The sequence below is a fragment of the Macadamia integrifolia genome, chromosome 14 (genome assembly GCF_013358625.1).
Source record: "Macadamia integrifolia cultivar HAES 741 chromosome 14, SCU_Mint_v3, whole genome shotgun sequence".
Taxonomy (NCBI): domain Eukaryota; kingdom Viridiplantae; phylum Streptophyta; class Magnoliopsida; order Proteales; family Proteaceae; genus Macadamia; species Macadamia integrifolia.
This window is the reverse complement of record NC_056570.1, coordinates 3399843-3471931: the sequence shown is the minus strand read 5'-3', so window position 1 is coordinate 3471931 and position 72089 is coordinate 3399843. Positions and strand designations below refer to the sequence as shown.

General features: G+C 37.7%; 5 protein-coding genes and 1 long non-coding RNA gene across 8 annotated transcripts in view; 4 read left to right on the top strand and 2 right to left on the bottom strand.

The window, feature by feature from the left end:
- LOC122060894 (CMP-sialic acid transporter 1-like) overlaps positions 1–4807 on the top strand; it is a 13921-nt gene extending 9114 nt beyond the window's left edge. Inside the window, exons 6-8 of one of the 2 annotated variants that reach the window (XM_042624004.1) lie at positions 1–167; positions 4189–4266; positions 4604–4807. The exon at positions 1–167 is cut by the window's left edge and continues 20 nt beyond it. In XM_042624004.1, coding sequence (XP_042479938.1) covers positions 1–167; positions 4189–4266; positions 4604–4615 — 257 coding nt within the window. In that variant the 3' untranslated portion in view covers positions 4616–4807. Of the gene's footprint in view, positions 168–4188; positions 4267–4533 lie in introns of both variants that reach the window. The other variant, XM_042624003.1, reaches the window with a different exon arrangement.
- A 22994-nt stretch (positions 4808–27801) lies between these two features.
- LOC122060535 (tubulin gamma-1 chain) lies at positions 27802–39549 on the top strand. The gene is made up of 12 exons (XM_042623654.1): positions 27802–28092; positions 29015–29215; positions 30520–30631; positions 30778–31178; positions 31805–31858; positions 31991–32095; positions 35841–35915; positions 36019–36063; positions 36296–36424; positions 36834–36938; positions 37016–37092; positions 39076–39549. Exons 1-11 carry the CDS (start codon positions 27964–27966, stop codon positions 37073–37075), a joined length of 1416 nt encoding a protein of 471 aa, XP_042479588.1. The 5' UTR covers positions 27802–27963; the 3' UTR covers positions 37076–37092; positions 39076–39549.
- Positions 39550–42387: 2838 nt separating this feature from the next.
- Positions 42388–43925, top strand: LOC122060536 (arabinogalactan protein 41-like). Its single transcript, XM_042623655.1, has 2 exons — positions 42388–42755; positions 43445–43925. Exons 1-2 carry the CDS (start codon positions 42638–42640, stop codon positions 43546–43548), a joined length of 222 nt encoding a protein of 73 aa, XP_042479589.1. The 5' UTR covers positions 42388–42637; the 3' UTR covers positions 43549–43925.
- Positions 43926–48325: 4400 nt separating this feature from the next.
- On the bottom strand, positions 48326–65033 carry LOC122060403 (mitochondrial carrier protein MTM1-like). Of its 2 annotated transcripts, XM_042623478.1 has the most exons (10): positions 63477–65024; positions 62620–62709; positions 61289–61417; positions 57250–57309; positions 56977–57147; positions 54573–54675; positions 52840–52931; positions 52580–52729; positions 49867–49925; positions 48326–48732 (listed from the first exon to the last, which is right to left on the bottom strand). In XM_042623478.1, the coding sequence occupies exons 1-10, from the start codon at positions 63714–63716 to the stop codon at positions 48600–48602; spliced, it is 1227 nt and encodes a 408-aa protein (XP_042479412.1). In that variant the 5' UTR covers positions 63717–65024; the 3' UTR covers positions 48326–48599. The 2 variants fall into 2 exon arrangements, with proteins under 2 accessions (XP_042479412.1, XP_042479413.1); XM_042623479.1 differs by lacking the exon at positions 52580–52729 and having other exon boundaries at positions 63477–65033.
- A 1435-nt stretch (positions 65034–66468) lies between these two features.
- On the bottom strand, positions 66469–70955 carry LOC122061230. The gene is made up of 2 exons (XR_006134602.1): positions 70609–70955; positions 66469–66897 (listed from the first exon to the last, which is right to left on the bottom strand). It is a non-coding gene; the product is annotated as an uncharacterized LOC122061230 (long non-coding RNA).
- Positions 70956–71997: 1042 nt separating this feature from the next.
- The window catches only part of LOC122061012 (mavicyanin-like), a 2376-nt gene continuing 2284 nt past the window's right edge, over positions 71998–72089 (top strand). Inside the window, exon 1 of the mRNA XM_042624161.1 lies at positions 71998–72089. This exon is cut by the window's right edge and continues 168 nt beyond it. Coding sequence (XP_042480095.1) covers positions 72077–72089 — 13 coding nt within the window. The 5' untranslated portion in view covers positions 71998–72076.

Sequence of the window (72089 nt, the reverse complement as noted above, 5' to 3'; positions counted from 1 at the left end):
TGGCACGGCTTCTCCTGGATGATTTCAAGAGTGAATTTGAGGAGGGACCATGGTGGCAACGCCTGTTCAATGGATACAGTATTACAACGTGGATGGTGGTACTAAATCTTGGATCGACTGGGTTGCTAGTCTCATGGTTAATGAAGTATGCTGACAATATTGTGAAGGTGAGTCCTCCCTTTCTGTTTAATTTTATTTCCCAAGGGAAAAATAAACCTGAATGGCAGTGTGGCCCCTGCGCCCAGACACAGAGGGGGGGCACAATGACTGCCCCACCCTGCCTCTCATAAAAGACGAAAATCCCACCACTGTTGATGCTTCCGAGCGCGATCCCATTGGCTTCCACACTGGCACAGGAGCCATGCTGCCTTTCAGGGAACCCTCTCCCATTTCCTAATATTTTGGCTCAACTGGTCTGGAACATTTTGTGGTCCTTGACTGAGTATATTGGTCCAAATAGCTTCTGTTTGTCCTTGATATCATATCTTGGCTGTATTCAGGTTTGCATGATTTTTGTCTTTCTTAAGCCCAGATATCTCATTTTTGGTTTATTTTGCCCAAGTTGCTATTGCAATGGGATATGAAAAGTCATGGAGTACTTGATTACTTGCCTGGGTTACAGGATGTTAAGCTGAGTATCACAAACAAAGGGAAGCGTCTTGCATGGAAATTGTTTGTCCAGAACTTCACAAAAAAATTAGAAAGCCTTAAGAAGGCTTCCTCCCCTCCTTTTCTTACAATGTTGCACTAGGGTTTCTTTACCCTAATTGTCAGGGATTCCTTCAGTATATTTTCTTGTCTGTTCTAAAGACTACCGCTTGGGTGTGTTGGATATCGAGGCCAAGGTTGATTTGCTATGGTTTCTTGTGGGTATGGTTCCATATCATGGTTATCAGCCTGATGAGGTCTCAGTTGATCCCTCTCTCGATGCCAGTGGAGATCTTGAACAGTTGGGGAAACTTAAGATTCTAACCCAGTGCATAGTACAAATACAACCCTGCTTCCAGATGAAGAGTGGTTGGAGGATGATTTAAGAACTTGTGAACATCATCGTTGAGATTCTAGATTTCTGTGGTGATCTGCAAGCTGAAGAGTTCATAAATTGTCTGGAATTAATAGAAAAAGGTTTCTGATAACACAAAGTACCCAATGATAAGAAGGTGAAGCTACTAGCCATAAAATTGAAAGACACTGCTTGGTGGGAAATGATGTAGAAGAAGCTAAAAGAAAGTTACTGTTTAGACCCTGTGTTTATATTTGCATAATTTTTAGCAGGAATAATTAATGCAGTGGTGCCAGACCCCCTACAGCATTGAAGTCTTGAAAGATCTAAGTCTGTACTACTTGGCAGGGTGGAATAAGGGTTCAATGAAGGCTATGGGTGCTGCTGATTTGGGTTGAAGAAGGCAAGGAAGAAGAAATTGGTTCAAGTTTAACAGAATATAAGTACATACACGTGAATGAAGTGAGAGAAAATTGAATAAGAAGAGAAAGAGCAGTACATAATATAGACAATTAGAAGACTAATTAACAGAAAGAAGTGAGAAAAAGTAGGTAGTTTATGCCTAGTATTTCCAAGGTTTTCAACTATGGCAGCAGCTCACAAAATTTAAACTTTATTTCTTCAAAATATTGTCTCATAACTTAAATAACTACTTCCCAACATGGGGCTCATCTATACTTTATAATGATCTCGTGTATAGTCTACTTGAGTCTACAATATACTCTCTATAACAGCACTCTGATTTATAACTAATTTCTTGGTTAGGGTGTAGGATGGGACCTAACATAGCTGTATAAGAACTAAGAACATCCAGATCAGAGTGTTATGGTCGTTTATATTGACTATGAGCTGGGTGTCTGAGCGTCCCCTCATGTTATGATGGTTCCCTTGTTGGCTCAAAGATGCCTTCATTGTGGTGGCCTTGTTGAGCTTGTGGTGGCATGCTTGCTTGGTCTGTGCATGCATGGCCTATGTGATGGCTAGAATGATGCCTGTGTAGCTTGGTCATTTGTGCTTTCATCGAGACAGAACAGTTATAACTTGTGTACATGGCTCCTTGGTGGCTCAAGAGTCGAGGCTTGAGATAAATTGCTGGGATGCTCTATGGCATTTTCCTGGATAACCTGGTGTTACAACATTGAGGGGTAACATTTCTCTTGGAGATGTGGGAAAGATTTCCTCCTTGAGGAGTTATCGCTGGGCCACATGCAGCAAGTGTCATTTGGGACAGGTTCTCTTGGCTCTTCTATGCATCGTGGCTTGTTCTCATGTGCATCAGAGTCAGCAGACTGCTGCATGAACCAATGCCTGTTTCAGCACGGCGGCTCCTATATGACCACTTCTGTTTTCTTATTTACAGAAACATGTTACCACCAAATTTGGAAGGGAACCTTAATTATTAACTTCTTTGTTTTTTCTGTTATACATTCCATTAATAGTAAATGTCACATTTCTTCTTATTTTTCCCTTTAAATATACGTCACGTTGGCATCTTCCTCATGTGTCCACACTCTTTCGACACCATACATGAGGTGCACTATTGGACATTCCTTAATTCTCTTGTTTTAGAACGAAACTTAATTTATCATTTTTCATTTCAGCTATTTTTGTTTGTCAAGTGCTATATGGTAATATTTTTCCATATAGGAGGAAGCAATTCCAGCAGTGTTCTTCGTCTCCGATAGAGACAATACCTAGTACATAATGGTACTCCCAATTCTTCTTTTTTTTGGGTGCTAAGTTGGACCCACCACTATGGTGGTCTAGAGGGGAAGTGGGAGCCCACTGGGGCCCGAGGGTTAGGGAGTGGGGCGGGGGGGGATAATGGTGCATGGCAGCACCGGTGCACTTACAAGGGGAGTTGATCCACTGATCAGTCCCTGAGCACGCTCTTAAGTGAGCAGTGCCAAATCGCTGAGTTATTGCCCAGGTGTGCGTACTCCCAATTCTTGCAGATTAGAAAAGTAAATAAATTGTCTAACAACAAAGAAATGCCAATTAAAATTTTGAATCCCGTATTCCAACCCACCAAGTGCAAAACCAAAGGGAAGCCAACTGTAAAAAGGATGGCAGAAAAAAAACAAAATCCATCAAAACTGAAAATTGTAGCTTCAAAATGCTTTAAAAGAATCCAATCATAAGTTCTTAAGAGAGACAAAACTGATCAACAACCAAATCAAACACAGAAACCAAAACCATGGGCTTAACAAATCCGTGTTCTTTTGATGCAGAAGCTTCAAAATTTAAAACCTTAGTTGATGTGATTGGAAAGAAAACACTGTTACTGGAACCTTTTAGATTGCTGATGGAAGTTACCTTCGTCACTGATCAGCACCAGACATTAGTGTACTGATCAAAACAATAGGGAAAAAAATCATGAACTCTCCTCCATGACTTCATCATTGGAAAACAAAGGCCAAAGAGTCATAGACAATGTGTTGCTAGTTATGAAAGGAGTAGGAGTTTTGGTCTGTAGCTTGTTTGAAGACATAAGTCAGACAGATGACAATGAGAAGAAGAGGGTTTGATTTTCTGTGGAATAACAAGTCAAATAGGGGATGGACTTTTCTATGATACAAGGGGTAGACTCAGGCACTTGAAAGTTAGAAATGTAGGACTGCTACTAAGTCAACTTACCCTTTTTATAAGCATATATAATGAAATTAGCTAGACAAATTAGTGATCAAAATTGCTCTACTCAGTGCTAAACCTTTCCATAGTTCAATGTAAATTGTAAAACTACTACTTGAAGTTGGTCGGTCAATTAAATAAAATAGAATGAAACATGCAATTGTTTGCAGCTCAGCAGATTTTTCTTGAATCACCCTCCATGTTTGTGTTTGATAACCTGCATATGTCTAAATTACATTTTTACCGAAGAGCTCTGCCCCCTCTGTTGGTTCATTGCCCTTTGTCATGATTCATAACTATTTCTATTTAGTCTTGGCAATACATTTGCTTTGCCATATTGACAAAACCAATTACTGTTTCATATTTTTCTTGAGACCCCGACGTGTGAAAGTCATTGTGAATCTAGATAATGATTACTCTGCACCTTTTTTTATTTTCCTTTGGGGAGATGTTAATTGATGGGTGTTAATCGATGACCTTGTCACTATTTATTCAAGAATGGCATGTGCAATTTGATCTGTCTGTCCATCATAATTTATTTTTGTTACTTTCAGGTGTACTCCACATCAATGGCAATGCTTTTGACGATGGTCTTATCTTCGTACCTCTTCAATTTCAGGCCGACAATGCAGGTGAGTGAAAAAATGCATTTGAAGCTACATGATTATATTTGATTTTCCCCTTTCCTTCATGAGTGGATATTGGGTACTACTGCACTTTCATCTCCATAAGATTGATTGGAACATAATCCGCAAAAGGCAATTGGTTATATAATATGCTGCTTGTTGCATGCTTTCAATCAATCTATGGGAAAAAGTTGCAAACGTGCAAACACTTTCTCAACCCCCTTTATATAGCAACTGGTGATCTTGTGTTTTTCTTTTCTTATCTTGTTGCAGCTTTTCTTGGGGATTATTATCTGTATGATGTCACTACACATGTATTTTGCTCCTCCAACTTTGCTTGTAGATTTGCCTTTGACAGTAAAAGCAACCACCAAGAATCTTGCCGAAGTTTCTGTTCATCAAACAACTGATTCCTGATGGAAGTCATCACAGTTATTAAATCAACTAATTCGTTCTCCGGTGTCCACTGAAAGGTGCATAGCAATATTTTTTTTCATAAGTAAATTGCTTAGCAGTTTTCTTGCCATATAAAACTTGTTGCATGAAACATTACACCGACTGGGTAGCATAGATTCACTGGAAAAATTCATGAATTTAGCATCCCTAACACATACGAATGTTTGAACCTGGGCCTCCACGTATCAGTTGCATGGGCCACATGCAATTGTCAGGTTCGTTTCCTGGGCACTTCAAAATATGAGCCATACTGGTGTCCACACTTCACATAACCGATGAAAGTCACTGATTCAAAAATTGGAATTGGATGATCGGATCAGTTGAGCCGACTGATGTGGATCCAAATCACTATGACCGATCCCGATTCTAGGGTTTTTGGGACCAGATCGCTGGGTTTTCAGATCTGAGGGGCTGATTTTAGGGATTTTGGTATTGATTTGGATTGTTATCACAGCAGGGACTGTTTCGACCCCGTTTCAAGAGTTTAAAATCCTTGATGAGAGTGCAAGTGATGGGATTGTTGCCACCCAAATTGGATGCTTTTCTGTGTGGTAACGTAGACTCAAGTCATGATCTAGAGCTAGAGCTTGATGGAACTAAGGTTTTTTTGTTTTTTTGTGGGGGGTGGTGAGGGTGGAGAGATGGAGGGTACCCAAAATGAATCTGACAATGGGGGGCTATTTTAGACAATTCACTGTTCTGGGAGGCGTGCAAATAGACTGTGCAGAACCTTTTCCCATAAAATTAAAGTTTTAAAAGTTGAAAGTTTTCATACGCAGGCTGTTAGAGCCATTCAGTTTGATCAATTTTCGATCAGTGCACCATCCAAGATGTGGCCCTAAAATTAACACACTTGATAAATAGGTTTGGTGAAAGCAATACATGGCATTGACATAATTTTGTACAATAGCGCTTGTCTATTTAAAAGAAAAATCTTTTTCTCCACAAGCTATTATTGATCTACCGAGTGGACTATGGTGTATAGTTTGATAAGTGTGGATGGTGGGGTGTTTAAATCTGATAACTATGAAGAGTGTGATGGAGTTGGGTTCTGGTCCTCTGGATGCTTCAACTGCATGTCTCTGGAGACTCTTGAAACCTCCAGGTGGTAGCCCTCTTTGTTTTGTTCTTTGTCAGAGATATAATTAAGAAAGGACCGACGGTGTGGGAGTTCATTCAGCGTGGCCTATCGATAGCTTACAATGGGGTGGGGGTAAAGAGGTGCGGAATGATGAGGGGTGATGGGGGGTCACATCTGGACTGTCTTATCATTCAGCCACCGATGAAGAAAAGCATTTTTCATTGAGAAAACATGATTTTTTATTCACTTTTAACATTATTTTTTCCCTTTCATGGGTTCTTTCTAGGGCCCGTTTGATAACGTTTCAAGAAACGGAGTAAAAAGCGTTTGATAAAACTGTTTTGTTTCACCAATTTTCATAAATAGAAATAGAATTTTTTACTTATTTATGGTTCAAGAAACGACCTAGGTGAACTTGTTTCATCGTTTCTGGAAACAACTTGTGGCCATTCTTTCATTAGTTACTATCGACTTCTAAAAACATGACTTATCAAACACCTTTAATTCCGTTTTTGTTTTTAGAAATGAAAATTTATGTTTCTATCGTTTCTTGAAACAGAAACATTATCAAACGGACGCCTAGTTTTTTGTTTCTATCACATAAATGTGTTCCCTTCTGCCTTGCCTCACCCTACGGTAAGATATGAATGGGGCGTGGGGAGTGGGGAGTGGGGAGCGGAATGATGCTTTGTAATTTAAGCAGCTATTTTACCATGATAGGTTGGGTTTTGTTTATAGCTAATTTTTTTCAAACCATCCCTATCCATTGGACCTTGTTTTCCTCTGGGTGCGTAATTCACAAGGAAAATAATGAGGATAAATCTTATGGGAAAAAGAACATGTAAAAACACTAAAGTATATGTTCTCTCACATGATCTCTGTCCTCGGTCATCATTAAAATAATATGTTTCTCTCTCTGACTATATGATGCCTATATGAGTTTAGCCTAAAAATTTCTCTCCATATCTTCCTGTGAAAATAATCCTACCCAGATCTTTTATGATGGAAAGTGGAAACCCACCCTGAATATTGGTGCTGGGTTTTGTGCCACATATGCTGTCTTATCATGTTCTAGTTTTTTCTTTTCTTCACATGATGCCCTAGTTAGTGGGGAACCTATCTCCTACCACTAGTTTTGGAAAATGTAGAGGATTTTTGGGCAGCTGTTTTATAATGGGGTCTATCTACTAAGTAGCATATTCATGTATGCATTTATTACTCCTTTGATTTTTTGGATTTTAATATGCTACGTGTCATTCAATGTACTAAGTATCTGCTAAGTAGCATATTCATGTATGCAATTATTACTCCTTTGATTTTTTGGATTTTAATGTGCCACGTGTCATTCCGCATGAGGGTCCAACAATGACCATGTACTATGAGGGGACACATTTAGTATTGCATTCAATACCCCAGAAAATGTGTCTCACAGTCAACCGTTGCCGAATCTTTTGTCATGTACTAACTTGTTCCTTGGCAATATTTTAAGGTGAGATGTTGACAAATCATTTACCTTGTTTTTCCTACCACTAAATGAGAAAAAGAACTTATAAATCTGGCTTAGGAAACGTCTAGAGTCTTGCATAATGCGAAAAGATTGTGTCCCTTTCTTCTTGATGTGTACTGAATATGTTCTTATACATCGTCTCATCATTAATCTACTGGCCTAAGTATTTTTTATGCCAAATTTCTTGCCCTTTTTCAAATGTTTCAAAACATTTGTTCTGGTGGATAGATGATATGTCTATTTTGATTGTTGGATAGAGAGAGCATGATCTAGATTAGTCATGTGTCAAATTTCTATCTAGGTTCAATTAAATATCCTCTTTTTTATTGACATCCATCCCACATATGTCTATGCATGTGTATCAATACTCTATAAAATATTATGGTCAACAACGAATTTGGTACTAGCCGTAAACTTTAACGTCCTAAGTTCGACTCCCACTAAACACACTTTGGGCCACTCAAATGGGGGTATTTAGTATTCTTCACTACTTTCAATGAAAGTTGAATGGTTCTCATTCAACCCCGGTATGATTTGGTTCATGCGGCTGTGGGGTTAATATGGGCCCATGGGACTAGTCAGGCCAAAGGTTTGGATACCTGTTTTTAGCCAAAAAAAGAAAAAGAAAGAAAGAAAGTTGCTTACACCAGTTGGTTGGTGCATAAGGCAGTAGAGCATTTTTTTTTGTTACCCCGAATATTATTTGGGACCTGGGATAGTCCCTAAAATTTTATTAAAAAAGAAACTGATAATAAAAAAACAAGGGAGGGGACATAACCCGCCTTACCCCAACCTAGGAGAAACAAATCACTCTATCACTCTCAAAACCCAAAAGAAAAAAACTTGTAAAATAACTATTACATTCGAAAGATTGGTAAATCGGCTTTGTTCTCTTGAATGCTGCAACTAAGATCATCTGGAAGATGAGCATCACCATAGAAAATCAAATTTATTGTAGACTCACAAGCAAAATTAGCTAACCAATCCATTGCTCGATTGCTTTTCCAAAATGAAAATGAGATGTGGGCTCTCAGAGAATCGCAGAGGTTGATAACTTCCTGAAACCAATACCAATAGCTCCACAAATTATAGGATCTTTGGGTAATCAGCATCACAATCAATGAGGAATCAGAATTAACCTAAAAATCAGAGGTCCAATTCCCCACACAATCTCAATCCATCTCTAAGGGCTCTCAACTCAGCCATTGAATTTGAACACACCCCATAGAAATTGGAGAATGCCGCAAGAACATTTCAATTGTTGTTTCTTGTAATGCCTCTTCCACCACTAATGCATGGATTTTCCTTACTAGCACGATCCACATTCAGTTTAATAGTATGAAAGGGAGGGCACCAATAAATACGAACAAGAGTCTTAATCCTACTAATTGGTGGGTTTAACTTGAAGACCTACAAGATAAGATTATCTCTCAAATAAAGGGATAGATAAGATTATCTCTCAAATAAAGGGATTTTGAAAAATTAGTTGGGTAAATGATTCCATGAATCCAATCCTTGATTCTCTCAATTATGGTAGTTGCAGCACGAGAGCCTTCACTATGTCTTATATTATTTCTTTCCCGTCATAATTCCCAAACAATAAATGATGGTAATAGACCAGTTATGTATTCACAAATACCTTTTCCACTGGGAAGGGATTGCCAATAAAAAATTCTAGTATTGAGATCCTGAGTTGGAATAATATCAACGTCTATTGTTCTTCCAAAGAAATCCCAAACTTTAGAGGTAGTTGTACCCACCACTAAAATGTGGATTGTTGTTTCTCTCCAAATATCTTTGCAGCAAAAGCATTTGGAAGCTAATGAAATACCAATACTCATCAAAACGTCATCTGTTGGAATTTTTCCATTAAAGATTTGCCAAACAAAGAAACCCACTTTTGGAAGGAACGATTTATTCCATAACCATTTAGAGTGAGAACTAGAGGGTACTGAGATCGGATTTTATTCCATGTCGACTTGGTTGAGAAAAAGCCATTGCTCGTCGGAGTCCACACCAATCTATCAACTTTGTTTGATAAGATAATATTGGAGTTGAGAATACTATCACAAACCTCTGGAGAATCAATAATATTTAGCACATCTTGGTCCCAAACACCATTATCATTAAGCATATATTTTACCTGAGTTTCAAGATTCATATTTACGATCCCATCAACGTGTCAATTAGGGAGCCAACTACTAGACCAATTATCCAGCAAAAAATTCACCTCGCTAGAACCAATTAGCCATTTGGATTTTGATAAATTAAACTCTTTGAGATCCAAAGCCCTGCTCCAAGTTTTAGAACTCACTAGTTTATTTTCTGCTAAAACAATATGGTTATCCTTTAGGAATTTAGCCTTGAAGAAGGCACTCCAAATAGAATTTTTGAAATAATACGCTACAGACCTTTCAATCGCATAAATGTACTAATACCTTTAATAAATGAATTCCAAGACCTCCTTCATCTAAAGGTCTACAAATTTTGTGCCAACCTATCAAGTGATGGTGCTTTCAAAATTCAGAAGAACCCCATAAAATATCTGCACAAATGCTATAAAAGTTTTGCATAATCGATTTTGGGATATCCAAACTCGTAAAAATGTGAATTGGCGTGGAGGAAATTACATGCTTGAGAAGAACTAGCCTACTGTCAGAAGATAACAGTTTTCCTTTCCAGCCTACCACCTTGTGTCTAATTTTAACAAGCATATCGTCAAGAAAACAAATTTTTAGTCTACCCGTGTAGAGAGGCACTCCCAAGTATAAAGGCAGCAGAGCACTAGCACCCAGGGGGTCTCGGGTACTAGACTCTTGTTCCACATCTGGTAACTACCCTTGTATCCTCTTTGTAACAGGAAAAAAAAAAAAGGCATTTTATACATTTTTGTGCGCTCTCCTGACTGAGTGCAGGTGACCACACGCGGATACAAGCGAAGGTTTCAACGCACAATATGGGCATTGGTATTGGTTGCCGCCACTATTGATACTGATATGGCCGATATGGATTGGTCATATCAGGGCAGACTGGACCATTTTACCCCTTAAGATCATTTTGCCTTCCCTGTTCTGATACTCATATGGATCCGCCGATTTGATATCAATACCTTCTACACGCTTATTTTGCATTTCCCAACTCGAGGACGTGTACAGTAATGAACTTTTTTTGGCGGTGTAATGGGCAATGCTGATCCCGATTTGAATCGGCAGAATCAGTCGCAGTCGATCAGAAAGGTTGAAAACTTGATGGAATCGGCCGAAATCAGCAAGAATCTGCTGAATCAATCATGGCCAATTCTGATGCGAATCGGCTGATTCATCAACCGATTCCCCATTTTTAAAACCCTTCTCTTCATATTGGACGATTCTATTCTTTTTTCTTCTCCAAGCAAACTCCAAATCAAAGATTCTTTCACCAGTCAAACAAGAAATGTGTGTTTTATCATACGGCAAGGTGGGTCTTGTACGCATCCATTTTAATTTATATTGGGTCAGGTTGAAACTGGACCAATAATGAATTGATCTTCAAAGACCAAACCGCGACTGTTAGTTCTCAGTTTAATCAGTTTTGGGTCCCTGGCAATTTCGTTTAACTGACAGTCTCTGATTTAGTTCCTCGTCAGTTTTTCTTTTTTTCTTTTTTGGAAAAAAAAAATGGGCAAATGGTAGCAGGACGTACGTATTGCAATTTGATTTTCACTTTCTTTTAACATTAACCGTCCATTTAAGTTTAGATTAATCTAAACCATCAATTAGTTTTGTAACTGATTCCTAGTTTTTAGGGTGGAGAGATGACGGATGTGGCTATTTAACTTGTCTAATTTTTTTTATATAAATAAAGAAATAAAAAATCAATATAAACAGAGTCCTTTTTCGATTTTGTTGGGAAATCTCAATTCTCTCTCTCTCTCTCCTTGCTTTTTCTTCAACGTTGTTCCTTTTTTCTACAGCCGTCGTCATCATCATCTCTCTCTCTCAAAATAAGATGAGATAAGAAAAAAATCAACATACTTATTTTCAGGCACTGAGCATATAAGAAACTTGGTCACATATATCCAAATACCATGTTTACATATTAATCATCAGGGAAGGGATTTGGACAGTAAAGTTTGCATGTATGGCAAAAGACAAATTTAAATTTATAAAATGAATAAAGTTGTTGAATGTTTAGGATTTTATTATTACTTATTGGGTAGATATTATTAACCTATGAGAATTTATCATTGATGCAAATCTTCACTAAAATTAATAAACAAAACTTCAACTAGACTGGAGAGTGGTGAAAAAGGAAGAAGAAAGAAGGAACAACCTTGAAGAAGAAGCAAGACGAGAGAGAAAGAGAGGATCGAGATTTCTAAGCGGAATGAAAGGAGGAGTCCGCTTATATTGGGATTTTTATTATTTATTTATTTAAATATTAATAATATTAAATAGAGTTGTAACTGTTTACAACTCTGTTAGCAAGATTAACATATTTAACACGTGTCAATCATATCACTTACGTGAACATTCACCGAGTTACGAACGTTCCACATTCCAATTTTTCTGCACGTATCCCGACCATTTTGCCAAAAAAAAAAAAAGCTCAAGATAAAAAGAGAGTTTGGAACTAACTTGGGGTTGTCGCTACTTTTCTATCGATATTGTTATACCGTTATACCGTTATAGGCTATGGTCTTAACTCAAAAAAAAAAAAAAAAAAAGGGATAATTGTACAGAAGATGAACACTTCCAAGAATGGAGTTTTGGTTATCCAGAGCCAAAAAGATTTATTATTGGTTTGATTCTGATTTTCATATATTAGAAGGGAATAATATAAAATTATCAAAAAAAAAATTCCTATTTTGATTTACTTGGTCGATTTCTGCTTTCACCGATTTCTAAATATCAAAATTGATACCAAATTGATAACGAGTTCCATCCAATCGACTCTAATTTTTTTCAGGTTGATTTAGTTGAAGTCTTGTATTTGTTTTTTTTTTTTTATAAAAGTTCAAGTCTTGTATTATCCGTCAAAAATATGCTCTGTTTTTTAAGGATGGAGTTTTTTTATTTTACAAGGGTGAGATAGTAATTTTGCACTCTGTGTCTGGGTGTAGGGTCTACTAACAGCTAGCATTCTTTTCTTCAGTTAGTTTATAGCTACTTTAGAGTTTTATTTTTTTCATTTCTGTCGTTTATTTATTTTTGGTGGGGAGGGGGGTTGGTTACACTTACTCAATTCATATATGGGAAAAAGAAAAGCACGTGAGTGCAAAAGTGTATGTCCTCTCACATAATCACTCTCCTCTCTTCGTATATCATGCCAATATATATGAGGTTATCGAATAGATCCCTCTCCTACCATATGTTAGACCGTGTCAATTCATATATTTAGTCTATCGCATTGTCCTTGAAACTTTTTCTTTTCTTCAAATCATCTTTATATCCTTATGGACAATGCCTATACAATTGTCTTTGGAGCTATTCTGTTGAACTTATATAACAATTGTTTTGAGCCATACATACTATCATATGGTAAAAGTTTTTCTAGATCGGCCATTTGGAGAGGTTTCCTAATTGGATCTCCTTCATAAATCGTAACCCATAGAAATCAAATCGTCAAATATTGAGGGAGTGGTTATTTGTCAATTTCAACCTCAAATTAATCAACTACATCATCCTCGGTATGTCCATTCATCTTTGTATTTGGCAGCCATCCATTTTTTTAGCTTGCACCCATTCAGTGGTCCTTGATATTTCCACCAAGGCCAATTCCAATTAGGTTGAAACTTGAAACGTAAACAAAATAAGGCTCTAAGGTCTACGGTCCCTCTACCCATCTACAACATCACGTACAGCTCCCTCTAACATGCCACATGGTAGAATCATGACCCATTTGAAGAACCTTCTCCAAATCGACACAAAAAAAAACTATTCTTCATCATATTACCAACCACTTTCTTTTGAATGGTTGGAAGTAATGCTTCTATGGTTAGAGATCTCATTCTCATTCTATAAAGAGTGAGTTTCACTGCTAGAAGAGGCCCCTTTAACATTTACGTACCTACCTCAATTAATAACACGTGCTATTGAAGAAGGAAGAAAGTTTTTCTTTACCTATAGTGAATAGATTCTACAAGAATCAATAGTCATAATTACTCCCCCATTTTCGAAGTCCAAATTGAACCATTATGGCTGTTGGATGTCTGTCTAAGTTTTCCTTCATCCACAGTTAATGAGATGGTTCTCTCATAAGGTTGTTATTCTAATTTTTTGACACTTATTAGATTTGGAGTGTTTGGTTTTGACGTCTATAAATCATTCTTACCCAACTCATTCAACATAAGTAAAAGAGTTTCGCTAGTCTAAGTACCAATATTTGTCACATGGTCATTCGTAGACTGGTCAATTTCCAAAGCTTCTTGTTCACATGAAAAGTTTCAATCCAAATGGAATTGACCAACATGACAGAATAAAGCTCTTAAAATATAGTGAATAATATAACTTTTTATAGAATAAATGGACAACTGAATATAGAAGGAAATATACCTTTTGTTTTCCCATTATGAGTATACAAAGGAAATATGTCAAGTATATGTTTTATTTTTAATCTGAAATTTGACAAGTGATCAATTTATATCATTCTTAAATATTCATACAATAAAAAATGCCACATAACCCTTTTCTTCCTAGTCTCTATCCCTATGTATCATATCAATATCAAGTACTAGTATTACTGATACATTGAACCATGTGGGCCATGGTTTTTGAGCATGGTATTGGATTAGTTATCAATCATCCTCAGAACCATTATAATATCGAACAGATCAGTATCAGATTATATATATATATATATATATATATTTATCTCTTGTCCATGCTGGTCAATTGATCCAGCATCATTCAAGTATTACGATTGAACACTTATCAAATTGATACAGACAATCCAATACCAATATTTACAATCATGATGTGAGTTGAGAGATTTTTTTTTTCTTTTCTTTTTTGGGTAATGTTGTGTTATTCACTCAATCCCATTTATTAACCATTAGAATTCGGAAATGATCTTAAAAAAAAAAAAAAAAAGGAGGAGGGAAATGTAAATATCTCAATATGACACCATATGTGGGTAGAGATTCTAGAGAATTCGGACTCCTAGTTTGTGAGGAAATATGGAATGACTTACTCTGAGATCATCGAAAGCCGTGGCATTATCGAAGTTGAGACGCTTGGTTGCCGTAGTAGACAATAAATACTCCACCTTCTCTCTCTCTATCTCTATAAAAGCCACCGTTGCATCGGAATTTAGCAAGAGGTGGAGGTTGCGGGGACACTAGAACACCACAGAATCTCTCTCTCTCTCTCTCTCTCTCTCTCTCTCTCTCTTATAAAAACCACCGTTTCATCGGAATTTGACAAAAAGGTGGTGGAGGTTGCAGGGACACTTGGGAATGGAATCAATAGTAAAACATGTCCCGGCGGTCACGGCTGCCGGAGTAGGAGGAGAAGGAGAAGCAAACGGCGGACAGAAGAGTGGGGAGCAACACGGATACTTTCAGATGCCAGTGCACTATCCAAGATACACGATGACCGAGTACGAAACGATGCCGGAGTGGAAGCTGGATCGCCTGCTCGCACAATATGGACTCCCTCTTGTTGGCGATGTCCACCGGAAGCGCAAGTTTGCCATGGGAGCTTTCCTTTGGTCTTATTGATCTGATCATAATCATCTTCAGATCAATCCCAATGGATCAAAGATTAATGATGTCTAAATGATGCGTCAGAATATTTCTTTCTAATATTTTTTTCTTGCAAAATTATATGTTTAAAGTAGAATATTAAGGAAAAAAGAAGTCTCAAAAATAGCATAGCCCTGTGCCTAAACGAAGTGGTGAAATGATTGTCTTCTTCTTTTGAAATGAAAAAAGAATTCAATTAACTCAAGGCCGAGAGGCCAAACGTTTTACAGAACGGGAAATAAAGTCTCAGAAGCATCACCAAGGATCTATAAGAGGATACACAAAACGGAGAGGGGATGTCCAAACAGTTGAGGTTCTATTAAAAGAACTATGAGATGTGAGAGCATCCATTACCCCATTGCCTTGAGGAAGTTTCATCCACGTTGATATTTCTATTAAGAGCTCCTAGTGGCCATGCCCTCTTTTAATCAAAAGTCTAATTTCTCTGGAGATAAAAAAAAAACCTCCTTTTATTGATAGTCCATGCTTGGCAGGGGCTTTTATCTTCCATCTAGGCATGTCTAAATTAGGGTTTTAGGGATTACTGCCTTCTAAACATTTTTCTATATCTACGTTCCCCATGGCCAGAAAGAGTCACATAGCCCTCAAAAACAGAGTGTTGTTTCTAGATGTGAGAAACACTATATTAGCAGCGTTCTTTCTCCCAGAAGGAAATATCAAATAAATATCTAATACAAGAGATATCAATACAACATTATAAATGGCATCAAAACATTAACCACTTATGCAACCACTACGCCAATGCATTTGATCAATAGGAGGTCAAGCAAAGGCATCTGCAACATATGGAGGGCAGAGTAGTCTTTTTGCATCTGCCTACTTTTAGCTGTAGACATATTCAAACTGATAGCTTGAGAGAGGTGAATCTTCACGTACATGAATGTACGTGAATGTTCCTGATCCATGGATATGGCATCTATTAAATGAGGAGAGAAAATAGAGTCCATATCCATGGACTAGGGACGTTCATGTACATTCACGTACGTGAATGTTCACCGGACTCTGGTAGCTTTCTTTTTCCTAAAATACTTATGGGAAAATGATCCCTCTCAGTCTGCCGCAGGTAACACTCAAACCGAGTAGGTGTGAAAATTTCATTGTGCCCTCCCCTTGCCATTTTCTGAAGATGCTCCTAGTGCACCTCCTCATTGACCCCGTGTGTTGGTATTGTGCGCACCAGACCGACATGATTCTTTTGTCCAATACTTATTCCTTGAACCATGTGGGCGGAGAGATTCACTCAGTCCCATTTATTAACTTTTTTTTTTGGGGGGTAGGTCCATTTATTAACATCAGAATTTGAAAATGCCAAAATATCTACATGATGGCCCTAGTTTCAAAAAATCTGAAAGACCTACGAGAGTAGGGGTATGGGCCGGGTTTTAGAAACCCCAACCCAATTCTGTCAGGTTTTTCCCAACCCAGCCTAGTCTTAATGAACCCTAATTGAGTCGAGCTTAACTTAATCTAGCCCAACCCAACATTATTGGTTATTTGGTTGCTTGATCTTGATGTCAAAAATCAAAGTTTTCATATATATGTAGATTATAAAAAACGAAAGATTTTTTACAGACCTGTTTTCTATAAGTATCCATTTATAACTAATAACATATTATTATTATTATTATTATTATATACTTAATATACACATAATATACAGATCTAGATTGGATTAGATTGAATTGGGTTGAGACCTCAACCAAGACTAGCCCAAACCGGCACCAGTTTTTTTTTACACCCCTATGGCCCTATATGAGAGTATCTAGGTTTCGGTTCAACTGCCCATACTTGGGGAGTAATTACTTTCCGCATATTCTGCTTAATCAACGGTAATTACTCTCCGCGTTATTAAAGTTGAGACGTTTGGTTGTTGCAGTCAATAAATGCCACCCCTCCCCTCTCTCTCTCTACAACAAATGCCCACACCTGTCTCTCCTTACCAAAAAAAAAATGCCCACCTGCCTCTTTTTTCTCTCTCTAAAAGCTACCGTTTCAACGAAATTTGGCAAGAGGTTGAGGTTGCGGAGACACTAGAAGAGAAAAAGGCCACAGTTTCAACGGAATTTGGCAAGAGTTTGAGGTTTCAGAGACACTAGAAGAAAACACCACAGACTCTCTTTCTCTCTCTATAAAAGGCCACCTTGACACTAGAAGAGAACATCAGTCTCTTTATCACTATCTCTCTCTTTCTCTCTCTAAAGGTATTGGAGGTTGCAGCAGGGACACATGGGAATTGAATCAAACGTAAGACCTGTCCCGACTGCCGATGTTGGTGGAGAAGGATCAAACGGTGGACAGAAGCGGAGTGGAGAGCAATACGAATGCTTTCACTTTCAGATGCCAGTGCACTATCCTAGGTACACAAAAGCTGAGTACGAAACAATGCCGGAGTGGCAGCTGGATCGCCTGCTCGGACAGTATGGACTCCCTATTTTTGGCGATATCAACCAGAAGCGCCGCTTCGCCATCGGAACTTTCCTCTGGTCTTCTTGATCTGATGGTTACTCTCTTTTACTGAATCTAATTATACGTCTTTCATGTACTGCCGGTGTATTTCCTTTTTTTTTTTTTTTTCTTTTTAAATTTCTGAAGAAGTATATGCTTAACGTAGTAGAATCTGATCCATCTTTTATTGTAAGAAAGACAATTTGTAGAATCTGAAGGAGACTCAATATGAAGTTGCTTTCTATGTTCTAGATTTTTTTTTTTTGGTTCAGTGTTTACTCTTCATGAGCTTACATGGGAAAATTGGATTTTTTTTTTTGGCAAAGGATGGGTAATTGCTCCGCATATACATACTCACTTAATAATCAGGGGAGAGAGATAATTCCTCAAGGACAAGGAGAAAGAGTGAAGAGTGTATCACAGCGAGGACTGAGAGAATTGACTGAGTAAAGTAAACTCTCTTGTTAATGCTATTTTACATGATTTTTATATAAAGATAAATTTTAACAAAATTTAATGGGAAAGGGGCCTATTGTATACATTGGCATTATGGGAATCTTTTTCCCATGTGTGTGTTTGTGTATGCCGTCTAAGAAAACATTTCTGAGCCTAACACCTAGAAAACTTTAGAGGAGGAAGGAAGGTAGCCCACGTTGCTACGGAGTATAGTATCCTGTGTCAAATGTATGTATACTTGTGTCAAACTTTTCTTAGCCTAAGCCCCATAAAACTTTAGAAGGCGGCTCAAGAAGGGCAGCTCATATAAGAAGTGCATGCTTGTCGCCAAAAATAGTGGTCCTAATGCTTCTAATATTCCACAAGTAATGCCATCCAAAAGAGGGCGTTGCAGTGGTCCTAATGCTGTAACATGTTGAATTATTCAATCTCAAAGCTTAAACTATTAAGTGGAGGGGCCCAATTGACATATTAAGTCATTCAAGATCTTGTAATGGAATTGTGATGAGCGATGCTTGTCACATTTTTGTGGCTTTAACAAAATATTTTTATTGTTTATATACTCGTAATGCCAATATGTTCGCACTCTTTAGCTTGATTGAGTTAGAGCAAGAATGAAGGATTGTTAATAAGAGAAGCACCTCAATGTTTCACCCAATGGATTAAAGTTAGAATTGTTCAACTAAGTTTATATTTCAACTTATCTTATGTATTCTTACTCACTCATAGAGTGGTTTTCTATCGAGCAAGTGAATTCAAACATTGTATTCTCAAAGAGTAAATTCAAGGATTGAGAGTAAGATACACCACCTCTAATGAGAAGTATTTTGTCAATAAGATCCAAATAATTTGGCTACGACTCCTTTTATTTTGGGAAGGAAGCCAGGCTAGGAGTAGGAACTTCGGTACATAAGGATTTGCTCAGAGTTTCTCTCCTCCCACGATGAAGGGAATCCCTACTTTCATAGTAGTTGAATGGGCTCTTAAGAGCAAGAAGTGGAATACTTATGGCCCTAGATTTCTTTACCATGGGCAAAGAAAAACCTTCTCCTAGAGATTTTATGCTCTACTCATAGGAGAAATCAATAAGGACGTCCGAGTTTTCTTTAAGCCATGGTGAAGGGAAATCCTTTGACCGTAGGGCTTCAAACGGGTGTGGGATCATATTTTGAGGAACATACTAGCACCATAGGGGTTTTAGAACCGTAGGATGGGATGGTGAATCTTCCGGCCGTGGAGAAAAACTTTCTCCCAACAATATTAATGGACCAAAACATTAAGGGTACTGCTATTGCTCATCTTGAGTCTCATCAAAGTCCAAAGACTACACTAATTATTATTTTTATATCATAAGATAAGAAAGACAAACATTACATATTAGCTAACTTGGTACATACATAATTACAGATCTGAAGCATAAACTAATAAGTCCCTCATGGATTAATTTAACAACAGTGAACTATATCTTCTACAGAAACGAAAATGAAACAGAAGCTCATCAAAGCTCTCAAATACTATTCATTCAGTTTCTGAGGGCCAGAGGAAGGCTCCCATGGCAAACTTTCTCTTATGTGGAAGATCCCCTATCACAGGCAGCCCATACTCGGAGAGAAGGCAGTTGAGCTGCCACTCGGGCATGGTCTCATAGTCTGATTTCTTGTACCTTGGATAGTGCAAGGGCATCATGAAGCACCGCCACTTGTCGTTCCCTGGCTGCGCGTTTGCCCTATATCCCGGCAGCGTGTAACTAGCAGTACCATTGAGGTTACCAACAGCTCCATTCATCTTGTTATTCCTCTCCCTCTCTCTCTCAAATTGAGTGCACTTGAAGGGACCGAGGGGGTTCCCTTTTATAGATTTGAGAGAGAGAGAGAGAGTGAGAGAGAGAGAGAGAGCACTGGAAGAATAACACATCATGGAATAGAGCATTAATGTTAGAAAGAGAAGCAGTTTCAAATATCATGGTTCTTATCTTTTCTCAAATTATAATATAGAAAAAAAGTTTTTTAAACAAGCGGTATAGGGAGGGCACCAATGAAGAACAAGGAAACAATTTCATACATAAGAGTAAAGAGGTAATTTCATGTGAAGACAAAAGAATATAAAGACTGTGCAAAGAGATTGTTGCCTAATCGCATGGCTCTTGCGCCAATATGGATGCCAATGAGAGCACAACATCAATATGGATAAAATTTGTTTGTTCATGCGAAGCGGTGCGGTAGTTTTAGGCACACGACCAGGCCTTTTTATTATTATTGTTATTATTATTATTATTTTAAAGGTGCCGTAGCTACAAAGCTAAAGGAGTACGGGGCTACTATGAATTAAATGACATTAATGGTAGTGCCTTCGCATGTTGCTTACCTACAGTGGGAGAAGTGTAAAGCCCTAGAGAGGTCTTAAACGTAGGAATCACATCTTCAAGTTTTTGCATTTTTCATTGCTAGATGCATTCGTCTTCAGCTCTTGCCCTTGCAATTGGAGAGGGTTGCGGAGATAGGGGGACACAAAAATGCCACGTTGTTCCATGCCCAGAGCATTGAAGATTCTGGCCCATGTTCCTTCATTGGACGCACACATTGGTGTTTCTTTTGTTAGCAAGACAAAGCTTTTTCGCCCATAATTTACAGCGTCACCCGCTGAAGAATGCCACAATTATAAGACTACCCCTCTGTTTCACCAAATTATACTCAGATCCTCTATCGTCAGTCACTTTTAAGTGTCGAGTTAAAATGACCTTATACCCTTGCCATTAAAAAACTCATGTTTTAACCATTATACCCTTGCGATTAAAAAACTCATGTTTTAACCATAAATATAACTCTTCATCTCTCACTAGTCCTAGAACTCTACTAATCTCTTTTCCTGGTTTTTAGCACTTTGATCATTTCTTTGCATCTCCCTCTGAAAGTAGCCAGGAAATCAATTCACTAGTGGTTTTCTCGGCCATTTGGTGGTGGCCTCCTTTATTACTACTTCCTTTCTTTGAGCTTATAAATTATTCATTTTCCGGTTTTTCATCTCCAACTCTCTCTCTCTGGCTAGGTTGATATGTGTGTTTTCTTCAGTGGATTCTGCATTTCATGTCTTGTTCCTGCTTGGGTTCTCTCCGAAAACCCTGTTCTTCATGGCATTACCTAAGTGACCTCACTTGTACAGACATTGTTGGTTATGTTATGCTATTCTAGCTAACCTCAGTCCTACGACGGACAAATCGGGCTCGTCTCCAACAACTGGCGCTCCAACGAGCGCCCAACGACTCCTTTAAGTGCGACACCTGTCCTACATTACATCCAACAATCAATATTCATTCAACCCACATCTCTCCTCCTGCTACTGAAACCTCCTGCGCGACCTGCTAAAACTCTTCTCTAGTTTTCTTCTAAATACAAGTACACACCTTAATCGGAGACTTTCAAACTGCATTGTACTTAAAAATCCACACAAGCAAGAAGAACCCTATATTTTAGAATTTTTTACAAGTTACGAACTAGAAGAAATTAAGCCCTAATTTATGTTTAGAATTGAAAAAAAAAAAAATCAGAAGAGGAGAAGGAATGTTGGACTTTTTCTTTGGGCAAGATTTCTCTTTAGGAAAAATTAAGCCCACATCTCTCCACGCTCAACTCCCACACCGAAGCGTTGGTCATTGGAGATGAGCTGGATCCGCGACGAACGACCTCGCTTCATATTTAATAAGGGCATTTTGGTATTTAAAATAAAATATAATTTTTGGCATCAACATATAAGGTATATTCCTTAAGAGTGATTGATGGTAGGGGATCTGAGTATAATTTGGTGAAACAGAGGTGTGGTCTTATAATTGTGGCATTCTCCAGAGGGGTGGCGCTGTAAATTTTCCTAATAATAAAAATAATGCTCCTTGGTTACATGGCTCTGCGCCAACTTGGGGCTAATGACGGGGGCACATGGGCATCCAGAAGGTGGGGTTACTGTATTTCACAAGGGTGGGTCATTTGCCCCCTCTGTGTTTGGGCACAGGAGCTATGTGACTAGGGAGCATACTTTTACCCTAACAACAAAGAAGGAATGTTTGTGTTCTTTGACTGGGTTGTCCAGCTAAGGTTAGTTGGGTGACACTTATTTGTGTTAGATGATAGGTTGTATAGAGTTAACATTTGTGGATAACTAGAATTCAAGGGTTTTTGTTAAAATTTCAAGTTCAAACCACATAAATTGGCCAAGTAGCAAAACAAAGTACTGAAAAATCTAGAACTACTTGAGGGTGAATAAAAAGACTACCAATGGGTTCATGGGCAAGCATGGAAGGGGTAATACATATAAATAAACTTGTGTCTAAATATGACAAATGGCTAATCTAGATGTGTGTGTCTCTGTGTGCATGTGCATGCATAATGCATACATGTAGGGGTGTCCACTGGTTAGGCTTGGTCAAGTCTAGTCAGGCCTCTTGGCTTGCACCTTGAAGTGCCTATTTAAAGAATTAGTCAAGCTACGTCACGCTTAGTTTGATTTCGAGCTTTTACCAAGCTAATTAGACCGTAATCGGCTCTTAGTGGGCTTTAAATGACTTATACATTATTAAAACCTCAAATTGGCCTTAAATGGGCTTTAATTGTCTTAGATTTTATGAATTTTAATATATTTATTAAATCATCAACAATTTAGAATAGATGTTACACTTAATTATATTCAATAATTGATAAAAAAAAATCAATATATCTTATTCTACCTATAAAAGATCAAAATATACCATATAAACGGTTAGGCTAGTAGGTCGGTCTTCTAAAATGTCAGGCTTACGCTGCAACGTTGACCATCTATTTATGAATGCGTCAGGGATCAAGCCCAACACGTTTATTAATCAGCCCAGTTCAGGTTGGACAATAAATTTATCGGACTTGATCATGCCTATCGGGTCAGGCCTGCAATTGACACCCTTAAATGCATGTCTAGGGCTTAGATTTTTTTTTTCTAAAGATGTTTCATTTGGCTCCTTGGTGTGTGCGTGGCAGAGGGGGGCCTTAGATTTCCTTTCTCTAGATGCTTCATTTGCCTCCTCCATGATGTGTGAGTGGCACATATGTGTTCTAGAAAGGAGGAAAGGGTTCTTCTCTATTTTATTCATTTATGTCTCTCTCTCTCTCTTTATGGGGGATGCTTCATCCGCCTCCATGATTAATGGAAGGGCTGTTGCCATTTCTCTTACATGAGTTTTAGACACTGAGCATACAGCCTAGACTTTTGGCTCACTTGAATCCATCAAAGTCCCAAAACTCATTTAAGAGACCAACCAATACTTATCCACATCCCACAATGACGTGGAACAAGATCTCTTTATCTCTAACCCAAACCCACAAATTCACAAAATCAGAAATTGATCACCCTTGATGACAATGCCACTTCTTGTGCTTGGTTATGGTGGATATGCTGCGTGTCCTATATGAATCAACAGAATTTATGTTGAAAACCACTAGACATAATGGATATTGTGGCTTAGGGTTCTCCATGGCTCTGCAACTTGGACCCCTTAGATCTCAATTATTTGGTTATATCTATAGGAACTGATTAATGAGAATTGAAGAACTTGAAGATGATCGAAGGGGTCAAAGACAAAGCAAATTAATCCACAGAATTATTTGCAACTTGATAATGAAAAGCGGCAAATCTCTAACTCATACATGGATTTGTTGGGTTCCACGTGAAAGTAATGAACCCACATCGGATTTGAATAGCTTGATGTGAAAGGCATATAAAGACTTGCGTATTCTCTCCTTAATGATTAACTATATAGTCCTTATAACCTAACCCTCCATGTCAATGAGAGGTTTTTCCCTTTAAGTAAGGGAAAGACCACAAGGTACCACTTATCCATCAAGTAGTCACTATTGTGAGTTTGTAAATGTACACTTCATTAGTATGAAAATACTGAATGCGACCGAGGAAAATCACATTAGGGCATTAGGTGAGAGTAGGACTGGCCGCTACCATAATGCCCATAGGCTCTAACGACTGCACTGCTCCACCACATGGGTCCATTGGGGAGGGGGGGGAGTCTTGAACAATAAACATTCCATCGGCCACCTACTTCAACAAGAAGAGTCATTACCAACTACGCTACGTATCTTTCTCCTTACAGAGATGGACACAAGTGGCATGTGAGATGGTGAGGGTCTAGAGCTACACGCATCGACATTCTGGCCAAGTAATTTATAGCCCATGAACATCTTGGCTACTAGACTTTATTTTTAATATGATCTTGTAATGAAAATGGTCAATGTCATATAAGTTGGATAAAATTTTGGATCAAGTTTTCATTCATCCACAGTGAAGGAAGTGTGAATCATTATAGTGGTGGGAAAGGAGTGTAGTGGTAGTTTTAACCTCATTTGATAGAGAGGAGAGAGTAATGATGATCCTAGATGGTTGGGTGAATCCTTCTCTTAGGATAAGAAAAACTTGCCCCTACAAGTCTACTTCCTTTTAATCTCCACAATAACTCATGCCATTAATTCCTATACATGAGGTAGGAAAAACCTATCATTAACATATTTGCCGGTCAAAGATAAGGTGTTGGAGGTAGACTTCAACCATGGACTTAGGATCAGGATCACATCTTTATCGACTGAGTCAATTTAGAATTGCCCAATTTTTGGGTCAGCCAATCTACAATGTCGCATGGGACTTTAAATTACCACTCCTAGGAAGAAAGCCGGGGGAGTAAGAAGGGATACCTTAAAAGACTTGACGAAGAAGGTATGTTTGCATTCTATTGGCAAGGTACCAACCAACTGTGCAACTGCAATAGTAATTGTCTTTGATTCTCCAAGTTGAATCGCTAAATCCTTTACTTCAACTTGGAGATGGATGGCTCACAAAATAAGCTGAACCTAATGACATATTGGGCTTGGTTTAGGGTTGGGTCGTGGGTCTCATATCCTTGAAATTACAAGGGCACCATTCCAACATCATCATAAATGCAAGCGATTCAAGAACAAAACTTGTTGGATCCTCAGGCTTCATTCTGCGAGCCTACACTCAACTCTACTGGCAAGGCACCAACCAACTGCCTTAGTTGTTCTCTTCTTCTTGAACCTTAAAGGAATATGAAAATTCATATAGGTCCACTCCCTCTTTCATATCTCTCTCTCTCTCTCTCTCTCTCTCTCTCTCTCTCTCTCTATATATATATATATATATATATATATTTTGTTATGAGTCTATTATTTTGATCAGAGAAAAAAGGATGCTCCATGGTTGGAGTCTATTAGTATACCAATAGGTAGTATACCAATAGGAATGACTTCCAAAGGTAGCAACATAGATAAGAATGAGACTACTGATCTCCAAAATGACTTTCAAAGGTAGCAACAAAGATAGAGTGAAACTACTCCAAGATGACATGGGAACATAAGTTACTATTACCACGTCACCCTTCCACATCACTCCTAGTAGTGTAATTCATAAATTCCATAGTGAACCATCATTAAAAACTTTCCCACAATGGATTTAAAATTTCACTAATTGAATTAGGAGATTTCATTTCTTTTTATTTTTAGTAATAAAAGATTTCATTTCTACGACTAATAACAATTCTATGAATCACTTTTTCCAATTACCCATGGTTTTAGAATTCCATTGGTTGGAGTAAGAAAGGGTTTGGGGGGTTGGTTTGTTGAATTCATAATTTGGGTGTGGCTCACTAGGATTTAAATTACGGTATTGGAATTGGTATCAGTCTAGATTGATACAAAGAGAGTTTTCCCTCATTTTTTATTAAGAAAAATTTTCTGGACCATTTTGATACACAATTACAGTATGGTCAAATATCAATACTAGTTACCAACAATACCAGTATGGCCAATAATACCGATACCTTAAACCACAGTGTCATTTCTAGTCCCTTGGGAGTACTGACGAAACAAAATAAAGGTAACGGTTTCCAAACCCTCAAGCCACTTTTTTTCCAAAGGATTTTGAAGTGACTAGACTAGGTTTTTAAAACTCTAGCCTAACCCTAAGTCCACTTAATTCAGGTCAAGCCCAAACATGTTGGGCTCGACCCATCCTGACCCATCCCTAAGGGCCCATTTGTTTCGAAGGGAGTCGTGGGGTGGAATTGTTGGGGTGGGATTGCTTTTGCACTTTTCCAAAAAATAATAATTCCGAAGGTTTTTGTTTGCTTAGGGGCGAGAAAGTGAGTAGACAACCCACTTTTCTTATCGGCCCAGGTGGCAGGCAACTTCTCCCACCCCAAGCCTTACCAAAGTCCTTTGAAATCAATAGGACTCTTGCGGGATTCCTTCTCTCTCTCTCTCTCCCCGTCTCTATATTTTTCAGCGACATCCCTTGATGAGAGTCTGCTATTGCAGATGCTGAGATGTATCAAAAAGAGGGATTCCTTCTCTCTCCCTCCGATTCTACCTTCTTGTTCTTCTACCTGCTGTGTCCAACATAGGTTTCAGAAGAGTAAAAAAAAACAAAAAACAAAAATAAAGATCATCCTCGTCCAATTTCTCACTCAGGATGGATCCTCATTTTCTTTAGTGGATCAATTTGTTTGCTTCTCCTGCAGATCCTGATCTTAATGGAGATAGACTAAAACATTGACATATGTTCATGGTGACCATTATTGGAATGTGATAATAACCTTAGCTCTAGTGTTTAAAAAATTGGAATCTATCGGTTGCATCGTCTGTGGCCCATCCCGATTCCCCCCTCTAAAATTCTAACCGACCTCTCCATACAGTTTTTCTAGGGTTCGAAACGGATTCCGGCAGCTGCCATACTATTTCTGAAGTGTTTCTAGTCAATCTGGATCAGGACCACCAGATCTAAACGGCGCGATTCTAGCTTTTAAAACCCGTCTTACAACCTGAAGCATCAGAAAAAAAAAAAAAAAAAAGTAAAGTGTAAGGGAGAAGAAAAGTAAGCAACAGAGTCGCCAGTAAAGGACTTCTTTGGATTTCTCCACCCCTGCCGTCAGCAGAGGTGGTGAAGTAGTGAATCTACACTGACGGTGCCGGAATTTGTAGACGTTATTTCTCTGCTCCATCGTCTTCTTTTCTCTCTCTTCTCTTCTCTCTCCTCCCAGTTTCCACCCAACCAAACATGATGGGGTGGGATGCTGCAGTAATTTCACCACATCTTTGCTTCCCTGTCTTTAACCCCACTAACTTGTGAGTTCCATGCTGACAACACTCTCACCCCCAACTCCCCCTCTAAAAAAAAGGGCCCTAATTGATTTTGGTTGGATCGATTTAGCCGTGATTCATCTTGGCAGCTTTTTTTTTTTGAACTCTTGACTTCATTGTTGTGAGAAACTGGTTTTTACCTACCAGGCTACCCACCTTAAGATATCTTGGCAGTAGAAGAATCAATACAGGTGGGAGCATTGCCTTTTAGGTTTTTTTTACCATGATTTTATTAATTTTTTTAAAATGAAAAACAAGTAGAAGTACTGAGAGGATGCATAATACCCTACTTGCACAGAGCCTCGGTTATACATATAGAAATGGGCTAAGCTGGACTTAAATCGAGATCTCAGTCCAAACCCGATCTAGCCGGATTTCAAGTCAGGAAATACCAACCCTAACCCAACCCACAACCTGATAGCCTGGCCCAAGTCGTTGGGCTGAGGGTGGACTTGAGCAGGTTCGGGTTCGCCGTACCAAAGGTCATAGAAATAAGGAATTCACCATCTTCGTTACCTCACAAAAACCATTGGCAGGTGTCTCAGTCCTATGATCCTCGACCAAAATTATTACGAAAAGTGGGGGCAATTTCGTATATTCACATTACCTTGAGTAGAATAAGAGCAATGCATCCCTAGGGCGCAGTATCTCACGATCCTCTCATGATAATTAGCCGGCAAAACACGATAAGAGTACATATAAAAGGCGCACCCCAACTAGAGCTCATAATTTCAGTAGCTTCTGCTTTTTCCCTCTCTTTTTAAAAAATTGAGCCGCGGAGAGCGACGAAGAAGAGAGAAACCAAAACGCAGAAGACCTAATCTTTAGAAGGTCAACAATGCCTCGAGAGATCATCACTTTGCAGGTCGGACAATGTGGAAATCAGATCGGGATGGAGTTCTGGAAGCAGCTCTGCTTAGAGCATGGTATCAGCAAGGAAGGGATTCTCGAAGATTTCGCTACACAGGTTCACTTCTTTTGCTTCGATATTCACTGATTCACTGTTTCGTATGTTTTATCCTTTTTCCAGATCCTGTATGGATGATTGAGTTTTAGTTGCTTGTATCATTTTGTTTCGATGGAAGCGTTAGGTTAGACTCTGAATTCGGTATTTGAACGTTCATTTCAGAAGATTGCGTCACAATTGAAGTCGTTACTAGGAAAATCTACCGATTGAAGTTGAAATGTGATCTTTGTTTCGTTTCTAATTTTGCTAGTTAAAGTGGATATCGAACACTTATTGGAAATGTGATTATATTGAAAGTCATTTGAGCCGCAGATCTTCTGTTACTGCTAAAAGCTGTGGTGTTTTGGTTCTTATTACAGTTGTACTGCTCAGTTAAATTATTTATTCACTCTTTTAGCATGCAATTTCTCTGAAATGTGAATGGCCTCAAGTAATTTTAGTTCAACCATTATCGCAGGGGATTAGGATTTCTTGCTTTCTCAAATTCTTCCCCTCCCATTCTGTAAAATTCTCATATCTAGGAATGTCATTGAACTCAATTTTGCTGCATGTAAAAGTGCCTTAGTCAGTCTCCCGGAGATTTTGAAAAGTAAGTAGACACGATGGTTTAAACATGGTTAAACAATTATAAATGTGTAAGTGGGTGATGCTTCAAAGTGCCAATCTGATTACCAATGATATATGGTAACACAACACACAATAAGTGGCAGATTTATATGGCAGATTAATTTTTTTTCTTTAATGGACTAATAGATTAAAAGATTATATCATTTGGTCTTCTGGGGAAATTTGCAATGCATTTTTCGTTTTTTTTTAAGTTACTATAATTTTACTCAATTATATTTTAAGGAATTTATTATTAAAGAGCTTACTGTAATAGTAATGACTAGCTTACATGATATATCTGGTATGGGTGTTGTAGGGAGGTGACAGGAAAGACGTTTTTTTCTATCAAGCTGATGATCAACACTACATACCTCGAGCTCTTTTGATGGATTTGGAGCCCCGAGTTATTAATGGCATTCAAAATAGTGAATATCGGAATCTCTATAATCATGAGAACATATTTGTCTCAAATCATGGTGGTGGTGCTGGAAATAATTGGGCTAGTGGGTATCACCAGGTTCGTTTTTGGGTCTTTGTATGTTAACTGTTTCATACTCATATGCTACCTAAGTATTGGTGGAAAAAAATTATACTTTTGTTGAAATTGTAATATGAGGCTGTTTGTATATTTGAGAAGTAGTCATTGAAAGCCCTCTCTTATTTAAAGAGCTCTCTTTGCTTTTCTGTATGTCTTTATGGTTAATATTCATACCCTGGTGTTCTCTTGTTATAATTCTAACCCTTATCAGTAAAATTTCCCTCTTGTGCCATTTCAATGAAATCTCGTTCTTCTGCGATGATTTCTACGTTCAAAATAGTGCAAATGTTGCAGATAAAAAATGGTTCCACAAGCTGCCTTTTCTTAGGCATTTATTCAAAACATTAACATGGTAAACTTAATTTGGAGGAGGGAGATACACCGATACAATTTTAAGGCATAGATCTTTTTAAACTGTATGCGAGCTTCTTATACTACCATCTACCTAAGTAACAAGATCTTCAAGAAATGGAGTATGTACCTGTTTGACCCACATAAATGTGTGCACTAATGAATTACATTAAGGAAGGTTCCACTGGTACAAGACATGCCAATTTTTAATACTTTGAATATAGATTACTGCAAAAACACTGCAGGGACTAATGTAATTGAAAAAAAAAAACATTTCTTATAAATCTATGAACTGAGTTAAAAAAATAAATAAAGAGAAAATTAAGAATTTTAAGAATTTAAGCATTGATTAATTCAAAGAAACCAAAACTTGCTTTATTTCCTGAAAAAATTAACAGATGGTGGTAATATAGAGAGGATGTAAATGGAGATGGGGAGTCAGGATGGAGAGACATAGAGGGTGTTGATGGAGATGGTGAGTCTGGATAAAGGTGTAGATAGAAATAGGGGAGTGTAAGGTGGCTAGAGATAGTGCTGGTGTTTTAAGAAATTTATATAATTATAAAAAGTAGACTTCTAGGAACATAGAACAAACTAGAATAGAAAATCTAAAAAGGGGTGTTACGAGGATTGGCGTCTTGGAAGCAAGACGTCCCAGTCTCAAGAACACTAGTTTCCTGTAAGTAAAGATCTTACAAAAATGGCTGAATTACTACTTCAATTTCAGAATAAACCATACACAGTCTTTTTTGTTTTGCCAAGATGAAGTCCTCTTTGTGATTCTACAAAGTATTGAATATATTCCAATGCCTGAAGTTTTAAGCTTTCTATTGCATCTTAATAAAGGGAGAATTGTCCCTTACTCTTTGTGCACTGTTAACCTTTCTAAATATTCTTGAGTTATTGACATTTGGCTATTAAGCCTTGTTCAGGGAGAGCAGGTGCAAGAGGAAATAATGGACATGGTTGATAGGGAAGCAGATGGAAGTGATAGTCTTGAGGGTTTTGTTTTATGCCATTCAATAGCTGGAGGAACTGGCTCAGGTTTTCCATTCTCTTCATTCAATCTTTTGAGCTCCTTGTTTTATGTGGATTTATCATATGATGTACATTTTTTTCCTTTTTCTTAGAAACTGCTTAGTGTTTTCAATTTAGATTTCATGCTTTATTAATTACTTGCTTAAGTGCAGGAATGGGTTCATATTTATTGGAGACTCTAAATGATCGCTACAGCAAAAAACTTATTCAGACATACAGTGTGTTTCCTAACCAGATGGAGACAAGCGATGTGGTGGTCCAGCCGTATAACTCACTTTTGACTCTTAAGCGGCTTACACTAAATGCTGATTGTGTTGTTGTTCTTGACAATACTGCACTGAATAGAATAGCAGTTGAACGCCTTCATCTATCTAATCCGACCTTTGCACAAACAAATTCTCTGGTTTCAACAGTAATGTCTGCGAGCACAACCACTCTTCGGTATCCAGGGTATATGAACAATGACTTGGTTGGGCTTCTTGCTTCTTTAATTCCAACTCCAAGGTGCCATTTTCTAATGACGGGATATACGCCACTCACAGTGGAGCGCCAGGTTAGATTCAATCATTCGTGTCATTTAGTTCGTAATTCTTCTTAAAGAAAAATGCATTTTGGATTTTCCTGGTATCTCTTAGTTTTTGTGTCAAAGAGGAGGCTGGACTTCTATGAGAGACATAATCTGTTTCTCAGGACTCTGGAGCTGATGAAAACTAGGAATTTTACATTGTTGAACCTTTGTGTGCATGTGCATGCTTGTGCACTCTTTTTGAGGGTTGTGCTCTTTTTGAAGTGGAGGTGTGGAAATGATTGGGTAGAAACTAATTTTGTTGGCATTAAATTTGGGTAGTGTCATAAGGATATTGTTGGTGAATGAATGAAATACAGAAACACATTCAGAATGTGGCTTAAAGGGACCGTGTTACATGAATAAGATTTTATCACTGTCACTTGATTTTGTTTGTAGAACTTGTACATATTGTGTCTGTTCTTATTATACTGACTGCCAACAGTATGGTGAAACATACATGCTGACTATAGGAATTAGCAATCTCAAAGCAGCCATTATGAACTTTAGAGTGCTGTGTTTTCTTGCAAAATTGAATTTGTCATTTCATGCCTATATAGTTCCGGTTGTTTGTTGTTGTAGCTGTCTGATGTAGGTAATTTTGTCTTTGGCAGGCTAATGTTATCCGGAAAACTACTGTACTCGATGTAATGAGGAGACTTCTCCAGGCAAGATCCTCTGTTGATTGAAGTATCTTCATAATTGACAAGCATTTTGCCCACTGAAATATATAAAAGAAAACCGCCTAGCCCTTCTTAGCCTGGGGATAGACGGGCTTCTTACTTGTATGTCTTTTGCAGTCGAAGAATATCATGGTTTCCTCTTATGCTCGAACAAAAGAAGCAAGTCAAGCAAAGTACATATCAATATTAAATATCATTCAAGGAGAAGTAGACCCTACTCAGGTAGTGTTTTCCTCTAGCACTGTTACTTACAATGTAAGTTCTGATACATCCTCTTAAGTGGTGCTTGGTCTTTCATCTCATCCTCGAACTTCTTATTCCATTGTGGAGCTACATCTGGCGAACTTCTAAGATGATGGATTGGTTAAAAAAGCGGGGGTTGAAAGGGATTCAATGTACATCATGTTACATCCCATTATGTAGCTCTTGCGGTTTGCTATTCTACTTTTTTTATACTGACTGCATGCTTTCTATGCCGCTTTTTTTTTTTTTTTTTTTTCTGTTCTCTTCGTGTTCTTATAAAAAAAATTGTTACCCCCAATATCCTCCTCCACCACCTGAAAAATGATCGTCTTGATTTTTGAGGAAACAATCCATTTTGTAGAAATTAATTATGATTTCTATTTGATGTAACCACAGGTTCCAAAACTCTGATTATGGGTTGCTTTGGGCCCACCCAAGTCCCAGAAACCCCAAATAACTAGCAACTGATTATTTTTTTAAGACTGAAACTAAGTCTAGTGGAAGAAGAAACACCAGTTGTGGTTTCTGGTTTCAATCTCCCAACAGGAGATGATTCAAGGGGTAATAACCTAAGGCTAGAATCTCCATAAGGTAGAGATATATCTTCCAAATTCTGAAGGCAAAAGAAGGGAAATCCAGGGAGATTGAATCAATTATGTGCGACTGTTAACATCGCCTAGAACAGAGCACATGTGATAAGCTTAAATTATAATCAAGCAGAAATGAGAAATAGGGAGAAGAACAGAGGAACAAGTATAAGAAGAAGAGTAATGGTGGAGTAGGATCTGACGCGAGAAGGGGGAGATGAGAGAAGGCAACCACTCAAACACGACTTCAATATTCCATCTTCAGTCACCCTATTTTAGTAGATTGCTTACATTTATAAAAAGAAGATTTCTAAGAAAGTAAACAGAATTAGAAAGCAAATTGGACTCAGTTTCCTACGCTACCAATGGCCAATGCTATCTAAACTCACATATTAATTGAAAATTACAAAATAACCCCAAATAAATAAACCCTTAAAGACCTGTTCAACCGAAATCAGAGTTCACACGGTTCGTCTCGGTCTGGGTTTTCAAACGGCTTCAACCCAGTACATGGAAGCGTTACTGCATCACTATTTCTTGGATGATTAATTATAGTTTCTTGGGCTGAATAATTCAATATCCATGTGAACTCAAGAAACTCCTTATCCCGAATGTCTGGTTGAGTTTAAAGGTGTCAATTTAAAACCAAACCCCAGTTTTTTTCAGCCTTTCCATTGACCTTTTAGAGAGTTCAACCTGAGTAGTATCACTCCTTTGTGATAATTAAAGACCAGCGACTTGTTTTTTCCATTATAATTTTCTCATGTTAAATAGTGTTTAAAATACTTACTTCCATGATTCATAGCTATTTTCAATTCATTATTTCTGGCCAGTATTTTAAGCAGGTTGAACTTGTGATACAATCAAAGCTGCCTAGTTGGGCCTAGGGAGGCCTTATTATGAATCTTGGGCGTGTTATATGGACCTTGGGCTACTTGTTTATGGGGTTACTTTTGTGGCGAGCCCAAATTATAAACCATAAAGTAGGGGTGAATACAAAGTATCTAAACTTCTAAGTTATATGAGTCTGCGTTAGAATAAGATACTCATTAGCAAGTATAGGGTTCTGTTTTAAATCTATTTAATTTATTCAGTGTGAGAGATTGGGACTCCAATTGTGAGTCTAATTAGGACTTTCAAAAAGTCTCATATATGTAAGCACCCCCTATCAATTGGCCTGATTGAGTGATGGAATATGGGTTTATTTGAAGAGAGTTTGTGATGCTGTACTGTGCAAGTGTGAGCAGAGGCTCATCTTCTGACCAACTGTTTCCTTCTACATCCCTTATTCTGGTTCTTATTACATCTGTGATCAATTGATAGGGGTCGTCGGTTGGAGCAATGGCAAAGGGTTCTTTCCGCCTGTGCAGTGGTGTGGGTTTGAGTCCTGGGAACCAGCCTCTCCGTAAAGGGGGTAAGGCTGTCTACCTATATACCCTCCCAGAACCTTGCTTAAGTGCAGGAAGCCTTTGTGCATTGGGTACCGGCCTAATTGCATGTGTGATCAAGTGACCTCTCTCCAATATCTCCCTATCTTATGCATCTTCCTTTTCCTTTGTTTTCGTGATTCTCTGATAGTCGTACTCTTTCTACTCAATTGTTTTTCAAATTGGTTCAATATCCTGAATATATAGTGCTTCTGATTTCCAGACCTGAGGTTCTAGTTCCTATTTGGGTCCTGTACTGATAGTTTCTTAGTTCTGATTGCTAGCTTCTTCGGCAGTTTATCAGTTTTTGAAGTTACTTAAATTTTAAGCATCCTGAGGATCATCTGTTAATCCTGTAACGATTTTCCGGATTTCAATACTGATTGATAGGACTGTTGAACTCTTACACTGGACTAGAATTACAGAGTATTTTGACCTCTACTTTGAGATTTTAAGATTGCTCCCTTATGACGACCGTACTTGAACTCACAATGGTACCAACTCCGGTCAGGCCAACCCATAGCACCCAGCCAACTAACGGATCCAAGGAAAGACCCCTCCCTGTCAACATAAGTTGGATCCAAACTTTGCCCTTACATTATTATATTATAGTAAATCAGATTTTCCTCACCTCTTCATCCCAGACCACCAGGAATCGATAAAGGTTTTATCCCTCACCTCAACTAGATGTTGACTACTTCCTTTGTTAGAATCCGTAAAAGCAGATTAATTTTAATTATTTAATTATAGCAGAAATATGTTAGTTGGCCAGTGGGTGAGTTGGGTAAGAACTTAAGGCACACACTTGCACACTGGGCCCATGCCTGATCACAGCCCCGGTAATAATCATGCTATTAGACCCAACCTGTCGATAGTGTATTTATTCGGGTTTAGACGCAGAGTCCAAGACAAGCTGATAACTACTGAACTTACTTTTAGTTTTATTCATTAATAAAAAGAAAAAACCCCAAAAGATGTTCTCAACTTATTCAAGTATCTGAATGTAGTCATGGACATTCCTCTTCTATCGTAAGCTTGAAACATCTAGTTTTTTTTTTTTCAGGTTCTTCCATTAATTTTGCTGTATTTGCTTTTCAAAGCTAGATATTGCAATATCCTCCCCCCCTGGTGGTATTCTTTGATCTTTCTGTTCCTTTTGATACATGAATGGTCTTTGACCCTTTGGTACATTTTCTTTTCATGGATGCATCTTTTTTGTCAGAAATGAAGCTCATTAAGACAGTTTCATTCAGGATATCCATGTTGGAGTTTACATGATACTTGGGGGTGTGGCTCAAAGAGGCACTGCCCTGGGACTTGGGGCTGAATGACCTGATAGAGTGGGAAGTTTAAGTAATATGTTTTTAGAATCTATTATTTCCTTCATAGCGGGGCAAAAGGAGCTAGGATTTTCAGGAGAAGTCTTTTGCAGTTGTTATTCATGACCAAGCTTATCTGTATTGATTGGGTTTATTAGAAATTATGTAATCTTGATTCTTTTTAACTTCCTCTGTTGTCAATTTATCATTTGTCACAAGAATATTGTTATATTGCACGTCTGGCCCTCTGGAATTGCATTTTTAATCTTCTTTTAGTCTCATCTTTGGTTCATTGCTTCTAATAAATTTATCACACGTTAAGATGATGATAGTCTTAGCAATAATATCAATGAGTCGATATGTTGATGCTTATTGCTTAACTTGAAGCCAGGTTCATGAAAGCTTGCAGAGAATACGCGAAAGAAAACTTGTGAATTTCATTGAATGGGGCCCTGCAAGCATTCAGGTGTCTTTTCCATTATAATAAAGAGTATATGCATTACATCAGTAGTTTCTTGACATGTTATTAATCTAGTGTTAATCTTATGTTTTTTGCTCTTCTTTTGCAGGTGGCATTGTCCAGAAAGTCTCCATATGTTCAAACAGCTCATAGAGTAAGACCAATCCTCTATCACTGAATTTTGTTTCTTTCTATATCAATATAATTAGGTGTTAGTTTGTGTTTCCCAAACTTCTTGGGGGAAATTCTTATTCTGTTGCTGCATTAGTCATTTTGGGTATTCTTGCTTTTCTTTTGATTCACAAGAATGCTTAAGCAATTTTACTGGATACATCACCTTTTTTGCAAACATAAGAATGCTTCATTGTATCTACTCCCTTTTATAGGTTAGTGGTCTCATGTTGGCCAGCCATACTAGCATAAGACACCTCTTCAGCAAGTGCTTAAATCAGTATGAGAAGTTCAGGAAAAAGCAAGCTTTCCTCGATAATTATCGGAAGTTTCCCATGTTTGCAGTAAGTTGGATGCTCTTAACTGAATCTTTAGATTTGTGCTTTATGTTTAGTGATTAATAGTTGCCATGGTGATCAATAAGGACTCCCTTCTATGCTTTCTTTTTTTCTATTCTTTTAGTTATATATTTTATTTAATTAGTTTTGACAATTATTAGAACTCTTTTGACTTTAGTTTCATTATATTTCGCTCTATTCAAGTTGGACTATGTTTTCCACTTTTTGGTATTGAGTTTTATTATTAAAATGTGCATTGGGGATTATCATACCTTCTCCTTCCTTTTTTTTTGGGGGGGGGGGGTGGCTGGGGAGGGAGAATGTGGTAAGAAGAGTTATGATACTACAAATACATAAATACAAGAATAGAGTCACTTGTATCCACCTCATCTCTTATTTTAATTTAATATCACAGGATAATGATCTATCAGAATTTGATGAATCACAAGAAGTGATAGAGAGCTTGGTTGATGAATACAAAGCATGTGAATCACCAGATTACATAAAATGGGGAATGGAGGTATTGTCTTGTCTGGTTTCTGCTTCCAACTTCACTAATTTCCAATGGGACCTCACTGGTGATTTACAATTTGGCAGGATCGAGACCGTGCTCTGACAGGAGAGGGCAATGCTACAGGAACAGGGATCCCAAATTAGCACTATAAACTATCCAAGTAAGCTATTCCTTCCTCTTCCAAATCACACTGTTAACAGCACTGTGATTCTTTTCAATCATCAAAATTCTAGTTTATTTCATGAAAGTTGCATGATCTATGATGCTAACTCCAGATAAAGTGCCTTTTTCTTATTGATAGGTATGTGCTTTGTGATGTTGTAAGGAAACTGGGTATAATATCTGGGCTGTAATCCACACTCTTCTGTATGTGCAGGAATGACATTTGGTCATTGTTTTCTTATTATCTACATGTTTATGCAACAACTCAGCCTTATCCCATTATAATGGGGTTGGCTACATGGATCCGATCAAAGTTTGATAGGTTTATGCATGTGCTAAAAATATTTAGGTTTTTCTTCTGCATGAGATTCAACTTAATATAGTCTTCCTTGCCATGCCAAGTTGTGCAAGGTCTTGGTTTATTTATATAGTGTGACTTGTGTGTGCTCTTTGGTTTACTTCGTATATATTCTATATGGTTCATGCCCTAACCAGTAACCACAGAATCTGGGCAATCTACTGATCGTTTTAATTTTGAGTCGTGCGGGAGATGAGCTGCAGAGCAGCCTTTGGATTGGGACCCATCCAATACTGTGTGTTTCTTTATTTTTTATTTTTCCAACTCTCCTCCCACTTTTAAGGATGGCTGCTTTGTGATCAAGATGTTGACAGTGGTGCTTCTAAGGATTGTCTCCTCTCTAGTTTCTATGATTTAAAATTCTCATTTGAGTTATATTCTACCAACCCTCATTTCTCCTATGCTGAAAAATGGCGAGGGAACTCTTTGGTGAAAAAGATTGTTTCAATTCTGAACTCATTTCCATAATGGGACAAGAGGGAAAAAGCAATAACATTTTGTTGCATTAAGTTTGTGATCCCCCTTGACACCAAAAAAGTGGAAAAGGGAAAAAGCAGTGATTGTTGAAATGAAAAAAAGTTCGTCTTCAGTATGGAAGTAGCAATCTGTTTTTCATCAATACATTTTACTGTAATCTGAAATTAAGTATACATACTATATTTCTGAAGACCATGCTCTTTTAGCCATGCTGAATGACCACTGGCTGATATAGTTTAGCACCTTGTATTGGGCATATGATGCTTCTATAACCTGCATCAACATAGTTGCTCCAATTGTGATCTCAAGTTTGCATTGCTATTGTTCTGCGGCTTACCACTTTTGAGGTTAGAGTGTTGGAAACTTTTCCTGTACCACCAAAGCTGTCACTTGTAAGCTTCCATTCTGCAGATCCTTCACTACTTGTGCAACAATCTGGTGCATGTGACATATATGATTGACCTGTGATATGTATCCCTTTGGAACCTATTAAGTTAGGGTTATACAGCGGGTAAATATTTCGTCTAACGTATTATGGCTGGTTATCATGGTGAGTGCCTCTGCAATCAGGGTCCAGTTTCATAACAGTAATGGATAGCCTCTACTAGGTACTGAAAAATAAATGTAAGGCTGTTTTCACTCCCAAACTCCTAAGGATCCTTAATCCTATAGTGAAACCTTGCCACTAGGGTTTTGGCCCCATCGTGATGCAACACATCTTTTTGTGTGTTAGTATATTTAATTAATGCATTAGAATCAAAAGATGCTGCTACTTAACCTAACCCCATAAATGTAATGTGGCATTTTCTATGAAAATTGAGTTTAACCAAATGGGGCTACATGCTTCAAGTATTTGCATAAGCATGGTCTATCTCTGGTGGGAACTGCTTTCCCTCATTTTCTTTGCTCTTTTGTTTTTTAAACCCATCAAAGGGAGTTCAACATCAACCTAAAGTTCTTCATTCCCTTTTGCTTTTAGCTCCATCTTTGTACTTTTTTGTTCTGGGTAAATCACAATTGATTTTTATCTCCTCGCCATAGAAATTTAGTAATCATTTGTTTATTCTGGAGGGAATTTTGTTATTTCATGCTCAGAACATGAATGTCTGTTTCTGTTTGACATTAACAAACTTTGCTTTACTACAGGATTGGGATTTTTGTTCTCTTGATGGCATACTACATTATTGGATTTGTTGCTCACAAAGGAGTCAATTGAGAAAAGGTTGACTACAACTTATTCATGTCTTGTTAATAGTTCAGTAGATGAAATCTCGCGTTTCTTGTGTGCTCAAGTTGATCTTTTTCTATTGTCTGTCCTGAATTTGGCCGGCTTTAACAAAGACATTTATCACGGGAGCACAGATGGGTTTTTGTCTCCCTAACATATATATGATTTAGGCCTGTTAGGGGTTTATTGCGAGTGAAGCACCAAAGTTATACAGGCCAAAAATCCCCATGATGTGGCATTCTGGATGTGCCAAAGTTTGCTTATTCACGAGAACACTTGGGATATTATCCCAAGTGTATTTCCAGACATGTAAGGTTGTATATTTCTTTCAATCGAATGTAGCTTCTATAATCATTAAGTAGTTCTATCTTAATCATAAAGTGTTTCAACAACCAACTAGTTTTACCCTTTTTTTTTTCTTTTAAAGTCTGTTTATGCTACTATGTTTATGCTACTGAAACTTAGTTAAGTAATGAGCAACTGCCCCCAGCTTGAAAGGAAACCCTAGTTAGAAGTCATTTGCCAAATTTTGATGAACATGAACCCATATACAATAACCATAGTTCTGGTTCTGAGTACAGGGAACAAGCTCTTCCTGTCGGAAATGAGGCTTCCACCAGTGAAGAGATACTTTGCTGCATCTTCCATGATGATGGATTTCACCAGAATATGTATCTCCTAAACCCCCAAAATGTGGAAGAGACAATGACCTCTTGACTATAGTCACTATACACTCAAAAGCAAGTATAATGAGAGATATCAGATAGCTTAGGAAATAGGCAAGGAAATAAATAAAATAAAAAAAAAGACTCGCCTTCAGGTTTGATCGGGTCACCGGGTTTAAAGGAAGAAAGAAAAAAAATCTGATATTTCAACTATACTTTGAAGTGGAGTTTGAGTGGAAAATGTTTCTAAAAACAGGTTTTGTAATAATGCCCACAGTTTCTCCATGTTCACGGTGAATGGAGAATCCTTTGTCCATGGGTTTCTTTATATTATGGTAGTATAGTGGGATAGATGTTTTTGATTTTATATTATAGGATTAGAATAATAATGATTCTAAATGAATGGATAACTTACTAGTCATATGTCATACGGTAAAAAAAAAAACTCTTTCCTTTATATATTATCTAAAAAAACCCTCCATTATATATCATCTTAAAAGTCTATTGAATGACTTTTCGTCCCATGTGACATGGTTGCGTCGCCTTAGCTAGGTCCTCACGCGTGATCCCATCATTATTCCACTTCTTTTTTTAGTTTTGTTAGGATTTGATCCTCCAGCCAGTGTGTCCTGGCGGCCCTGGCCTAAGGAGTTTTCTTTTAACATGGATGAACGTGCTAAAGAATCCCACTAGACAATGAGAATGAGCTCATCCATCGGTAAAAGGTGAGATTTCCATTAGTCTGGCTTGAATCTATGTATATCCTCCTTATAATACAAGTTATTTTTGTTTTTATTGGCAAAGGAATAATCTCTTGTCCTTAACCATCGGTATTGTTAGATGATCAAGTGAGAGTATTTTTGAATTTGTCAATATGGCACACAACGGGGTGAAATGATTGTCCCTCCTTCATGAAAGGTATATAAATCTTGATCCTATTGATGCTTCATCCTACAATTTCTCATATTGTTTTTTATTTTAGGTAAAGCTTTGTGTAACCATATATAGGGACAATAAATTATCATTTTTTTTTTCTTTTCTAGTGTAGTTGGTGAGTTATGGTGTGTAAAAATCCCATGCTCACCATCCTGACTGTTATTATAGAACAAATATTTACCTATAAAAAAAAAAAAAAAAAACTTATCATACTTTGTTGCATATAAGAAACAAAAACCCTTTGCCATATGAGATAAAACACCACAATGATGCTAACTTCTTTGTTGCTCAACATACCACATGTTACAGCGGAAATTGTTTTCGTACCAGGATCAGCAAGACCCATTTAATTTTTGCTAGTTCAGGCTACATCGTTCTTTTAAAATGAAATCTCACTCTCGAAGCAGAGGGGGCATGATGTGTAACTAATTGCTTAAAATCTATGAAAGCACTCAATATGACTAGCAATGTTAAATCAGAATTGGAATGGTCGACCGATTCAAATTGTGCTAATCTCAGTTCCGACTGGTCTTGATCGGTTGATGCATGCTGGATTTCTAAGGTTATGGCACATTTTAGTGTATTTTAGTTTATTCTTCAATGAGATTGAATTCAAATCCCAATTCCATTCTTTTCTAAAAACCCTAATCATTAGGCAACAATTTGACCTAAAAAATTACACAAAAAAGGAGAATCTTTTCATTGGAATGACATGATTGGCATTGGTTCACTCGATGGTTTAAGTGTGCAGTATCAGATCGAGGATCGATCACTCGAAAACAGATACATAATTGATATGGATCAGCCTAGATTGAACAGTTATGCCCTCGATTTATTTATTTATTATTATTTTTTTTCTTTTAAATTTTACCCTTAATCCATGACATTCCAATTATCCAACACCTCAGAACATGGTCCAATCTTCTAACGAAAAAAAAACATGGTCCAATCAAAAACCAAATTTAAGCCTAGACTGCTCCTCAATGTGAGGATCCCTCCATGTGAGCCCTCCTAAATTGGTTTCCTACCGTTAAACAACGGTCATGAGGAGATACCAACGGTAGGTCATGACAAGCCGTTGCCGTTGACACTGACTGATTCTTCCAAAACCATCTTATTCCACAAAATCCCAAATTTTAAAATGTTACCGTTAAAGAGAACGTTAGGATGGCTGATGGCACTTGATATTTTCTTTTCTTCAAAATTCTAAGATTTAAAACTCAATCATTTGGCGGCCCGCTTTAGCCGCCTTCTTTTCCGACCATGTGAACAGGGGGGTTGTAAAGTGAAATTACATATTGTACCCCTCCAATTATCTACTGATTCCGCTTATTATTTGGGGTAGTATGGTCAAATTAAAATAAATTGCTGGAGAGGACCACTAAAATGTCGCCACGTATAATTATGGGCCGTACAAATTGGCAGCAACTGAGCAGACAGTCTGGCATTGGATCCTTCAGTGATCACATGGAGAGGCTAAGTCTGCGGTGGCAGTGGGGCCCAGACACGTGGATTTGGCCCCACATAATATGGACTGGAGTGGACTCCTCTCTGTCCTCCGTGGTGTAGCGGTTTTGTCTCTCAAAATTTTAGAGAGAGCGAAAGAAGGAGAGGAGTATAAGAAAGAGAGGTGGGCGGTGAACACGGGGTGTCCACTTACGGAACACTGAAACGTGCGTCCCATCTGTGAGATTATTCTCTTTCTACCTCAACCTTCCAAGGCCTCTAATTCTCTCATTTTCTCTCTGCGGCTCTCCGGGGCCATCTCTTCTTCATTCTTAATCCTTTCCTTTCTTTATAGAGGGAGACGCCGCAAAGAGAGAAAGAGGTTTGATTGAGAAATCTAGGGTTTGATAACCAAGCAGAAACACAGATTAAAATGGCAGTTGTTAGGATTTCTTTTGGAGTATTAGCGATCATTGCTCTTATCTTCAGCATTGTTTTGCCGGCCGTTCAGGCAGAATCTTTGGCTCCTGCTCCTGCCCCTACTAGCGATGGTATGCTTTCTTTACTCGTCTCTTTTCTTCGTTTCTCCAGATCTGGTTTGGCATGATTTTTTTTTTTTCTTCTGATCTGTTATGCAGCATTTCGGATTCTTCTGTTTTTGTTTCTATGTTGATGATGAGGCTTAGTTAGATATCTTCTTAGATTGTCTAATCCGTGTTTTTGGATTCTGTATTTGAATATAGAAAGCTTAAGGCTTTCAGAAAAAATATTGTTCATTTCGACAATCTGAGTTATCATTAGACATTGTCTCCTATTCGTTGTGTATTCTAAAGTGTTTTAGATGCTTTTCGATGTACGATTTTTGTTTCAGACTTCAAATCTCTTGCTTCTCTTGAATCTCAACGAAATTCCTTTTCGTCGTTGAAGAGTTTGATTCTGGATCCAGAAGTGTAGCGGTTTTGAATTTTTTTTTGCGAATTTCCTCTGTTCTTCTAGTATTTGTTTACTTCTATTGAAGGATTGGACTGGATCCGTATTTGTCTCATTCCTCGATTTTTGTTTCTTTTATTCCTGTTGATGTTCAACACTTCAAAAACTGAAAAAATCGGTATTCTGAGTGTCTAGTGATTTCTTTGAAAAAAAAAATCCTTTTGATCATTCTCCCCAAACTTTATGTATTATTATTTTCTTCTTGTTTCCCCTCTTAATTTTTCTTTGTTGTTGTGGTCAATTCATGCAGGGACATCAATAGACCAAGGTATAGCATATGTGCTGATGCTGGTAGCTCTAGTGCTCACATACCTCATCCACCCCTTAGATGCTTCATCCTACAATTTCTTCTGATTGTTCAATCAAAAAGGGTTTCTTACAAGCGATGGAGAGTAGAGACTTGGAGGGGATGGTTAGTTGGTTTTGATGTGTATCATGTAGAACACATATATATATGATAAATTAATCTTAGTGGGTGGTGGTGGTGGGATTGATGGTATATGATTTGTTGGGAGTCAAGAGTCACAGTCAAGAAGAGTTAGGTGGTTTTGTACTGTGGGTATTTTCTTCTTCTTATGTGGAATAAGGGTTTTCCCTCCCTTTTTTTTACCTTTGGTTGGTTTCCTGGTATTTTCTGGGATTCAACTGTTGCATTCTCTGTAGCAGTGCAGTTTGACATATTCTTTGTTCTTAATCCTGACTTTTAATCCATTTTTCAGATTTGCTGTGCCTGATCTTGAATGTACTTCTTTTACGGCTTAGGTTTGTGGTGTTATGTAATGGATTTTATTGCTTCCTAGTATTAATAGTAGAGAGAGAGAGAGAGAGAGAGAGAGAGAGAGAGAGAGAGAGAGAGAGTTGAATAAAGTCTTGGAAAATTGACTGAAGACAAATCTGTAATAAAAACATATCCCCACCCCCCCCCCCCCAACTAGAGTACTAAAACCTTATAACATTTTGAGGATATAGGATTTCTTACAATAAATACTTCTCTTCATGAGCATATACAATGCGTCTTTCAGTACCTGGTCTCGGTGTACCATAAAGAGCATGAATCAGGAAGTTGATAAACAATGTTCTAGCTTTTATTGCCCATGTCTACTTACTCAGAAGGTGGAAAGGATGGTGGCTCAAGTTCCAATTCCCAGTGTCCATCAGCACAGTTTCCTCTTTAGAGATCCTGATATCTCATCATTCCTTAACATACAGCAATGTCAACAATATAGGCTTGTCACTCGGATGGAGATTCTGCAGATGACATAATCGTGTCATCCACTCTTGCATGCTTTGTGAGTGGGGAAGTGGAACTAGACTGGTCAACGGAAGCTGGTTCAAGACTTTCTTCGGTGGTTCTGGTTTCAAGTGCCTTTTTTTTCCCACCGGACTTCTAGGAACTTGCGATTTCTCCAGCGAGGTTGGAGGTGCACTTGCGATTTCTCCAGCGAGGTTGCAAAGGAGGAGAAGCCTTGCTTGAGAGCTTGAGAGCTTGAGAGCTTGAGAGCAGGTTGTTCTTTCTTCTATGCATGAGGAAAGTTTGAGAATGGAAAGCATGTCCAAGGATGAAGAAAATAGAAGGAATTATATGTAGATGACATATGGGTAAATCGGTCTTTTTATAGGCCATTTTAACACCATCAGTCACTAATAGAACGATTGAAAGAATCTTCAAATTAGAGGGGAGGTGATCGATTGACATTTATGAAAGTGCGTGGGTTGGAAAATACCATTAGGCCATAGTCCAAGAGAGGAACAAATATTAATCTGTTTCTGCGTTTGATATTCAAAAGGAACAAAGATCATAAATTGGAAAAAAAAATTACTGAGTTATTCTAGTAGATATACCATTTTTTAAGAGCTTCCAAAAGAAAAACTTAAATTTGGGATAAAATTTTGACTACCGCAACAAAAAACTATAAAGATTTATGGATACCAAGAGAATCACCCAAATTCTCAACATTAAGTAGAACATGGGCTCATGACAGCTAAAAAGTTAGCAGTGAATGCACCATTTTGCTACTATTTGGTTAAAAGGAGAATTGATTAAGGTACATTCCAAATTCTGTCAACCATCAGATTTGATAATCTATTTAACCCACATACTAACGCTTTCAACATTACGGTCGATATATAAATTAGGTCAATTGGGTTAACACGGGTCTTTTCAAATATCTATAGAAGCACATGTGCCTAACTTCTAAGAAACCAAGTTTTTTATTGGAGGAAGAATGTGAACAATACTATTTCAGATTTTTTATTTTTTTTTAGAAAAAAATATTATATATCAAAGCATGTACAGCGCAAGGTGTCTGAATTACATAAAATAGACAACCAAGGAGTGGATAATAGCAACGATATCCTACACGCTAAGAGCATAGCCTTCTTAGTCAGGGAGTCAATCATGCTGTTAATCTCTTTGGGAATGAAATGGAATGAACATGTTCTGAAATAAGATACCAAATGTTTGATATCAGTAACAATGCAATTACTTCTAGGTGACGAGGAGGGTTTTCAAAGCGTAGAAGATCTTGAGGTCCTTACAATCTGATTCAACCATAATGTCATTAACTTCTCTAGAGAGATACTCTCTAATAGACCTGACCTCATTGCAAGAACTTCACCTCGGAGAACTGACGGGAATTCCATAGGTTCAGAGATTGCCGAAATAGTGACACCTTATTAGCTTAAAATCCCACCAGAGAACACTATTCCTAGGGAAATACTCTGCTTTTAAAACCCAACTCCAAAGGGAAAGAGGGCTGGTGACCATTCTCCATCTTAATCTTAACAAGGCCTCATTATGGATGGAGCTTAACTGAAACCCAAGAACACCCCCCCCCCCCCTCACAAGGAAAAGCTTTAGGTTTGCACCCATTAACCCACTGGTATTTTATGTCAAAAATAACTTAGGTTAGCAGAACCGTAAAGAAATTTCTCTGCACTTTATCCTACATTGGGGCATATCTTATGCATGTTTTAGGTATCAGCCGATACGTGTTGGTATCAGCAGATGTTGGGTGAAACTGATCCAATTCAGGTCATTGACATGGTATAAAATCCCATAAATATACCTTTAGTCCAAAAACTATGGTATCGATGATATCTTTGAGCGAAAAACAATCCAATATAGACTAATACTAGTTTCTCGCTTCCACTTTGTCCACACCTATCGCACAGGTGCTACCTATACTGATGTATTTTTATATCACATAGCTTTGGCAAATCACTTAGTCTCATTCATCATCGGCACAAAAGCTCCCAATCAAATGAGCTATATGTCAACAAATGAGTAGGGTGAAAGAACTTTCAACCTATTATATTTAGGTTGCCGTGGAATTGTGTTCTCTGCCGGGGAGTGTGGCTCTTACACCTATATTAGATCCAATTGGTGCCTCTTTTGATTCAATATAGGGGGTAGGGAAGTCATTTTACTAGGAGAGAGACATACACAAAGATGCAAGTATTGGAGCCACACTCCCAAACAAAAAAACTTTCTACCTTCATAGAATTACGGGGTGAGTGATTGTTTGGTGTGTTTTATCGGTTATCAAAAATATATTGTTGGTGTATGATGCCTTGTATTCCCAATCCAAAGAGTACTGGTGCAGGCCCCCCGACAAAACCTTATTTTCCATTGATAGTGAAGCAAAATCTCATCTCACTGAGGACGTAAGCAATCTTGCTGAACCCCATAAACTTGTGTTCATTGTTTGTTCTTATTTTTCAATTACCTTTTGCATCGCTTTTAGAATTGCATTTCTATCGTAAAATTTTATTTTCTAAAATCTTCTTCCTCCTGTTGAGATTTCAAAAACCTTGTAGATCAAAGCGTCTTGAAGCTCTTGCAAGTGCCAAAATTGGAAGAAATATGAGACACAATGTGGAAGTGTCAATAAATTTACATAAATGCTATTAGATGAGTGGTGTTCTTTGTTGGGGAGGGTGAACTCTTGCCATAATTTTTGAAGCTATGAAAGAGAAACAGACTATATTAAAATAATAATAAAAATAAAATAAAATAAAATGGAGAGAGAGAGAGAAATAGATTGGCATTTATTTCTATCATGTCCCTTTCTAAAAGAATCTGGGCAACTAATTTGTGAGGGTTAAGAACAGAACATTTTCACAGTATGGGGAGCACCTGGACGAGTAGGTGTAGACGAAGAGGAAGTGAAAAATCAATATTAGACAATATTGGACGATTTTTTCCCTCAAAGATATCGATACCATAATCTTTGGACAAAAGGTATTTTTGGGATTTTATACCGTGTCAAGTGACCTGAATTGGATCAATTTTGCCCAACCTCGGCTCATACCGATACATATTGACCAATATTTAAAACATGCCCCAAGTAGGATAAATTGCAGAGAAAATTTTGTAAGAGTTTTGCTAACCTAAGTTATTTCTTACATAAAACACCCGTGGGTCAATGGGTGCAAACCTAAAGCTAGGGGGGATGTTTCCTGGGTTTCAGTTAAGCTCCTTCCATAATGAGGCTTTTTTGTTAAGATTAGGATGGAGAATGGTCACCAGCCCTCTTTCCCTTCCGAGTAGGGGTTTAAAAGCAAAGTAATTCCTCTGTGTCGCGACTTATAAGCCAATAAGGGGTTCTTGGATCTGGAGTAGTATTGTTCACATTCTTCCTTTAAAAACCTTAGTTTGTTGGAAGGTAGGGACATGTGCTTCTATAGATATTTGTAAAGACCCGTGGTTACCCAATTGACCTAATTTATACATCAACCCTAATGTTGGAAGCTAAAGTATGTGTGTTTAATATATTATCAAATCTGATGGTTGACGAGTTTGGAATGTACCTTTAATCAGTTCTCGTTTTTTACCAAACAGTAGCAAAATGGTGCCCTCACTATTGAAGTTGGTGCTAACTTTTTAGCTGTCAGGTGCCCATGTTTCACTAATAGGTCTTTATAGCATATGACTAGTTGATATGAGTACAACAGAAGAATGGTCATGAGCTCTACATAAAATTACATTTTGATGTTCTATCATCTATTTACAATTACTTCTGGATGTTCTCTCTCTGATGACATTTCCGAATGATAATATTTTGTATAAACAGGGTTACCTTATGTCTGTAGCATGAAGCTCATACACTAACAATTGAAGGTTGTGGTGTGGAGGATATAGTTAAACTTTGTATTTAATTAAGTTATATTAGTTTGATTTCTTATGAAAAAAAAATACATATTCACAGTCAAAAATTGGGTATACAGAAAACTATCACCAGCAATGTGCTCTTGAAGCATGGTTCCACTTCCACCATGGTGCAAACAACATTTTATCATCTTCGAGCCGAGTCATTTTTATAGAAGCTAGCAGTGGTTATTGTATGTTTCGGGCCGCAAGTATGTGCAAAGATTGAAATCCTCAATAGATCAAACTCTCTGTATTATGAGGTTGCAGTTCTCTGGTGTAGAATGTATTTCACAACTTCATAGAAGGAAACAACAATTCCAACTGATGGACCAGCACGACCAACACGTGGACCAACGCCTGTAAAGAGTCCTTTCATACCTCCATCCCTGTTCCAAGCCAAAAGCATCATTAATTTTAGTAATGAATCTGGGCATTATTCCCTAAGGTTCTCTCTTAAGAGGAAATTTGAAGCACTTGGTCAAATCCAACAACAGTAGTTATTCCATGCATAAAATGATAGGTACCAACCACCACCAGGGAATGAGCATGCGCACAGAAAAACACACACAGACATCACTCTGATAGGAATGAGCATGCACACAGAAAAACACACACAGACATCACTCTGATAACTTAATAGGATCGACCAAGCATGCTGAAAATAGAATTGGATGACATGGAGCAACAAATAAAGTTGTGCCTTCATTGTTTAGGAAAAAAAATGTGTGCCTGCCTGCGAATGAATGTGTGTGTGTGTGTGCCTACAAATGAATGTGTGTTTGTGTGCATACACGTTTGTTTCCTGGGTGGCTTTTTCTATGGGGTGGAGTTTGGTTAGGTAGAGGGAAGGCAGAGGCAATAGTAAATATACCTAAGTTTTGGAAAGACTTCAATGTAAGTCATGTGCAACATCACACTTAATTTGATGAAGGAAATTCATTGGGAAAGGGGCATGACCCCATTATTGTGATTTGGAAATAAGAAACTATTTCTATGGATTTCATTCGTCTACAATGTTATCATAATTTTCCGTAATTGTTTTTCTGCAACTATCCATACAGAAATTTTACAGCCCCCCAACTGACTTCAAATTTATTCCAAGCACCAATTCTTCCCTAGGCAAAACCTTATTCATCAGCCCATTCCAAACCAAACCGGATAACCAATTTTATATCTTTTACATTAAATTTCATCCAAACCCTAAATCAACCCAGCATGCAATTAGCTTCTGCCCTCACATAAGATCCATTTATCCAATTGGACCAAACCATTCAAAACCCTAATGTTCTCAATTTCAAGTCTTAAAACCATGAACTGCTATAGAAATCCAAATAATTGACTAATGAGAACATCCACTAAAACTCATCCATCCTGTTAAAATTAATAAGAAACCAACATTACACCCTCTGGCCTCTAAATATGCTTCATACAATGTGGATGGAAACCAGCTGACATTTTTGGATCCATACCATATAGAAACAAATGAAATTCTCTCAAGGAAAAAAGAAAACAGGACATACCTCCAGATCTCCATTAGTGTCGTCTTTGTTGTCATTTTTAATGCCCTCGTTGGATCCTTCTGAAATCAGCAACATCAGTTTCACTAATTAGTAATTTAGTAAAGAATTGTTCATTAACTGTATATTAAAAAAAATTGATCCACTAAGCTTCTGCAGATAACAAAATTTGCAATAAAAATCCTTTTTATATTTCTATATTATTTTTGGTTGCATGTGTGGGTCTGGGTATGCAATGATACAACAGTACAGAACATACTGTATGGTTTTTCCCCTCAGTTTCATGCAGCAAGTTTCAGCCAATAGATCCCGCCACAGTGTCACATGGCAATAGAAGCCTTCTGTTCTGGATTTTTTTTTTTTTTTTTCCAATTGAAACTTTGAAACCCTAAAAGCTCGTCATTTGGGGTTAGAGTAAAAAAGAAATCAGAACACAGAGTGAAACTCAAGGATTTCAAACTTGGTATCAGAGCCTGGAGCAGGGTGATAAGGTTCAGATCTGGCCCAATCCTGTGTGGTGTTAGCATGTATCGGTTGGATCGGCGAATGGTATCAGCCGCAAGGTTATCAGTCGAAATGTGGGAATTTTCCTCGAAATATGGAATTTTTGAGTGGACCAATGGGTCAGCCTTTATAAAACCTTCTTAAATTGGAAACCAAGCCATCTATTTCAAAATTTTGACCCTCTCCCCCTATTTCTTCTCTATGAAGTGGGAAACTTGGTAAAACACTCAAGATTTTTCCCTTGTGCCATCAAATCTTCATTCTAAGCTTGGATCTAGCACATTCATACCAAATCTACCTATGGAAAGGAGCTTGGACCAAAAAGGTAAATCCCATCTTCCCCAAACCTTGTGTGGCATCCTTCGAGAGCACCGGTTCATTTGGATATGGTGGTGGGTATAGACAATATGGTGGACCTTCTACTTCATTTGGACAAGAGAGTAGTTCAGGTGGTGAGTCATCTTTTGTTGGCAGTATCGTTGAGTATCCATCCCAACCTTGTGTGCTACATCCACATCCTATCGCTGTGACTGAGCCATTCCCTTGGTTGGGATACCTAGCTGATGTTGATGATGCATCTAATAGATGGGCTGTGACGGACTACCAAAACAATTGGGCCCAAAATATGTCATGTGACTCATGTGGTGCATTCAGAGAAGCGGCTACGACATCTGCAATGATATTCAGCTCGTGCATTGGAACCGCCTAGACACTCTACTTGGAATTGACCGTTGAGTGTTTACTATTGATTGTTGACTGTTGGGACATGAGACTTCCGAGATAACTCGCAATTATGCATTTCACATTTTCAGTTAGTAGCTTATATATGTACTTATGTAGTATAGTTTCAGTCAACGACTCATCGTACATTAGCAAACTTTGATCGACACCATAAGTATGACTTTAGTTGTTTTTTCCATGAAACCAATTATGTGACTGGGTTAGAAATGTCAAATAGGGTGTACACGAAAAAATAGACAAAAAAACACACATTTTGGGGGGTTGAAACCAAAGTTTCCACCAAACTGGGAACATTTCCCTGGTTTCCTCAAAATTTCCCGGATTTAGACCAAAATTTCAGTCTCGCCAAGGGTCGAAACCCAATATTTGAACCTTGCATACCATTTGACCCATTTAACAACATTAGATATATAAAATAAATATTATGTGTAGCATACATAATACCTGTATTATACATATGTTTTATTTCGCTCACCTTGCATAGTTTTAGGCCCAGCCCAAGGCTAACACACCCTAGACCCATAGCCATTAGCTAAATTAAACCCCAAACAATGGACTACAAGTGGTTAATAGGTGTATTTGGTTATTTTGCGGATGTTTCTTAGTATTTATGAAGGAATACTGTAATATTCTTTATATATTGGTCAATAATATTAAGAAATTAGGTGAATCATAATAAAACATAGGTGTACCTGCCTTATCTCTTTACCTCTTGATGCAGATTAATTACCAAAATAGGCTTGTTTTATTAGGAATAAGTTTAGGGTTCGGTTCCATACATGTTAGGCCTTTGATCCCATGTGTTTTGAGTGTAATAGACCACTTTTATGGGTCTAAAAGGGGGGCTTTAAGATTGAGTACGGGATCATTAGTTAGTTTCCATTTTCATTAGTTTCCTTTTTAATTGGGCTTGATTTGAGTTATATTTGTTTCCTTAGGAGTCAAGTTGTTAATTGAGTCAAGTCATTAGTAGTTAGTTTTCTTTTTCAACTAGTTTCTAATTTCAATTAGTTTCTAATTTCAGTTTTTAGTAACTATTGTATTAGGAGAATATTTGGTTTCCTTTTTGAGGAACCTTCTATTTTGTAATTCCCTCCCCCATTAATATTATTAATAAAGAAGAGGAGGCTCCTAAAAGCCTAGAACGATTTTGAAAAAATACATGGGATCAAAGGCCTAACATGTATGGAACCCAACCCTAGGCTTATTCCTAATAAAACAAGCCTATTTTGGTAATTAATCTGCATCACCTCTTAGGTAATGGAATTTCTTAATAGTACCTAAAGGATAAGGGTAAGAGGTTTCTATCACCCCGAAGGTTAAGGCCAGTATCAGACCCTACCCTAATCATATATCCAATGAATTATCTAGATTGGCCACGTGATCTCTCCCGAGTGGCTTATGGACGAACCAATCATGAGTAGTTAACAAGGACCCAGATAAAATATCAAATTTGGATTTGAAAAATGACCTCTATTTGCCTTCGGGTTTTTGCAACATCTAGAGGACATGTAGTAGCAGCAGCAAGGCTACCAGCAACAAAACCCGCGGCAAAATTTACCCCAAGGATACTTGCTGCATTGGCTTCTTCACCCACCAGAGCAAGAAGAGTTCGCCTAATCTGTAAATAATAAAGAAAAAGACAAAAATCTCCAAATGGAATAAATGTAGAAGAAAATCATGAGAAATGATACAACAGCCATGGAACTGCTTTTAGGACTGAAATCTCACGGGCTCTAATGTTGACCAGCAAATTGCAGAGAAGGGAACATCACGAGCAAGTTGTGCTCCAACTCCAGTCCACAGAATGCGGTAGCTTTGCACTGCTTCAAACAAAGGAGGTCAATCAGAACATGCAATCAAATGTCACTGATTTGAACCAAGAGGAGAAGCCTTTGGCAAGAAAGGAAGGTCATGCAAAAAATAACCTGAAGAAGCCATATCAATCTACCAAAAAGAAGAAGCCATATCAGGCTTCCAATGTATAGCCCCTAGTGTGTAAACACATGCCCAGTTTGTATCCATAAAAACATTTGTACAACCTCATGTGGGTTACAGTTGTAAATCATTTGATTTTTTACCGCAGATCCCATTGGTGAGGTTCACCAAGTGATTACCCCAGATGGCTTAGATCACCACATGATGTCCTTGGTCTCCTCCAAGGCTAGCAATTAATTAACTTATCCCAATTTTCATCACATTTTTTATGCGGAGTAGGTTTCCTTCATTACCTGGAGAATTCAGGTGCACCCAAACTACCCATGTTGACATTGATAGGACAAGGATACGGGTATGAGGTGTGCGTGAGATGCACCCAAAGGGACTTTTGGATATGGCTATGAACAAGAAGATTAAACAGATACTTCTTTTGAGACACAAACCCCCCCCCCCCCCCTCCCCAAAAAAAAAATCCCCTTTTTATTTTTTTTGACACTTCAATCCTCGTTTTTGATATATTTTAGCAGAGCCCCACTCCCCATACCCACACTCATTTTTGCGCACATATCCTTGTATCCTAAGTTTTGGGGAGGAGGTGGATCTTACTCCTTGACATATACCCGTACTTGAACCCATGTAACATGATACTTCCTGCTCATTAGGGGGTCTTAAATAAAGTCGACAACTGCGCAAAAGTTGAGGCAGATCCTGGGTTAGTAGGAACCAAAGATCCATTTGTGCAATCTTGCCATTTTCTTCGATGCAATATCCACAGATGAATATTTAAATCCTATCCAATAGATATTTGATTCATGGTCAAGTTATGTTGACGAGAGGAAAACATGTAACATATCAGGCATAGAATATTTTACAATCATGCAATATTGTGCAAAGGAGTCCATACCAAGCAGCTGTCTATGGGATGTCCACCAGTCTAATTTTTTTGTTGATGTGTGCTTCTGTTATCCTGTTAAAAGATATTTAACCATAGTTGTCACGGCATCTAGTTGACCCAATTCGTTGGAGGAGGCCTGGACGCAAAGCGACCAAGGCACCTTGATGCCTTGACAACTATGCACTTTAGTCATAGTCGTCACAGCATCTAGGCAAACCAAGGCCATCAAGGTCACCAACAAACCAACTAGGCGCCACCTAGACAACCAAAACGCCCATCCAGAAAAAGCCACCTGGACACCTAAGTGTCGCCTAGGCAACGCATTGACCATGATTTTAGTTATTTCCTGCTGTTGGTCCACTTACAATTATGAGAAGGACGGTCAGAATTTTTTTACTTTAGACATTATCTTGCGCAGTACTTTACATTTCCAACATAAGTCTAGTGCTCATGTCATTTATTTATACCTCACAAGAGGTTTTAGACTTGCTGATTGTTCACAGGCTATCATAAACAAATTAATTCAGAAATTGCAGAAAACATTTTTGACCTGCATCGTCAACAGATCTGAGTACTATGTCAAACAGTCGGATACAAATGCAAATATCAATCAAAAAAGAAAACAACTTACAGTTTTGGAAGTTATTACTTGAGCCCCTGACGGGGGAGAGGACCCCAAGGAGAGTCTTCCATACTCCTGGAAGCTTGGTGCCAATTTTTATCTCTTTAAATGCCTAATATCATAAACAGAACAAGAAGTTAAGTAGCTCTTCTAATAAACTGAGTTTCGCAGCAAAATAGTATATAATATAAGGGAAAAGGTTCTGCACACAGACAGTGTGTGGAACCAAATTGCACATCCTCTCACACATCACTGTTCCCCCTGAACAGTGAAATGTCATAAATAACTTCCCCCCCCCCCCTCAATTGTAAGATTCGAAGTGGGGACCCTCCAATCGCCAGAAATAGTACTCTAACGTAGAGGGAACCCGCTCCCATAATTTAAATGAAGATTTGGCATTTGGAATCTTGAGAAAGCCAAGAAAACATCATGGAAATAAGAAAAACTTCTGAATAGTACTAGTGATTCAATGAAATGCAAGAAATCCAATATGAAAGCACTCTCTAGAAGAAAAAAAAACAACATAGCAAAACAGATGGATCATCGAAGTCCCTCGAAAATACTTATAATATCGTCCTATTTTCCAGTAAGATATTTGCATCCCAACTAATTTTTTTACACGGCAAAAAAAGTATTTCCATGTACTATTACACACTACCATTTTAGTGTTCCCAATAATAATGTACATACTATTATAGATCTTTGGTCTTTTAAAGTGAAGGTCTGTGGTATGATTCAATATTTAATGAAAAAAAAAAAAATATATATATATATATATATATATTCTTGGGAGTGGTATTGAATGTAAAATACAGCTCTGCCTGACAAAACAAAATCTCTAGAATATTTGATGCAGTATTGGTACATCGATTGGATTTCAAACTGGGTCCGTATTATGGAATTATTTAATTCCAATTGCCCAGCCTATATTCTGCCAAGGATATCTATCGGCCAGCGTTATTTGGGAGAGAATATAGCCATCGATATTGCAGATTTGGAGGGGGATTAATTCCAGGTCAACCAGCTTTATTTGGAGAAATATTTTCCAGATCTTATGGCCACAGAACTTACTGACTTCAAGGAGATATTTCCATAATCGAGTGCTGCCAAGTTTGTCCAAGGATTAGCTATCGAGCTTGCCTATTGGAAGGATATCGACCAACAGTTAAGGGAGGAGATAATTCCAGATCTCGTGAGCCCCATGGCCAGCTGTATGGAGGCAGGTTTGACAGCCAATTGCATGGAGACTTTCATCCAAGGCGATTGAGCTGCCAAGAGATAATTTAGGAATTCAGTTTTGTCTTTGCCTGGGAGACTTTAGTACTCAGTTTTAGTTTCTATTTTTAGAATAGTATATAAATTCTAGGTAGTTCTCGGTCCCCGATCTCGCACATGCGGGAGCCTTGTGCATCAGGCACACCCTTTTTTTATGCAAATTCTAGGACTCTTTATTATGCGATTGGATTTTGTTCCTAAATAGAAAAAAAGGGGACTTCTTTCCACACAAGAAAGAAGCCCGAATTGATGTAACCGAACATTATAAATAAATAAAAAAACAAAGGCTGATGTACAGGTAATGATTTGGAGAGAAAAAAAAGAGTTTGGCTTGAAACCATGAAGGCTGTGGGATGCAGTTGAGGGGTGAGATGCCCTAAGCTATGAGTGGATGAGAGGCCCAGGAGAAAGGGGGAGAGGGAGAGAGGGAGAGAGGGAGAGAGACTCAATCCAAAGTTCCAAACCTATCCTTCCATCTATCTTCTTCTATTTTCTATTATTCATTTTTTTTATTTCAATATCAATCTGTGTGCACTTGATCTACTGCAAGTCTGAGTACATTCGACTGTGCCTTCTCTGCTACTGGAATCATCCATCGATTGGTGCTAACTAACTGAGTATCTGCTACTGAACAAGGATCCTGCCTTGGGTTAGGTCTTGTGACTTAGCCTTACATTAATATTCAAGATCTCCATGCCCATTCAGGAATATGATATTTGTTTGGGTAATACCCATGTAACAATGGGAGGTGATGTTTCCGAAAATCAGAAGATAAATCTGAGCCATCCGTTTTTATGTTTTTCAATCTAAACTGTCTGTCCCACTCATGGTTGGGAGAGTGCACAGTAATGTCTAGAAAACTGTACACACGCATGGATATACACGGGATATGTCCAACTACAAAGGAGGGTATTTGATTGAATTAGACTATAAAATTTGACACGTGGTTAATCTAGAACATTTCCTTCTCTATCCAACTGTTGAAATGGACATATCATCTGTGCAAGTAGCAAAATAGATGCCTTGTGACATTTGGAAAAACAACAGACCTTTGTAACAATAATAATTCGCCTATTTGTTCATGTCTCTATACAAAAAAATTACATAAAAAATGGCAATACTAAAAAACGTGTGATACCTGCATTCGGGTTCTGGCCAGTTCAATAGGATAGCAAGAAATGCAAGCTAATGAACGTGCTGCTGAGCCAGCAATTAAGGGGACATACGGGGTCAAGTATGGAGCATTCTGGGATGTAAACTCTTCAATCCAATTGCGGAAAAGGTCGTAGCAAGGTAAGTATATCCCCACCTGCTCATACATTTTAAAAATCACTGACCAGAAGAAGAAGAAGAAGAAGAACGGATCTAGTAAACTACCACAAACAAATAACAAATGCAACAAAAAACTTACAGTTGGTATTGCCAATGCTAAACCTGCATTTGTGCCTCTCCACAGCCTTGTAAATCCCTCCTGCACAAATCCACTCAAGTTAAGCATCTGACAACCATTAAGAAATTTGTAATAGAGATAAAGATGGGTAATTCCATAGATCATAAATCCTGCATTATAAAAGTGATCTAAGCATGCAAATCTGAGAAATTAAAGAACCACTTAAAGTGGCTCATAATTAATATAAGAATTTTTTTTTCAACAATGATCATACCTAAAAAATCATTTTTCCAAAATTCATTCCTTTTAACTGCTATATTGGTCCGTGCAGCATATTCTTAAAAAAGTTCTCTTATGGACTTCAATTTATACTAGTAATTCCCATCTTAACCACATGTCAAGGTCAGTAAATGCCAGCAAGGCAGAATCAAGGGGTTGGGCTTGGCCAAATCAGGTATGAGCGAGTCTAGGTGCCTTTCCACTAATGCAGTTGCAGTGCAACATTAGGGCATGTTTTGATTGTACTTGGATATGGTTTTGTTTCATGTATTTATTTTTGCAATGGACACAATTATAAGGTCCAAATTTAGGTCCATAAGGGGTACACGATGATGCAAATATGGCTGCACTTGACTGGTTGGACCAGTATGACAGGCTTTAGAAGCCAAGAGACAAGAAGAACCGGCCCAACCAAGGATTTTGGTCCAACAAGGTTTGGAAGTAGTTTATTTAGGCTGCGTTTGGTGTTTTGTGTCAAAACAAGAATTTTCCATTTGTGTTAAAAACCAATTTTTTGCAAAAAAAAAAAAAAAAATGGTGTTTGGTTAACTTGTTTCAGAAACTGTTTCATCGAGACATGGATGAGGGAGAGAGAGGGAATCGAACAGGAATCAAGGATGAGGAAGAGCAGTGATCAGCAGTGTTGAGGGAGAGCAGTGATCAACAGTATTGAGGGAGAGCAGTGATCGAGCGAGAGTTCTTCATGGATTCTTCACTACTCCAGTTGTTCATAGATTCAAGGATTCAAAGAAGGTTTTGGTTCTTCAGAGTTTCATGGAGATAAAGAAGGTTTTTGGCCTGGGGAAAATTATCGGGGACATACAAATTTTTTCCCAAATGGAACATTCCCATTTTTAGCAAATGCTGGCCAGCTAACAGGAGGATTCTCCCCTTCCATCGCAAGTGGATCTGGATGGAAATGATTTTTCAGGGAAAGATTATATGTGACACCGTCGGAACACTTGCCTTCTGTGCTACAATAAATCACATATGGGTGGAAAGGAACCATAGGAAATGAACCTCCAACTCTCGCTCTCTTGATAAGATTTGGAGCTCCAGCTACTTTGATGTCAAAACCAAAGTCTCTCCGCTTATTACAACTTGTATCTCCTCCCCTCGAAACTGTCATATTGTAAATTCCTGGGATCTTTTGAGATCCATCATCAGGAATAGTAATGCTTCTTAAGCTTGTCTTGCTTCTCCCTCCCCTCTTCAGAGACTGTAATATTTTTCTTTCTTCACTTGGTAATGAATTATTTATTCACAAAAAAAAAAAAAGACATTTCCTATTTTTCCTGTATCTTTTACCCGGTTCGTTTAAAAAATAAAAACGAACTTGTGGACACCAAACAGAAGATTTCGTTTTCTTGTTCCTGTAAAACAAAAAATGCAAAAAAGGTTTTTTTGGAGGACTACCAATGCCACTATTTTAAGTCTTTTATTTTCAAGTAGTGGAAGTAGTTTATTTAGTAATTTATTATTTGAAGTCTTTTTATTTCCAAGTAGTAGCATATATAGGAGTGTTAGTAGGATTTGATCGGTTTATGTGCTCCCTTTTTAAATAGTTTCCTTTTAGGATTGTTTCCTAGTTAGACAAGTTTCTATCTCAGTTGATTTCCTTTTCCATGTTTTTATTTTCCCTATATATTGGCCGTAATTGATGGACAAGGCTAAAGAGATTTTAAAACAGTTTAATGGAGAATTTGAATTGATTTTGTGCTTAGTGAGAGTGTGTGCTTCTCTTTCCTCCCTGCTACTCTGATCTTTCCCTTCTTCTTTAAAGGGCCTTCCATCACACGAATTTAGTCTTTTAATTAAGAAGTTGTCATGCCATCTTTAAAAGAAAGTAATGCGTTCCAGGTAATTTATCGCAGTTTAGTTTTAAGGTTTTAGAAGCTTCTTCTTATTTTTTCAGTCTTATCGATTTGGAAAGTAAAGAGTCCTAGTTTGTATTTCTTATTAACTGTTATTCTCATGTTATTATCTACCTAACTTACCTAAATTCCGATACCAATTAAAGCGCTCTGCTATGTGTGCTATGCATGCCTTTTCTATTTTGTTTGTTAGTCCGGGATTGTACTAGGTTGAAGTTTGTCAATCATTACATGTATTATTGAACCTTCGGGATTGTAAGTGTGTGAAGTCCGTGTGGACTTATAATATTGTTAAGTTTGGGCTCAGTCTATAAATACAGCCCATATATAATGTTTGAGATCAGAGTGTTCAATAACAAGTTCACTTGTGTGATTGGTATCAGAGCCAGGTTTCGATCCTGGGACTTGTGGGTTATGTAACACACAAGTGAACTTGTTATTAAACACTCTAATCTTTTGTGAAGTCCGTGTGGACTTATAATGTTGTTAAGTCTGGGCTCAGTCTATAAATACAGCTCATATGTAACGTTTGAGATCAGAGTGTTCAATAATAAGTTCACTTGTCTGTATCTGACGATAATGATCGGCCCCGACGCCGAAAGAAGAAGTCTCGCCTAGATCGAGACACTCTCTGAGCCCAATACCAAGACAGTTACCCAAACATTAGTCCCCTTGGTGAAGATTCTGGCAAGTATCAATTTATAGTGGATTATGGTACCCAAAAGCCAAGGGTTTCAGTTGTGTAGCATCATCCACCTTCAAGATGGACCTAAAACCCTAACGACATAGCCAATAGCAACAGTGACATTGGAGGTAACACCAAAATACTTATAAGATCTACAAATTAAAAGTTAAGTTTTTTTTTTTGTTTTTTTATATTCATTTCCAGTAACCTCCCATAAATAATGAGCTAGTTACTCATATATAGATGTTGAACATCATTACCAGATACTATTTTGTTGTCCAATGGTTAATCTCTACTACTCTCATCATTTGAAAATTTTACCCAACTATTAAATTATTAAAGATTTGATTAGACATTGGCCAAGATTTCACGCTCTTCTGTTTGCAGTTACTTGTCCTCACTTTCACCAGTTGATGGAATCTAGGCCAAACTGCTCATAAGAGTTCATAGAAAAAACAAACTAGTCAGACGGTCTTTTCTGCCTTTCCTATTATGTTGTTTGGCCAAGTCTTGATTAATAACAACCATGGTTTAAAGTATCGGTACGTCTTGTCCCGTATCGACCGATACATATTGAAATTTGCCCTTACTGATACGATACTACCAATACGCTACATGAAAATTTTAAAATCCGTTGTATCGATATGTATTGTACGATACACACTGATACGCCACCGATACATACCGATACTCTTTGAAAAATTAAAATTTGAGGTGAAATGTAAGTTTCGATACCGATATGGTGCGCTATGGTCATGTAATGGCCAAGATGGGTAATATTTCAACAAAACACGATTTTTTCAGAGGTTTTCATTCTAAAGTTGCTGCTAGTCATTTTTCCCTCTAACTAAAGTGGAAATCAAGGTTGGGAACATGGATTTTACACCCATAAAAACAACTGCAAACCTTGGATTCTCAGTGCGATACCCTCAATTTATTGTCTCTGCATAATACATATTATCTATATAGCATTTTTAACTCTCTTTTTTATGCAGAAGTGTATAAAAAAACTGTTTCATATCCATTTATGTGTGTATCTTTAACCTATCTCCGATATGATATGTATCTTAATTTTGGCCGAACGATACGACAACCGATACCGATACTTTAATCCTTGATAAAAACCTAAGTATAATTCCTTTTATGGTAAACAAGAGGCCTACAAATGCCTTTCAACATCTCAGCCTCCTTACAGATAGTGTAATTATCTCCTACACCATACCTGTCGTATTATCTTGTAGAAGACATCCAATGTTCCTTTGTACTGAAAACAATCAGGAGGACAAACTGCTTCAGTACCAACCATTCCACCACGAGGGCAATATGGAGAACATCTCAGATCTGAAAATAACTGTTGCAACATATTCCAAAGCGAAAAATTGTTAAAACCAGTAAAATTAACAGCTCTAGATTCCAAGACATGATGAATCTCTATAATACAAATAGAAAATAAAATACTATAAATAAACTGAGGGCATGAAATAATTCATGTAGAAGCAAACTTTCTTAGGAGCAGATTAGTTCCAACATCAATGAATATTATTCATTGAAAAGAAAGTGTAGGTATTAGAGTTCATCAATTGGTTTAGGAAAGTCAAGTGTAAGATATGGTCAACCAGAGACAGTAGAAAAGACAGAAGTAAAAGGGTTCAATCAGGTAAAAAGAGGTAAAACAGCACTTATAGTAAAGATGTATTGTGCCAGATCAATGAGGGAATCCTAAACACCATGGATACTCCAAACTATAATCCTCATTTAAGTTTGGCTTTACTCTCAAGCCAATTAACTTTTCGTCCCACTTTGTGCTCACCACAAGAACAGATTTCCCTGGTACATCTACCCCAATCACTCACAGTACACCACTGAAATAATTATATAACTTAGTACAAAAAAATATATATAATTTTACAACTCAGGAAACACCTTCAACATTTACAGGTTCTACATTCTCCTAATTCTTAAGCCCATCTTTCAGATTTTTGTTGAAAAGAAGGATCACTTGTCAACTCCAAGAATAAAGCACATTAAGGACCCATTGACAATATTACTCCATCAGCATCACTAGTGGATCAATAGTATCAAAATTTTCAACAGAATGACAAATCAAGGATCAGGAAAAGGTAGAACCTATTTACATCACTAACCAGTGGTATCCATATAGTTTGGTACATGGATACATTGTTCAAACATAAGATGTAACAAGAGCTAGTAATAGTACACGACCATTACCATGAATCCCTGTGAATAATGATCATCGAAAGTTTTTTTATTAGGTCAATGGATATAATTTGTTATCATTATTAGCACTATACTAGTTAATAATTAGGGTCAAATTAAATTGTCTGATAGATAATAAAACAAAAATTAAGTCCAGAGTTGGAAAAACAGCCCCCATCACAGCTTGAAAAGAATGAAGTTAATGACACAATGTTCCTCCAAATTCCTTTCATGTGAAGTAAGCAAGATACTAGATATAATCACTTGAGGAAATAGAATTCTGACTTCATCAATTTTAGAATCTTCCCAAAGAGATTAAAAAACATTTGAACATACCGTATTTGGTCCAAGAGAGGCCATACGGCCACTAACATGGTGCCTTGTACGTGAATAAGGAACTCCAGCAGCCTGTGCTTGCAACCTTGTCTGGAAGCAGGTAAATCATTAGAAACAGAAGGGATGCACAAGTATAAGTTTACGACAACCTTCAAGAACCAGTAAAAACTCCAGTACAGAGAACTTGGTGAAATGAAATACAGACCAAAATTCAACAACATCAATGATAAGAACCAAAGGCAATAAGATAAAAGAAGAAAATATTGGCTTTCTAAACAGAACATGGAAAAACTCACAGAAAATAAGATATTGCCTATCAAGAGAACTTGGGATTAGAAAATAAAAGAAAGAATAAAGCTCAAATAGTGAATTAAATTCTCAATAGGTATTCATCCCCAAAATAAAAAATAAAAAATAAAAAATAAATCTCAATAGGTGGAAAATAAGAAAATCAACTATAAGAACGAATGTACCTACCTGCTTTGATCTAATACCCGGCCAATAACCTCAGAAAAAGTGCACCCCAAGAAAAATCTAATCTATTGCATGGAAATAAATGCAAAATCTATATATTGGCTTTCCGAAAATAATTTGGGGAAAAAAATTAAGAACAGAAGACCAAAGGAAGAACAAGAAATAAAAAGAACTCAGAAACATCACACACCAAGCTCACCAAAATAAAACGTTCACATTTAAATAAAAATGGAATGCACTAAGCTCAGGATATCAAACCAAAAATCTCAAGAGGAAGATGACAATAATAACAAAAATATAAGTTTCTACAATCACATTGAAGTTTAAAACCAATTAAGAGATATTAATTAAATTCTCAGGAGAAGAAGGAAAACAATAGATACCTTGACGACATCAAGGGGATTAACGAGGATCGCCGATAGAACAGCGGCACCAGCAGCAGAGACGGCCCGTTCTCCGAAATTCAAATTGGCATCGGAGTTAGAGCGGTGGGGTTGAGGAGGCGAAGCTTCCTTCCCCTCTGTGAACATGGCTTCCGATACAGAAGACACCTTACCATCGAAATCAACACTCCACGCCGCTGCACTAATCCATGATGGAAGGGTATGCCTTGAACCCACCATCCCTTTCAATCCCCTTACTTCTCAAATAATCAAAGCAGCAGAAAAGAAAAACGAAAAAGGCTAAAACCCAAAAATGATGGATTAATGGGAGGTAGAGAAAAGGTGTAGTGACTTGTGAGAATAAAAGAATCAAAAAATTCCGAGAAAGTGGGAATCAACCCAACTGAAAGATAGGAATTGCTGAAGAGGCGAGCTTGCTTCCTCACTTGGAATCACGAAAGGAAAATACTATTTGTGTTCAAACCCAAAAAAGAAAGTGAGAAACACAAAGTAGAAGACTTTAGATTAATGGCTAGAGACCATTGAGCAAGAGAGAGAGAGAGAGAGAGAGAGAGAAAGAGTTTCTAGGGTTTCTACTGTGGTGTAGAGACTGAAGAGGGGAGAAGAAGGAACGAAACAATGAGGTCGTCTCTGTAACTGATCTTCTAATTCTAAACCAGAACGAGGACCCTTGAGAGATTCCGATACGGGAAAACAAGCCCTTAAACGTTTCTTCTATGGGGTGATGGTGCCCCTGATCGGACTCGTTCCATATCCGATTGGGGAAGGTTGAGTCCAGATTCCAGGATCCAACCAATGATATAACGGCGGTGAAGGTTAACAACTAAATTAAACCGTCATTTGAAGGTAAACGACTAAATTAAAACGTCATTTGAATGACATCGTCATCACAGTCGTCATCTCGGTAGAAAATTTGGATAGGAAGAAGATTGGGTCTACGTCTTCGGGGCTCCGGGTGGTCTTTGGAGTGTCCGAAAAACTAATTCCAAACCTGTTTTGATACGTGTGGAATCAACGTTCCCACAAGTGGACTAACTATCGACTGCCACATGTGAACTAAGAAAGAATTGAGGTTGCGGTGACAGCAGCTCATGTGGCTGCTAACGAGAATGCCACGTGTCTTCATTGACTCATATTGTTTTTACATCCAGGGTTTGAAAAAGTCGGATCGAATAGATGGGTCGGCCGATTCCGGCCAATCCAGATCAGATTGAACCTACACGAAAACTGGGTTAGGGGATTTTTCCCCGATTTCCATTGGCCGGACCCATCCGGATCCAGATTCATGTCTTTTAAACCTTTTTAAATACATCATGTTTTTTATTTCGTTCAACCCCTTGAGGTGGGTTTTTAGTTTAACTGATTTAAACGTCTTGCATCTTTTTCACATGTTTGGATGAATGTAATCGACCCCATTTAGTTGAGAAAAAAGACAGTTGTTTTTATTGATATGTTTTGTCCAAATATAAGACCGAGGGCTCGTTTGATAACGTTTCTGCCATTTATGTTTCAAAAAACGGTAGAAACATAAATTTCCGTTTCTAGAAACAGAAACGGAATTAAAGGTGTTTGATAAGTCATGTTTTTAGAAGTCGATGGTAACCAGTGAAAGAATTGCCACAAGTCGTTTTCAGAAACGGCGAAACCTGGGTCGTTTCTTGAACCATAAATAAGTAAAAATTTCTATTTCTATTTCTAAAAATAAGTGAAACAAAACAGTTTTATCAAACGTTTTTTGCTCCGTTTCTGCGGTTTCTAGAAACAGAAACGGCAGAAACACATTTCTTGAAACGTTATCAAACGGGTCCCAAGTTTTTCTCAAGCAACATTGAAGGAATTTATGACCATCATTGACCATGGATGGTGCAAGGGAAAAGTGGAGGGTATTTCAGACCTCAACAGAAGAGGGGAGAGGAGGGGAGGGGAGTGATAGGAACCTTAGATGGGTGGATATTCGATGGGTGGATGTTACCTTCTCCTATCTGATATCTCTCCACCTCCCAACTCAAAATCAAAAGGTTGCCACTTTGAAAATAGCGAATTGAAAGCATTGTTTTAAGGGGCATCCAGTCTACATTGGCCTACACATTAGCTTGGGGGGACAATGAGAGCATGCAAGGGGATCCAACAGGGGTGAGATTATCATTTCATGGAAAAGGAGCAGGGGCAATCATTTCACCTTTCACCTTTCACCATTCCTATATCTGGGTTCTAGGGGCTCCACTCAACCTAGCAGCCTTTTTATCCCCTCAAGAGAGAGCTATGAACAAAGGACCCATGTTTAGCCCAAGGAGAGGTAATTTCCACCCAAATAATAGGAGACGAGAGTTTGTTATTGAACAAAAGTCTCATCACATGGTGGCATCCTTAATGAAGAAGTTGGTGCTCTATAGTCCAAACGGCACTGAAATTTTTGTGGATAGGTACCTCTCAAACTGAGGACAACTGCACTACCAGGAGGTCTTGGTTTTGAGCCTGTTGTCCTCACCTTGAAGGTACTATATCTTCACATTGCAATTTATCTGATGGTCTTAACTCCCAAAATCAGCACATGGGTGAGCTACACATTTCATATGTTGAATTTCTTTATCCTCTGGTTCTTGCTCTTCATTTTTAGGCTATTTGAACTTTTCTGCAAGTTATTTTTCAGATTTCTAAACCAATGGTCATAACAGAGACTCCATGTATATGCACATTGAGGAATTAGTGTTAGATATGTATTGAGGTGAAGATCCCTATGGGTTGGAGAGGCAGGAGGTCCAACAAATGGAATCTAACAGATCTAAAGAGCTTGAAATGGGAGAAGAAAAAGCAGTCTGAAGATCAAAGAAATGGAAGGTTGACTCTGCTGTAAAGGATGAAGGTTGAGACAGAAGCTGAAACTGATGGTAATAACTAATAAGAGATCTATTGGGAAGACTTTAAGAGTCGAAGAAAACCATCTGGTATCCTCTGCAACAGCAACTTCACCTGGAACATAAACACTCCTGTGCTGGTATTTCAACTAATCAGTAACCACAAGAAAAAGCAGACACAAAAGATAAAACAGATGAAGAGTATCAACAAATTACAGTTATGGGCTGTAAATGGTACATCCTTGAAGTTTATGTACCCTCTGTTTGCTCTTACATTTTCAGTGTTCTACTTTGCTGTGAATTAACAGACCGAAGTTATAGGAAAACCCCAGTTGGGACAGAGTCTGATCTAGCATGATTATTGTCGTCTATCAAAAATGAAGTTATCAACCATGGTTCTCATGGTCAAATATCAATATTGAACCCTAGAAGACAAAAGAGGAGGTTCTATTACACTAAAACAAAAAAAGCTTTCACCGTTTTCCCTTGCTATCTGAATCTGCTTCCAGTTGGTTTGGCTCAGCTATTGAGAACTTCTTTACTTTCTGCAGGCAAAAGGAATTCATAAAGAAAAATGTCAGAAAATTAGGCAGGAAAAGGGAAAAAATAGACTTAAAAGTAGATGACCTTCAACCAGTTAAAAATAAATAAATAATTTTGAGGGGGGAGGGATTGTATATGCAAGAACACAATTATGATAATTATGAGTGGCAGCTTGCACCTGGAAAACAAATAAAAACAGAATAAAGGAGTAGCAGCTGAAAGCCCTGCTATTCATTTGCTGACATGTAGGTAAAGTAAATCTATGTTATTGTGTTGTTACACATTCACAATGAGCAACATTACAGTCGCTCAAACAAAGTCCTTGATACTTTGGGTATAGCTCAATCTCTTTCTTGGTGGTCATCTGGACGAAGGATCCCTTCCCCTTGCTGATGATGGTAACGAAGCTCCAGTCTCTCATGTTGACCAGTTGACTAGATTACTCATTGATGGTGTGAAGATTTGAATATGACGGTTTTAATAGAGAAGAGCCTTGGGAAGGGATTTGCACAGATCAACTTGACTCAAAGAGGTAGCAGTGGCAAAGGAATTGTTAAGAAATCTTAATCAAAAAATTGATGAGTATTGGCGGGGAAAACGAGACCAAGAGCTCCCTGGTTGGTGATCCTTTAACAATTTATTGACAAACTAGGACTTCTAAACAAAATGTTAACCTCATAGCAACCACCATCAAAAAGTAGGGGCACAAACTATTTTTTTTTAAAGTGGGAGATTTTTCTGATTACTTTTTAAATGGGAGACCAGGGTATATTTTCCCAAACATTATAGTTATCTTCTAAATGACAAATATCTTATATTTACCGAGTGAAAGCTTTGCTAAGTTGTTCTGACTTTTGAGCTGTTGGCTATGATAAATGGACCTTTGTACTTTGGGCCGGAACCAACACCAGCACGTTTGATGGTCCAAACTGAGCTTATTTCAGCCCATTAACATCTTAATTAAACAAACATGAGCCTAGGTGCAGAGCAACAAGTCCAAGGTAAGCTAGGCAAAGCCCTAACATTCCTACTGAGTTTTAGATCAGAAGAATCACAATGAGCTTTGCTTGTTTACAATCCAAAGGTTGCTGCACAAGATATACCTTGTTAACGAACAGGAAAAAAAAATACATGTTCACACTTTTCTTATACAATTCCAGCACCAGATCACCCATTACAACAAGAAAACAGAACACTTCAAACATGAAAGCTTACAAATGATATCCTGGGAAGTTTGGAATGTGTGTAAATGTCAAATCAGACACTGGAAACTCATTCAAGGTTAATGACCTTACATAAGTTGAATAGCAACTATAATTCATCTGCCCCAAAAACTCCAGTTAGAAGAACTTTATTGAACAACAAACAGAACAGATTTCCTGAAATGACTTCCAGAAACATAGCAGATAGCATGAAGTGTCTTCCAGACACATAGCTCTAAACATCCACCACATTTCATTCAAAGCTTCTAAAAAGATTTGAGCTTTCCAGGAACCTAAATCTTTCTTGGTTTGAGCTAAAAATGTAATTTAGTTCTTTAAATATACTCAGAAATGCCAAAGAAATTGAACATCAATCAAAACTCCCATCCATACTTCTCTTGTTCTCCATCCAATTACCCCCTCCACCGACTGGCAGGCGGGGGGGGAGTTGGGATTGACAAGGCATAATATGAAGGTTCCAGCTATGCAATTTTACAATTCCATTGTTGGTGAGCTAAACATGGCTCGAAAGCAATTCATCCTGAAAGAGGACACAATAACATTTAAATTTGACAACAATGCTGATTTGCACATAGTTCACCAGAGGTAACACTGGAAGGAGCTAAATTGTGCTTGTACTCTCTTGGAACTTTAGTTTTGTAGCAGCTTTGAACATTTCCAATGTAGAGGAAGCTGTTTCTCTCTCTTTTATTTTTTGGTAGAAAGGAAGCTGTTTCTCTTTGAATCCATTTAACATGTGCTCATCTTTTCCGATTATCGAAATCATAGGATTTGGTTCCTTGAATCCAGAATCCTCGTGAATCTTTCTTTTGACCATGTGCTCCAATGAAATTGGTGGTTCCTTCTCGCATACCACACAGAAAATTTTTGCATTCCATACATTTTGCAATTAAAACATTAGACTTCTTTTGAAAACATTTTTTCTTTGTTGTATCTTGAAAACCTAACAAACCTTATATTCAATAGGGCTATGTCTTTATCACTACCTTCATCCTCAGAATCCAAAGATGCCTGTAGTGCAATGTTTTTCTTCTTATTTTCTTCCCCTTTATCAATCACCATTTCATGGGTGACTAGGGATCCTACCAATTCTTCCAAGGACAAATTTTTAAAGCCCTCGACTTCTTGAATAGCTGTCACTTTTGGTTCCCACATCTTAGGTAGGGACCCAATAACCTCATGAATAAGATCCACCCTAAAATACAATGACTTTGAATTATAGGTGACATGATTTTGAGGATTATTTGATATATGGATTTCTGAATCCATACTGGTACCAGCCAAGAACGAATTGGTTTTTATAAGGATCAGCTGGATTATACCGTTATACAGGGTTCTCTAATACCAAGTTGGATTGGCTTGATCAGACAAAACAGACCAATCCAAATCAGGATTAAATGATCAGTACAAGATCGAGCTATGCTTTTGTAAAATTGAATCTTAGGCTCCTATTTTAATTTCTCTTCACATAAGATGCCCTTCTTTCTTTTTGAAACTTTACCACTGAGCTTCAGGAGACAGTTGTAGTGCCTTGATCCAGGCCCTTTAACCCCAAGAGATTCTATCTCAGAGATTCCTGCCACTTTGCCACAGTGCCTTCTCTTGTTCTTAATCATAAACCAGGTATTAGTTACTGTTTCTTGTGTCCACGTAAACTATCCTTTAACAGAATTATCTGTTCTTCTATTACAATCAACAACAATAATAACAAGGAGAATCCCACATAACCTACCACTTCCAACTCTCTCTCTTCTCTCTTAGTTTTTATTAGGAAACATTAATAATCTCATGGAGACATGAATCATAGTAAGCACTTCAGCACTTCAGCTGGGTGCCAAACGAGAGAGTATGCAGATTTGATGATGATAAACCTAAAGACTGCTATGAAACATGACATTCCCACAAAACCAATTCTGCAGGAGGTCCTGGTACACCCCCCATGTGTTCAAAGTCGAGTGCCCAAAACAGACATTCGCAAAAGCTCAATCAGAATACAAGAAACAAGATCATAACAGTGGAAACACAATTATCCAACTCCATTTCTTCTGATTGGTAAAAAAAAAATTGAGGGGGAGTGGGGGAGATAAACACAAATAATATGATCACCCTACCACACCAACAACATAATAAAACCCTTCATTAGACACTTCCCCATTCAAATGCGGATGCTATTACAAAACCCAGCTGATACCCCAACAAGAGAGCAAGCCCAATTAAACAGAACCAAAAGAATCTTAGGTTTGCAACCACCAACAGAACGAAGACAAATCCAAACCACCCACCATAACGAAAACGCACTCATCAGTGACAATAACTACCACAGTTTTGTTTTTTCATGCGGGCACCAATGTATGAACAAACAATAACCAAAATTTCAGAAATCTAACTCAGATCCAGAGACACAATAATTAGAGAGAAGTACAAAATTAACAATAGCGCAAGAATCTCAAAGTTTATAATAGTTGCCGTAGTGGAAGAGATGAAACAAACCTTCTTAAGCACGCATTCTCGCAAGGAATTCAAGAGGCGGAGGCATTTCTCCTGATCAAAAGAAGAATCAGTAACACAGTTAAGAAGATTCAATGCCTCTTGGGCGCAGACGGGTTGAGCTCCAGTCCCTTCCATGGCACCAATCGCCTTAGAAACTCCAGGAGGTTATAATACAGAGATGAAACGAATCTCCCTAGCCCCAACCGAGGATTTCCCTTCTCTTCCAACTCAATTCAGTCGCGTCTAAAACAAAGTAGGTAATGAAACCGCGGCGCTATTGGTTTTGAACTTTCTTATTCTTCCTTTTCCCATTGTCTCGAAAGTTGTGGAATGGCGGCCTGTGCATCTCTTCGGTTCAGCGCGAAACATACGTTTTTTAAGGCAATGTTTGGAAGGCAAGAAAAGAAAGTAAATTAAATATTTTTTTAAAATAAAAATGGAAAAAATTCAATCATTACCCACTTTTAATTTCCTTTTACAAAACTACTCACCAAAAATCAGTTGACAAAAATAGACAAAATTAGGTTTTTCTGTACAAAATTACTGACTTAAAGTTTAAGTTCACAAAAATACCCAAAAATTGAGTTTACAAAACTATTCACTCAAAGTTCAATTATAAAAAATACCTAATTATATGTGGAAGATGAAGAATCACTATTTTGGGTAGTTTTGTAAATCAAAACCTGATTTTAGGTATTTGTGTTAATTGAAATTTTTGGTGGGTAATTTTGTAAACCTGATTTTGGATATTTTTGTGGACTTAAAGGTTGAATATGCAATAGTTTTGTAAAGGGAACCCAAAAGTGGGTAATATGTAATTTTTACAATTAAATATACTTAATGGGAAAAGGTTCTTTGAGCCATTGGTGTAAGGTACTGGGTACACGCTATCACCTCTCTTTTCTTATCTCTATATCTCTTTCTCATAAGAAATGATCTTCTTGTCCTCTGATATACTATACCATTTTGTCGTACCCTAAACTTATTACTTTCTTAAATTGAGATTTTATTTATTTTTATTAGAACTAGATTTATTGATAAGACGGACCTAAACAAGCCGAGGATTCAGAGGCAGAGAGAACTCATGAAACCAATTAATGAAAATATACCAAATTACTTCACACGTCGTCATAGACAAAGCCTTCTTAATCAACGGAAGTAAAGGAAAAATCCTCAAAATTAGAAATTAAACAAAAAATAGATAACTAGTTAATCATTATATATAGGAAACACTAATCCATAAATGGACAAACCCACCGAATAGTTTCCCTTTTACAAACCTGTGATAGCTGTAATGGTATCATTAATAGTTATTACAGATTCACAGATGAATAGCTTTACATATATATTTGATCAAAAGCCATGTAACGTTTGCTTTGTTTTCCAGGTTTGTGTTGAAGGGACATCAACCTCTACCTCAACACGACGCCTCAAGCCCCCATTTAGCAGAGAGAGACCACAAAGGAAGATGGCGAAACTGC

Coding starts and splice junctions, on each gene's coding strand:
- LOC122060535 (XM_042623654.1), top strand. CDS start 27,964: ATGCCTCGAGAGATCATCACTTTGCAGGTCGGACAATGTGGAAATCAG. Junction 28,093..29,014: donor TCGAAGATTTCGCTACACAG/GTTCACTTCTTT, acceptor TGGGTGTTGTAG/GGAGGTGACAGGAAAGACGT. Junction 36,425..36,833: donor GGAAGTTTCCCATGTTTGCA/GTAAGTTGGATG, acceptor TTAATATCACAG/GATAATGATCTATCAGAATT.
- LOC122060536 (XM_042623655.1), top strand. CDS start 42,638: ATGGCAGTTGTTAGGATTTCTTTTGGAGTATTAGCGATCATTGCTCTT. Junction 42,756..43,444: donor TCCTGCCCCTACTAGCGATG/GTATGCTTTCTT, acceptor CAATTCATGCAG/GGACATCAATAGACCAAGGT.
- LOC122060403 (XM_042623478.1), bottom strand. CDS start 63,716: ATGGTGGGTTCAAGGCATACCCTTCCATCATGGATTAGTGCAGCGGCG. Junction 52,932..54,572: donor AAGTAATAACTTCCAAAACT/GTAAGTTGTTTT, acceptor TGTTTGAAGCAG/TGCAAAGCTACCGCATTCTG. Junction 48,733..49,866: donor ACACTAATGGAGATCTGGAG/GTATGTCCTGTT, acceptor GGCTTGGAACAG/GGATGGAGGTATGAAAGGAC.